The following is a 57,429-nucleotide window of genomic DNA, read 5'->3' as shown; positions in this document are numbered from 1 at the left end:
CACACAATTAAATTTACATGGTTAAGTGGGTGTTACAGTTCACGCCTCGTCAATTCATGCTTAAGATTATCTTAGTGAGATTATACAGAGCAGTTTTGAACATGGTACAAAACTGCACTACAAACTTTGACTGTCTGAGTCATGGTTTGTTGAGGTGGTGCTCACATACTGTATGTAAGTCAAGTCTACAAGTAATAATATCAGTTAATGATGACTTTAATTAAATAAAATTGGACTAATATCAAATTACAATACAGAAAATAGTGTGCAACATATAAAATAAAATAATAAAATCCTTATTTTCTCATCAGCTTGGCATTCTTTTTTTTTAAAGTATTATGCAATAGCCGTAAAATGTGCAGATAACAGAAGTAAAAGTACTTATCCCAAAGCACAGTCCATTATAGTAGAGGTGGTAAAGGTATAAATCATTATGATTTCTGAGGTTTCTACTATTTTTTCCCCCATTAAAGGAGTTTTCCCTTATCTGCTGTGAGGGTCCAAAGTACAGAGGGATGTCGTACGCTGTAAAGCCCTCTGAGGCAAATTGTGATTTGTAATATTGGACTTTATAAATAAAATTGAATTGAAAAATCAAATTATCATACATAAATACATAAGTACAACTGTTAAATATTAGCAGCCAAATGTTTTTAAGTTACAAAAGTGAAGCTGAAGCATTGCAGCTGGTCCAGATGGATCTAATTTTAACTGCACTGTATAAACTACTATGTGGTAGGTTTATGTAAAGTTTTATGAAGTCATCATATCTGCAAAATATGTAGGCCTAGTAACTATAACCACATGGGATAGATTGCACAGAGTGAATCAGAGCAAAGTATGTTCTCCTAAAATGTAGTGGAGTTTCAATATGAAGTTGCTCAAAATGAAAATACTCAGCTAAAATGCAAGTACCTCAAACTGGACCTAAGTAGAGTATTTAAGTAAATGTACTTGATTACTTTTCAACTGTTTCCTAGTCTTCCCTAGTCTATTTTGACTTGATGCATTAACCTGTAATTAGTTTAACAATGTTGTACGTGGTGTTATTGGGATAAAGTGAGGGAAATGGTGTCTTATCTGTGGCACTGTTCACTGTTAGTGTCATTTCCTGGTCAGAGGTGCTTTAAGTTCATGGCTCCCAAAGTTGACCTGCAGCCTACTCTAATATCCCTTAAAACAGTTTAGCATGGATAGGACATAGCATGGAAAGTACGGCTCACACATGTAAAAACAGTACCAGCAGTAACGTTACCTCTTAGCTGTGTGTATTGGTACAGCAGTGCACTTTGTCAGTTACACCGTTTTCTGCCACGCAGGCACACTAGAGTCAGCCAACCGCAGTGGATGGGTGGGATCACCCCTGAACAGTCTGGTAGCCACGTAGCTAGCTAACAACGTTAGCTGTGTTGGTAAGTGCTCCTGTGCTCGATATTTACTTTATAATGGTAATATTATCTTACAGAGAAGCTGTTTGGGTATTTAAAATGCTACTGTTGGATATATGTTATCGCCTGTGCGTATTCACCGAGTGTTACTTGAAAATGTGATGTTATTAACTTAGCTCGCCCGGCTAGGTAACTTAGCTAGCATTAACTGTTAGCATTAGTGGTAACCGTTAAATAAGTTTATACGTAGGTTAGCTAGCAGCTGTTAGCATAAAGGTATAGCAAGCTGGCCTTTGACTTATCTCAGGTATTTTAATGCTATCAGTGTTAGCTGTGGTGTAGCCTCACAGTGCTCTGTTTAGCTAGCAAACCCAGGATGAACTCGTTTAATGTTAACTTAGTGTTGAATAAGCTCAAATATTGCTAACGTGTCATTGTTTTTATTTTAAGCTAACGTCAGCGAACGTCACAATGGACTTGCCACATCAAGGATACCGAGCAAGTAAGTGGAAATTATATGAATCACCGTGTCATCATCAGTTGAAATTTTTGTAATTTTTTGCAAAATATCCGTCCATAGTTTCTGCTTCCTGATTTCTTAGTTGGGGAAGACAGAGTTCAAGTAGAGCTGTCACACGACTGATAATATACAGTAAACGATCCCATTTATTAGGTACAGATAACACAAATGAATGCTGTTTAAGTTACAAGTACTTCATTAAATCTTACCTGCATGAGGATTGACAAAAAAGTAACACCAATGCAGTATAATACAATACAATTCAACAGCACCACTAACTACAGCCACTACAATAGACCTGAAGTTAAATCAACACCTCTCTAAAACATTTTAAACCAAGACTTCAAAAAATAACCATTCATGAAGGTAGGATTTATTACAGAGCTGCCTTTCCCTTGATTACCATGCATTAGTGTTTGTTTACAGTACCATATAAACAGGCAGCTAAGTGTAAACCTTACCTGTAATCATTTTAACAACAGAATATGGTCAATTTTGGAGTAACTGTATTGAAAGTAAATAAGATTAAAAAGCTCCTCTTGTTATCTTGATCATCACAGAGTATTGTTCCTCTCCTCCTTAGATGAAAGATTTGATAGGGTTGTAATGTTTTAAGTAATAGGACTAACATAAACAATTAGATGGATATCACTGTATGTTTATTTGATATTGGGGTTAATACAATACTAACCCAACTCAAGTCCTTTTTTTAAAATATATATTCAGATGTACGCCATTTACTCTCTTGTGTCCCTCTTTCCAAAGCTAAACCGAGAGCTCGTGCAGCTCCCCCCACTGCAGATTCTGTCCTGTTTGACGACACCAGCTCTGCAGCTCCAGCAATGAACAATCAAGGATACTACACTCCTGGGTACAATATGGCAGGACCCTCACATGACATGCACGCAGGTGCTGGGTCGAACAACCTGTTTGCTGACCCAATGGCCAACGCTGCAATGATGTACGGCTCCTCATTAGCTAACCAAGGAAAGGATATGGTTAACAAAGAGGTGAGAAAAAGCAGGATAATGATTGGTTTTCTTTAGACATGATACATGGTACTGTATGTGTTTGAATGGAGGGAATGGGGTGTTAGCCTGGTAACCTATAAATAAGGTCAGGGCCTGGATTGGGCAGTTGGCATCACTTTTCCCATGTGGCAAAAATTCTTGGGTGATTAAATCACAAGTTGACTGTGATAAATGCGGTTTGAATGCCCCCAAGCACACACTGAACAATCTTTACAAGATTTTGAAGTTTCTCCCTAGCTGCATGACCAAGTAGACCAAGACACAGCCCAACTCTTAATGTGATCAGAGAATAGGGGCACAGAGTCATCTCAAATACAGCAATTAGATTTACAGCTGCAGATGCAAGTATTTTCAAACCATTTTATTTTGTTTTTGACTCAAAAAGTGATTCAGCAAGTTCATTATTTGAAGTTTTTCCAATACAGAGAACCACACAGATGTGTTCTTTCATAGATATGGTTACTCCTCCACAGCAGTGTACTACTTTGTGCTTTTCTATGGCTCTTTGCCTGATATTAGTCACACCCAGAGCCTTTTTACAACACAAACCTTAATCTCTAGACAGTGTCATTGTTAGTGGATAGGTTTTCAGCCAAGAAGACCATTTTCTGGTTTGCTTTCTATGAACAGTCGATGATTTTCCTCACCCAGAATTAAAGGTAGAACATATACATAAATGTATGACCTGTGGATGGCACGTAAATAAAACTAATTTTGCTCTACTGGATTTGCAACTTTGGTACACAGGTGATTCAAAGTACATAGTCTGTGTGTCAAAGTGATGCACAATCCTGAGGGCAGCCACAGCCTTCTATACAAATGACTATGACTCAACTGTATTTATTTAGCTTGGCAGACTGTCGCTGCTCATCTTTTAAATTCATGTTTGCACTTCCTTTGCCTTTCAGATCAGTAGATTCATGTCTGTGAACAAGCTGAAATACTTCTTTGCCGTCGACACCAGATATGTATTGAAGAAACTTATGATCCTCATGTTCCCGTACACACATCAGGTAATCAGAGCCATTCACTCTGTCAGACTTTGTCCTACATCAACGTACGGGACAAAACATTTAATAGCATGCATAAGTGCTTGATAATTTTCCCTGGTATCACATTTTCACCCACTTATCACATTGAAACCATACAAACAAGATAATCAGCCTCCTAATCACTACTCCAGCTTTACTTATAAGCATCATAATGCTTTGATTGCCAGTGCGGATATAAATGCACACTGAGCTCCGACATTTCTCACGCACTTTAACTTATTTTGATTGTAAATAAAGTCACCACTAAAACATTCTGTGCCCTGATAATACACCATCCACACAGAGTGCAAACTTTCCTTACAAGACCAGGCGTGCAAAAAGCCACACTAAAGAGTCTTGGTGCATTTTCCCACAGTTCTTACAGGGTTCCTACGTAATATAGGAAAGTATGGAATTTGATTTTAGTCATCTCCAGATGTGGATAAATGTGGAAGAGAAGATAAGAGAGTATGGAAAAATATTTGTATGTTCAAACTATTGCCCCTTGTTTGTTTTCTAATGTTTAAAATTCTGAATTTTTAAAATATAAATTGACCTCACAAGCACACAGTGTTTCCCATGGCGTTTGGAGCAGGCAGCCAAAATGAGAGCCAAAATGTTAACCAATGTGTGGGAGAGTGCAGGCCAGAGTGAACTTGATTTCGTAGAATGCAAGGCAAGAAGTAGGCCGTGCGACTGAACACACACACTCCCACGCAGATCTGCCTCTACACCTATACACAGCCTGCAGAACAGCTCCACACCAAGCGTAATACAGGGCAACTGAACCAAATCTGGACATTTGTGACCAAATTAGTTTGAAAGAAAATGCGGCAATATTTTTGAATTGCATATAAACATAGCATCAGAAATATGAAGTATTAAGCTTGTTTCTATCTATGAGTTATACAGTAATGAAGTTATTAGAAAAGTAAACAGACAGTCTTTTCTGCATAAGGAAACCTTTATGGCTGCGTTCATCGTTGTTTCCATGGACACCGCGAATAAACAAGGCTGCACAGATGCCCTAAAAATTTAAGTATCTAACTTTTTTCAACCAATTTTTGGTTATTTTTGAACGCAATAGCAGACATAGTCAGAATGTAACATGCATGTTAATAGTTGGATTTTCTCAGATGCCAAATATGATCTGAAAAATTCTACAGACACATTACTTAAAATGATCATCTACTACGGCTGTTAGCCCTAATTTGTCATTGAGCTTTAATCTAATCTATTGTAAATTAATTTTCATAAAGTTGTCTAAACTTTTTTGTTGTTCAATTTCAGTTAAGTTGTTCCATATTGTAAACCCTTCAGATGAAAGCATTACTGACTACAGACTGTACTCCTATTTGTGTTGGTAGGACTGGGAAGTTCGTTACCATCGGGACACTCCACTGACTCCAAGACAGGATGTGAATGCACCAGATCTTTACATACCAAGTGAGTTTCCTTTACATACCAAATGATCACTAACAGGCCATTTTGTAAAGCCTGTGAGATGTATTGACTGTAATCTTTGTCTTTTAGCAATGGCTTTCATAACCTACATTTTACTCGCTGGAATGGCCCTCGGCATTCAGAAACGGTGAGTTATTTCATCTTTATCTTATTTACTTAATGACTCAGTAAATATGCACCGTATCAAAAAAGGTAGATAAGGAGTGTGTATTGTCTTTGTGTGAAGGTTCAGTCCAGAGGTTCTTGGACTGTGTGCCAGCACCGCCCTCGTATGGATCATCATCGAGGTCTTGGTGATGCTGTTGAGCTTGTACCTGCTGACAGTACACAGCGACCTCTCAACCTTTGATCTCATCGCCTACAGTGGATACAAATATGTTGGGTAAGTGTCATGTTGTACTTGAGACGCATTTAAAAAGTCAGTTTTACCTGTAGTGTTATTTATCAGTCTAGATTGTTTTGCTGTGAGTTGTTGAGTGTTGGAGGTATCGCCCCAAGAGGTGTCTGCCTTCTCTTGAATATAATCGAGCCAGATAAACTCAGTGCAGCAGTGTCTTGTTCCAGAATTTGGTTACTCAAGATAATCCACAGACATTGTTGTGAGCTGTTTCATGTAGGAACTATTTTTTTTCTACTGGCTGTGTCACCACACAGAAGGAAGGGAGCATCTACTCATGGACAAGAGGCTCGTGCTTGTGACAGCTCGAGATGTCAACATTAACGCATCCTCCTCGGCTGAGCTGAATGTTAGCTAGCTCAGTAATGCTAGGTGAGCTAACGGTAGATGAACGCTTTCTTCTGTATAGTGATATGGTTGGCGGATGAACGTCTGTGGATTATCTTGAGTAACCAGATCATGATTTCTGGAAAGAGACATTGCTGTTGAGTTTTTCAAATGTATTTTTGGCACCACAAGCTGAGTGACATCTAGTACCATAATATTGGAGAGAAGGCAGACATCTCTACAGCCGATATCTCCAACACTCTGCAGCTCACACCAAAACAATCTAGACCGATAAATAGCACCACAGGTAAGAGGAAAATATGGATTTATGATTTAACTGACAAAGATAATCAGTGTGAGGGTCAATTTTAGACCCAAAGCTTTAACTTGTGCTATAAATCGATTACCTGCTCATAGATGTAGGTAAATTGCATAGTGGTTAAAAAAGTACCTTTGTAAATAAAGGCCTTCCATATTTAAATGTAAGTTGGTTTACATTAACTGCATTATAAATTTATATTGTAGATTATTAATTTCATTTTATGCTTCTCCTCAGGATGATCTTCACAGTGTTGTGTGGCTTACTGTTTGGCAGTGATGGTTATTATGTGGCCCTCGCCTGGTCCTCCTGTGCCCTTATGTTTTTCATTGTAAGTATTTTGAGTCCTTATTGACATCATCTACTGTATTATGAACCTGAAATTAACAAACTTTCCTCTTTAACAGAAAATCAAATCATTGTGACTAGTTCCTGCTCATTCTTAATCAGTAAATAACATTACTGCATTACTATAAAGTGGACATTTTATAAGAGAATCCTGTCTATGGATCAGAAACATTTACACATTAAAATATTGCACAACCATCTGGCAACAATATAATGTACTTTTCTATTCATTAGAACCACGTGCATAATTTGAAGCTAAAACTATGACATTCCTACTCACAGCAGCATTGTGTTTCTTCAGTGTAACATATCATTGGTTCAGAAAAGGTGCTGATCACCTGTGTAATTATAATTCATTATATTCTATAAGTGGGTCAGATATTTACACATTTAGATGCTTTTTTTTCTTCATTTCAATTGATCTTTCCCAGGGTCATTAAGAAGAGAATAATAAAGAAACAATTATATAGAATACACAAAGACAGCTAATACACATCAAACTTAAATCAGTATCTGTATGAACCATGTAAATAATCCTCAGGTTTAGGTTTTACAGTGCAACTGTTGAGTGTGATAAATACACCATGATGTCCAGTGCAGCAACAAATTATATCCGCTTTGTGCGTCATTATGGTACATCACTGTGCTGCACACAGCTTAACAATGAATTGAGAGTTTACCCATTTCATATACAGGGTTCCCACGATCATGGAAAACCTGGAAAAGTCATGGAATTTCATAATCTCATTTCCCAGGCCTGTAAAAGTCATAAAAATCATTCAACGTTTTGGAAAACCTATGGAATTTTGTAATTAAATTCCTTGTTATACTAATCCTCTGGGGATAACCCTCCACGTAATGTAACATAACAGCAAATTTACTATGTCGAAGTTAGCCGTTGACATAATGTGGCTCTAATATGCATCAACCTAGGGCTGTGCGATATATCGTTTCAGTATCAACATTGCGATGTGCAATATTCCCATTGCTGGACGTGCAATGTCAAGTAAGACAAATTAAGTCTAGACATGGTTCTCATTTTCCATGACTTATACCAGTTAAGCCTTCTGCTTTTAGACATTACGTGTATATGTGACATAGTATGGCGGCATTTTTTACGGGAAGCAGGGCTCTCCTGCATGTGTGTGTTGAGGGAAGTACGGTAACCAGGCAGGCAAGTGTAGCAGACACAGTGAAATGCATGCTTTTCTGAAGTTTACATGTATTATGGATACTTGAAAAGTCATGGAAAGGTTCTGAAATTTTGTCCCATGAAAATATGTGGGAATCCTGTATATAGTAAAAATGAAGTGTTCAAAACATTTGCTGTTAATTACTAATGTTACTGAAGCTTCAGGGCCCAAAAATAAAAAGAAGAGAGATTGATGCGGCAGAGGATGAAGGTCAAGGGGGTAACATTGATAGTGATAACATTTATCACCCAGTAGCAGCTATAATTAAGGTAATAATAGATTATGTCCGAATTTTACTACCTGTCCCTCAAAATGACGGACGAGAAAGTCTAACACAACTTCCACTGGTCTCTGCCTGTTTATAAAGTCCGAAAAACGTCCTGAACACAGCAATATCAGAAGGAAATCAGAAAATACGGGCAGTGGATAGAGTCTCTGCAGAAAATGCACCATCACACACTTCTTTTGGGTCATAAGTGATGATTGAGAGGGATTTTATTTGTATGATTCAATACATTGTTTTTTTATGAATATCTTGTAAGTATACCTTTAACAATGCTCCAATATTTTACTGAAAAGCACACATCATGTTGGCCTGAATTGGACGTTTAAAGATGTTTTTGTCTTGGCAGGTTCGATCTCTGAAAATGAAGATCCTTCCCTCTCTCTCCTCGGACTCCATGGGAACTGGATCAAGTGCCAAACCTCAATTCCGCCTTTATATCACTGTGGCCACTGCAGTGTTCCAGCCAATCATTATATACTGGTTAACCTCTCACCTGGTCAGGTGACCGGGAGGCATTAAATAACCAGAAGTCCAAGTGTGTTGGACCTAAAACGTGGTTGTTGAGTGTTTGTACACCTGCCTTTTTACGCTCTTTTGTCAGTAAACTCAAAACATATGTAGACGGTGTTGAGCTGCAGTATGTGTCGAGCTTGTCAGACGGACATGTTTGTAATGAAATGGTTTTGTTGATTTCACCACAGAGTGTGACGCATAAAGTGTCTCACTGGAAGTTGTTTTCCAACATGGGTGTACAGTAACTCTGACAAATGTTTATTTTTGGCCACTTAACTTTGAAGAAAAAGGGCTTTTATTGTGAGGTTTGTTTAATTATAACTCAGTTTAAGTTTTCTTTTATACATTGTCCCTTCACATGATTGATGATACAGTATTTGCACCCCACAGTACACACACCACACACATCAAACGCATATTACACACATGATGCAAGTACCAATCTTCTGGTATGGTATTGTTGCTGCATTATCCCCCTTTTTTCTTGTGAGTCCTGGATTTTATTTATCTAAAATTGACAGCATGACAATGTTTGAATTTTTTGTAGAAAAAAAATAAATATATTTAGCTTTGTGTATTCAATTTTAACCGTTTCTGAGACTCTTTCTTAAAAAAAGCTATAGTTTTGCAGGGAACATTAGTTGTATCTGATTTATTTCTAAAGTTGGTGCCAGAAATCAGCAGTCTGACTGAGACAGAGAGGTGGGAAGAAACTGAAATTAAAAACTTAGAATTACTGTGCTTATCTACGGATGTATGTTTACTCCATAACATTTCTGAGGAAAATTGGGTTATTTTTTTACTCCATTATATTTACATCAAGTGTCATCTGTAGTTGTGTAGTCATTAAAGTAGTGGCTCCCAACTGGTGGGTCATGAGTCCATTCTGAACGGACCGTTCTCGACCGACTCATGAACATGTCAAGTTTGTAAAACAAAAAACCACACACATTGTTTTTAAGTACAGTGAATTTCCAGCACAGTGCTTTTATCATGAAGTGCTGTTTCCTGCTGTAGAGAGATAGACTAACAGACAGCTACTTCACAGAGACAGTTAACTAGCTCAGCAGCATGGCCAAACGGAAGTATGACTCTGAATATATTAAACTGTGTGGACCCTGAACTAGGGATAGACCGATATAGATTTTTTAGGGCCGATGCCGATACCGATTTTTTTCCATCACCCTTAGCCGATGACCAATTATGGACTGCCGATTTTCTTGAGCCGATATTTGGGCCCGATACTGCTTTTGCTCCCTCAATTTACATCAAAAAAATGACACAATGATAACAAATATTTCAGGTCTCAAGTTTAAAATAAGAAACATTTATTGAACAGTAAAAAATACTAAAACAAGATGGAAAGTTGAGGTAGAACAGGTAGAATATTATTATTATTATTATTATTATTATACATTCAAATAAAAAAAAGAGTTCAGTGCTCTTAAATCTTCCAGTAATGTCTTTATAAAATAAACAAATATTTAAGCTGAAGCATAAATAAAACAACAACTACTGTACACAGTAGGATTCAGCAGCTTTGTTCAACTTAACCACATATTTTCAAATGAAAAAAGTGCCAGGGAAAAATAAATCCGCGAACCCACGCGCGTATCGGCAGATGCCAGTACAAGTAAAAAACTCAAATATCGGCCCGATATATCGGCCGGCCGATGTATCGGCCTATCCTTACCCTGAACTAATGTCTAAGGAGAAATCTGGACCCCGGGGCTGGACCAGTTGGGAACCACTGCATTAAGTATAATTGCAGCATAATGTGTTACATGCCATTTAAGAAAACGTGCATCACTAGTGATGAAATATTTTGCACAGGTGGACTTAAACAAAAATTACATTAAGTTTTATACTTCAGTATGATTTTGAGTCACTTGTTGTTTCCTTGAATATTTCCATTTTATGTAACTTTCTACTTCAATCACAGTACTTTCAGGGAAAAGTATTTTAGTTTTTGATTTCAATTTAATAGCACAGGTTATTTTATAGTTAACACACAAATGATGAGCTCATACAATATACAGCTTTATGATTAACCCTCACAACAGTATATAAAAAAAGTATTGTCTTATGTAGACATGCTAAAATATCAAAATGCTGTGTAGATGTTAATGCAGCAGTAATAAATATATAATATGTGAAAAACATAGTTATTGTGCTGCATTATGACTTCTTTTAATAGTTCAAGTATATTTTGCTGAAACTCCTTTACATTTTAGATTTGTAAAGACAGGACTTTTACTTTCACACTGTCTGTTCTTTCACACAGTTGTGGAAGAAGTCCTCCATAGTACTAAAAGACAGGAAGTAGCAATACCTCATTTGTTACAAGTTAAAGTTGCATTAAAAACAACATTTAAAGGTCTAGTGTGTAGGATTTAGTGGCATCTAGGGGTGAGGTTGCAGAACTGAAACCTCTACTGTGTGCCAAGTGTGTAGGAGAACTATGGTGGCCAACATGGAAACTCTAGAGCCAGTGTTCGGTTTGTCCATTTCGGGCTACTGTAGAACAACTAGCCAGACTCCGGAACAGAGGATCCATGCTGTATGTAGATCTTAGAATATACAATAAATTGTATATTCTAAAAAAACAAAAGCACATGATTCTTATTTTAAAGTGATTATAAACTAATGGGAACATAGTTATGAATATTATATACAATCTGTGCCAATAGATGTCCCTAGATCCGACACACTGGACCTTTAAGTTCTAAGTATTGGCATCAAAATATTCTTTAAGTGCTAGAAGTAAAGAAGAAGTACTCTATTAATCCTGTGGGGAAATTCAATTTTTTTACTCTGTTGTCATATACACACAGGCCCGAAATACACACACACACATGCACAAACAGGACCTATACATGCACTAAATGGAGAGATGTCAGAGTGAGGGGGCTGCTTTGGACAGGTGCCCTGAGCAGTTGGAGCTTCAGTGCCTTGCTCAAGGGCACCTCGGCAGTGCCCAGGAGGCGAACTGGCACCTCTCCAGCTACCAGTCCAGTCCAGACAGGCACTTGAACCTACAGTTCCTATGGGCTGAGGTACTGCTGCCCCACACAGAGACCCCTAACCCATAGACTTACAAAACATTTAACAAATGTTGTATTTGTTTCTGGACAAAAAATTTCAGGCATTAAAATAACCAGTTTTACAATTTATTGCACACTTGTGATTATTAAAAATAAACCCAGTGCCCCCTGTATGACGACACCTGTTTTCTTTTTTTTTTTTTTTTTTTTGCTTGCTTTTCATACTTATTTTTTTAAACTAACCAGGTCCTCCTCATCATAAATAGCTAGGAGCCGTTAAAAATACATGCTAAATAACAGCTGGGGTCTCAAGAGGTTAAGGAGAGTACAGTAGTTGAGTGATGTACTTGGTTAGGCCTACTGCTTTTAGTTAAGTAAAAAATACATGAAAACTTCTTCCTGTTTACTTTATGAGGTGTTTATCTTGGGGGTATTGCTGTTTATATTTCACTGTCTTGTTGGATGTGAGTCCTCTGTCTCCTCTGTTTATTGGTGTCAGGCTGTATAATCTGTGCGGGAGTGCGCCTGGGCACGCGCACCCTGCAAAGCGTCCTTTTGGTTTCCATGGAGACCTCGGACAGCAACAGAACACGGAGGCAGAGGTGTCCGACTCCGAGTCCAGTTTTCAACACCATAATTTCACCTTTAACTCTGAAACGACGCGTTTTTTGGACATTTAAGCAGCTGTGAACTCTGCCTGATTATCGTTTTGGTGATTTGGTGAGTAAATAGTTAATATTATGTATTTTGGAGCAACAGCTAATCTCACCTGTGAGAGGAAAAGGCGGCTTTCCTGACTAAATGAAACTTTATATTGTTCCGCCATTTGCCTTCTGAACTGCATTGTAGAGCCATGTGGCATCACAGGCAAACTAACAGTGCGTTATAAATCTGATTTTACACACACTAAGTGTATTATTAGTTTGTTAAAGCGCACCTTCGCGCACTGTTGCACTCTACGAGCAACAGTGTGTTTCTGCACCTGTCCACTGGGCACATTTAGTGTTTAGAGGCTGTTAAAACGTGAGATGGTACTGTGAGAGTGTACACACAGTGGACTTTGTACATGAACAGGATGCTCATCAGAGGGGAAAGGATGGCTAACATTTAACTGGAATATTTCTCTTTTTCTCCAGCATTTTCCATCAGCTCTTTTAGTCTAAGACTTTGGAGCTGGGTCAACCCTGGAGTAGCTACCCTGCATGTTTGGATTATTTTAGTTTTTAAAGGTAGTATTTAAAGTTTGTTTTCTATACCTTGAAAATGGAAACAAAAAAGCCTAAATTCAAATATAGTGCAGTTTCACTATCCTTAATTCTGTTTGCTCTGCAAAAAAGACATGTTGTATGCTGAACAAATCGTAAAGCTCTTTGTTATTTGTGTTTTTGGGCTGTATGAATAAATCTTTATTGTTACTGGGTATATCACAGAACAAGTACTGAGACAGCAAAATACAGTTTAGCATCTAAACAGAGGTGCAAAAAGCAGTAAGGTGCAAAGTAATAGAACAAACAATAAGATACAGAATTAAAGCTGCAAGCAGTGATGAACAGGCCCCTGGGCCTTCCTGCACGGATACCAGTTGATGCAGCCATGCTTTCTGCAGATATCAGACAGTGCACTCCAGTTAGATGTTTTTTCTTTGAAAATGACGTAATATAACTTTTTTACCACTTCCTAAGTCCACTATGAGGCACAAAAAAACACACATGAATCATACTTCATGTTGCTGTTGATCATGTGTCGACCACACCATGTAAATCTCATGTAACTCAGATGATGTTTTTAACATACGGCTGACGGCTTGTTGTCAGCTGTGACACTATGACTATGACTCAGTATAGGCATGAAGATTATTTCAGGTATGTGGACTATGTAAAATTAAGTGACAGACTGCTTTCTTTGTCTTGGCGAAACATGGAAATTCAACACCTCCCCACAGCCAAGCTGTTTGACAAAAATTCAAAAGCTTCTCAGCGTAGCATTGCTAAGGTCTTGAGATAACACAGCCAAAATTTGAAGTCAGTTGAGTTTAATCTGTAGGTGGAGTTTGTTAAAGTACAGTGCCTGTAAATGGCAAAAATGCCCCCCCATGTTAAAATGCCCAACTTTACAGCATAAATATAAACATATTTACAGCCTGGTACGAATACATTTTGTTCTGTACAGCTAATTTTAACATTCATTAAAACTATAACTGTATATAACTCACCCGTTTACATTTAATGTAGGCGTACATTTACGCATAATTAAGGGTGAGTCACTTGAGTGACAAGCTTTGTGCTATAGTGTCCTTAGCTTTTCAGTCAGATCCACCATTGCCCCTCCACAGCTCCAGCCTCTCGACCAAATATGATCACCTCTGGCTCCAAAAACCAAGATGGCGACGGCTGAAATGCTGAACTTGAAGGTTCAAAATGGGAGTCCACAAACCAATGTGCGACGTCACAGTAGCTACGTCCGTTATTTGTAGTCTATGGTGTGGCACCAGGAGACTTTTTAAGTCTTGAAATGCTACATGTGCCTTTCAAATTTGGTAGATCTAGGTAAAGTGCACCGTTGGGGCTACTCCGTTGAATTTAGTAGGGAAGCACTATTGAGCCATTTTGTCACACCCAAGATGAAGACCCATGAAATATCAAAATTTTTCACCAGTTCTTATGTTTGTGTGATGTTTTGTGAGTTTTTGAGCATCTTTAGTTCCTCAAAAATGTGATTAATTTCCTCAGTTTATTGCAGTTTCAATAGGGCCTCCACCTGCGGTTGGTGCTCAGGCCCTAATAGATATAGAATAAACAGTGAGGGGTAGATATTAACATGCATGATATATACAGAGTAAATGAACATGTGCAGCAGTTACAGGAGGAGACTTTTATTCCTGATTTACCTGAATCATTCCTTTCAGCATTAACCTTGAATTTTGTCTGTCATGTCTTCCAGCAGTGCTACAGCTGAATGACCCTGGAAGTTTCCTCCTGGGAGTGAGATGGAGAATAGCTCTCATACACTGCCACCCTTGTCACCGTGTCCCACCACTTATGGAGGGTCCCTGCCTTTCTCCTCCTCGCCGCAGCAGACCTGCTCAAATGGCCGTGTTTCACTCCCACTCTCACCTATTTCATTCCCCCCATCCCCTTCCTCACTTTCTCCAGCAACAGCAGAGTCTGTTCACTCATCCTCACCTCTGTCGCACTGCACAGCATCTCAGTGCCTCGAAGGACAAAACATACAGTGCCTCAGCCCAGGAAACGTATCTGACCAGGATGACCTGACCTGCCTCAACTGGCTGCATCAGAGGAGCAACCTGCTACCTCTGCAGCCCCTTCCCAAAATGACAGCACTGCCTCAGCTAGAGTCCTCCACACCAACCCAACCTCCTTCTACTGCCTCGTCCAAGCCACCATACTCCTTCAGTAGTCTGATTTTCATGGCTATAGAAGACTCACCTGACAGGAGGCTTCCAGTGAAGGACATCTACGACTGGATTGTGAACAATTTCCCTTACTACAGGACAGCTGCTGGAGGCTGGAGGAACTCTGTCAGACACAACCTGTCCCTGAGCAAGAGCTTCCGTCGCATTCAGAGGGACAAGAGCCAGGTGGGGACATGAATCAGCAACTGGGTCATGTAGCGGCTAAATGGAGTGTACTTAAATTATAAGACAGAGGTTCAAGCATCCATATTACACAAATGTCCTTGAGCAACACACTGAATCCAGATGTGCTGAGTTTTAGTCAAGTCAGCAACTACACTGCCCTACAGGGGCATATAATGTGCTCCACATGTGTTGAGGTTGTTTTTTGGTGTTTCAGCGTTGCTGAAATCTTTGCACGGCCCATTGCAGTCTGAATGTTTCAAGTGGTTTCGTGTGTTTGTTTCAGTCAGTGGGGAAGGGATCGCTGTGGTGTGTGTGTCCAGAGTATCGGCCTGCGCTCCTTGAAGTGCTGAGGAAGACCCACAGCTATCACAGCAACAACATCCATCTGTTAAACAAGCCCGCACTGTGAGTATAATCACGCAGTTTGAGTTTATGCAACAGGACTGCAACAAATTATTTTTATTATGGGCGTAGGTTAAGTTTCAACATTTCATACTGTGGAATTTATATGCACCAATTTGTGCCTCCTCTGCATCAGCTTATGGTGTAAATGTCACTTATTTGTTCAAAATTAAAGTCCTCTGCAAACACATGTTCTAAATATTTAGCGGGTCATGTCCCCTGCCCCACCTCCCACCCACATCTATGCTTTTCATTATGACTTTTAAATATGTGTTAACCTTTTCCAAGTCACTTAGGCAAGAAAAAAATGCCACACATGGTTCACACACCAGATTCTCAAATGTGAAAAATGTACTGCTTTTCACAGTTTCAAATTGAATATCTCTGTATAATTGGCTATTGATCCAACCAAACATGCCATCTGAAGACATTTCCTTGGACCTCTTGCAAACTGCAAGGGGCATTTTTTTAAATGTTTTTTATAAATAGATTGATTGATTGATTCATTCATTGTAAGAAAAAGTAATCATTTGATCATTTTAATGATTTGTGAGATTGCTGTCTAACCAGAGCAGTAAAGTATAATGTGTGTGTAGTGGTGAGGTGTTTCACATTTTAATGACTCTCTTACTTAGGTGTATTTTAAAGGTATACCATGCAGGATTGTAAACACACTCGCCAGCTAAATTGAAAGTAAAATGCAGCCCCAGATTCACTCTCATTTGATGTTTCGCCTCATTATATTTGCATTTTTTGGCGCTGTGTCTCTCGGATGCCGTCTGCTTATAGTCTGGCACCTGGTTGCTTCCTTTTTGTAAAGCCCTGCCCTCACCTGAGCGCTGTCAGGGTACATGCCTGTAAAAGTCTGTGCACAAAACATAAGAAGAAAACAGAAAACACAGGTAGAGGGCAGAGTCTCTGCAGATAAATACATCACCACACACTTTGAGTGGGTCATAAGTGATGATTTTTTTTTCAAGGAATTACTTCTGTATGAGTTGTCATTGATTTTTTTTGGAGAATCCTGCATACTAAATCTTTAAACAAGCACACAAACTTAATTCATGTAGTTGTCATTGTCTGTCTTGCCATGTTGTGTGCAGGTTGGAAGGAGCTGAGTTTGGGGTGCCTGCAGTGTGCGACTCTATGGAAATCTCAGGTTAGTGACGAGGAGACTCACAGCGGGCTCGTGTCACTTAATTAGCACAAGAACGCACTGACTTGACCCTTTATGAATTTATTTTAGTCGACAATATGTCATCAGTGGTGTAACAGCTCTCTGTGACACTTTTATCGCCCACAGCTTTTCTCCCTCTCTGCAGCTTTCTCAGCATGCAACATTGTTCCCCTGTTTGTGTTCTGTTGGCATGGCAACAACCTTCTATTACCTTGGCAACCCAGCAATAGCCTAGCTTAGTCTCCTTTATATCCCCTCGGTTTATTTCTGAGCCTATGGTGCTATATGGGTCTTCATGCTCACTAAAGAATCTGACAAGTGGTCGTTTAACCAGCCTGAATGAAAACAAGTTATTAATATTGATGTTGTGCTTTTTGATTCATATTCTGCTCGATGTTTTTCTCTCATGCAGATCCTCTTTCTCACACCCTCCTCCTTTCCACGCCCTCACCCCAAATCCTGAACACCGACAACCCAACTTTCTCTGAAAGCCCTCCGTGCCCCTTGACCCCGGATCACGAGGAGCTTGTCACCATGGAGTCGGTTGACTACCAGCAGGAGGAGGTTAGCAAGGAGATGGAGAAGGACCCCCTGTCAGACAGCGGGTACATCGAGTTACACTATTACCAGTCTCACCAGTACCAGTACCTGGTGCTGCCGGGTGACACCGAGCTGGACCTGGAGACTGTGGAGATCCTTCAGCTGGATGCCGAGGCCCAGGAGGCTGCTGGGTCACTGCTGGACCTGGCAGGTGGTGGATATTAGTGTTACATCTCATCTAACAATCACACCTGATGCAATGCTTCAATATATTGAAAGCAAATGAGGAAATGAGAAAAAATAAGGATTATGTTTTGTAGTCTTAAAGGTGCAGTGTGTAGGATTTAGGGGGATATACTGGTAGAAATGGAATATGACAAGTATGTTTTCTTTAGTGTATCATCACCTGAAATGAATCCTTGTCCACATAGATCACCATTTGGCACCACCATGTTTCTACAGTAGCCCAGATGGTACAAACCAAACACTGGCTCTAGATAGGGCCATTCATGTTTTTGCGTCAGCGACCATACTTAGCCCCTCTGCAATGAGGGCATCAGAAAAACACTGATTTTTTTAACGTGAAACTGCTTCATTCGGTGTTCTTACTGGTTTAAATCACCGCGTCCATTTGTTTTGGAGAGGGAGAGACCTCTGTGGATAATTCAGCTTCTGGTAAAAACCTCCTGAGTGTCTGGATCTCAAGTTGTTAAAGAAAAAAGAGTGAGCAACATTAGCAGGCCCATCTCTGACATACCAAACAGCGTCAGAGAAACACTGATTTTTAACATGAAACTGCTTTATTCAGTGTTTTTACAGGTTTAAATCACATGGTCTGTATGTTTTGGAGAGAAAGAGACCTCTGCCGATAATTCAGCTCCCGGTAAAAAAAAAAAAAATCTCCTGTACAATGAACTTTGAAGGAATCCTAACTGGGAGCAGTTCTCACTGATAGATGCCACTAAACCCCTCTATGTCTTACACACTGTTCCTTTAAGTGTTAATAGATGGGAGGGATGATAAGATGATCAGCTGCTCCTTCCTGAAACGCTGACACTGCCCTAAGGCTTGTGAATTATTTTGTAGTTAGGTAAAAGTATAGATCAACTTTCTGATGGACTAATGAGACAATGGATCATATTACTTCATATGTATTCAGGCACTTACAATGCAGAAATGAATTTTACCACCATAACATACCATACAATGATATGCTGGACAAAGATTTGAGAGTGTAATGTAAAAAAAAAAAATCATGGACAAAATTATACTCTGAGATTTTAAAACAGAGGGGTATCAAGTATTAATACGCTATGGGTTTTTCACTGTGATTTTTTTTTAACACATTTAGTTCATTCTCAGGGGTGGAAGGAGTGATTTCAACTCAAGATTCCCAAGTTTCCCATGTTAAAGTAAGATTTATATAGCCTTCAAAGTAAAAACATAGCTCTTGACTCACACATTATTATGTAATGAGAACATGTCTTACTGGCCAATTTGACTCCATGTGGTGACCAACAAAACAATCTTAAAATGAATATCTTGCCCCCTTAACACTGTTTCTGTAGCATTTTGTGATAATGCCGCCTTTCTAGAATTAGCTGAGTATAATAGTTCAAAAAATAAAAATTAATTTATAATTTAGTTGTAAGAAAAGTGGGAAAGCATCACTTGATTACAATAATATAAGTACTTCCACTTTGATTCCTAATTAATTCTACACCCATTGTCACTCTTCAAATCATGTTTGCTGGAGTTGACATTCTGTACATGATGTTATGTTCCTCAATGTCTCTTATTAGTTTTCTGTGAATTTGAAAACATAGATATGATCCTGTAATCTATGCTGAGTTGTTTTCAATTGGGAGTTAAAATGCAAAATTATTTCACTGCCATTTAAACCACTTTACATTTCAGGGTACACTGAATTAATGTTTGTAAATTGTATGTATTGTCCAAAGCTTTAGATTTTATAATCTAACAAATAAAATCTTGTCATGCCGTTCTTGTGAAGTAAAATTGTCTGGCAGTTTGTTACCATATTTTTTTTTAAAAATATTTTTTTGCAATGTTTCTTTCCACATCTTACAAATAATTTGTTCAAATCATTTTTAAGTCCATTGCATATTTTTATCCAGCCCATAAAAAATGTTATAGGTTAGGTTTGGGTATTTAAATCATCTATGAAGTGTTGTTGTTAATACGAATAAAACCATTAGAGGGCGTGACAGTCAGATAAATATTTACATGGTATATTCTCAGACAAAAACATGTTGCTTAGCTACAGTGTATTTTTATCCACGGAAATATGTCAGCTCTGATTTGTATTTATGCAAAACACTTCTTGACAAGTTCTGTTTTACTTTACCTGTCAGGTAGTTCCGTATTCGTGACTTTACATTTAAAAAACTACATTTCCCGTAGCTATGAGGCAGGGTTGACACAATCTAACGCCTACGTGGCACGTTGGGTAGCGTAGTTCGAAGACACAGTAAAGTAAATGCAGGAAACCACATCGAAGCTACATTTCCCATGAGACTTTGCGCTCGTTGAAGGCGGAAGTGGTTTCGTGGTGGAAAAAAGTTCTCATAGTTGTTTTCATGCCAGTGTAGAAAAAAGTCACGCTTCAGTCGTTTCTCGCCTCTTGTGAGACTTTGTTGAAGCCGTTTGAAGACACCAAAGGTAACATGACACCTTCAAACAGAAGCTAAAGCTCTCAGATTTGCTAATTTAGGCTTTACGTCGTAAAATGTTGCTGCAACGGTCGTTTTGAAACACTCGTTTCCTTCATTGGCTAAAAACGGTTTGCTTTTTTGTATTGTTGTTGTTGAGTACAGTCAGACGTTAGCTACAACCGTTAAATAGTAAAATAGCCCGTCAATAGTTGTGTGTTTTTGCTCGTTAGCTAGCTGCTGAGCCTTTCGGTTACATCCAGATTAACGTTACAGATTTGTGTAGTTTAGCCACACTGGTACAAGTCCTCTGCCAGCGTAGCCAACATCGCTGTCAACGCTAAGTGGCAGTTGCTAAGATTAAGCAGGGTAAATTACAGAGAAAGTACTGCACAGCTTAGTTTGAGGTTTATGACAAAGCGCAGACAGGTTGCAAAATACAGTTTGGTCTCCTAGCTGCAGAATTTCTCTACATTGCAACACATCCAGAGCAGAGAAATGCCTGGCATGCTGCTGCTGACTGCCACACCTCGTTTGAGGTGTAGATTTTTTTTTTTTTTAGTCAAAGGAGACAGCGAGCTTTAGGCATTATAATCACAGATAAACTGTTATGAAAGCACCTCCCTGTCTTAGTCATCATGGGAGAGCGACAACAATTGAGTCCTTTGAGGCAGATGAAATGATCAGTGTGTTGGAGAGCATGGTGAATCCACAAGCTGGAGGCAAAGCAGCATGACACCCATAAGAGCGCACCCACAGTCTGCTGCACACAGCTAAATATTGTGTCTGATGAAGGATCAGTTCATGGCTGATTTTTTTTTTCAGTAGGCACAGGCGAAATGGCAGACACGAGTAAACAGCTTTGGGTGGGATTACCATCCAAATCTCACGTCTTAGTGACGCTGGAAAGACAGTCAGTTGCATGCCTCAGCAGAGTGACCTTTAAACAATTTGCCCTGTGGGCCTACAACTAATGTCTGCTGTGATGATTGATTATCTACTGATTATTTCATTTTAACCAATTTACTTTAAATGATTTCTGTTTTGATCATGGGCAGACAATAACTCTATTATGAAATGTCCATTACAAGTTAATTAGAGCTTTAACAATGCTTTAGAATTAGCCAACACACACACACACAACAACAAATTAAAAAAAAAATAAAATAAAAAAGAGGAACTTATTATAATAGTTTTTATAATAACTTAAAATACAGGAAATCAAGTTCCTCTACACATTTATGAAACTGGAACCAGCAAATGTTTGATGATTGTGTTTGTTAAATATTAACAACTAAAACTATTAAATGATGCTCTACAGTTAAATTTAATAACCCTATGTTGCAGACTAAAAGTGATTTTTAAAGAAATAATTTAGTGCTAAACAGTGTTGTCAAATTCTGAATATCTAAAACGGTTTCAGTACTGATTTTCTGCAGTATCCCAACACCTGCACCAGCTGTGCTTTCTCACTCTCTCTTGCTGTTAATGTTTACTACAGTCATTCTGCTGTTTTCTGCCACAAACCAAGAGAAGAAAACTAGCTTTGTTATTTTTATGTTTTAATAAAAGCTTGATTGAAGTTGAAATTTCCAGTATATTGAAAACACTAGTGCGGAATGAATCAGTAAATGGGCAGAAAATTAATTGGCAACTATTTTTTATAATTGATTAATTGTTAGATTTATTTGTCAAGAAAAATATCCAAGATTCACAGTACTCTCACTTTCTCAGATTTGCTTCTTTTCTATGCTTTATGTTACTTTAAAATGTTTGTTTGGGGTGGCAACTGTGAGCTGTCACCCTTGACCAGTAGGGTTATACACCACACAATTTATCAAATAATGGGCCTATAAATGAACAATAATAATTTAGTTGTGGCCCTTAAATTGTTCCAGTACTAATATCAAGCTGCTGTTTTTGTCTGTTCCCAGGGACCAGTGCCTCTTAAGAATGGGGAGCGAACCAGGCCCAGTTCAGATCGTCACAGTGTGTAAGGAGGAACACTCCTTCACTTTGGACACCGAGGCTCTGACTCGGGTTCTGCTGGATCCCAAGGTCCGAGACAAACATGTGGTGGTGCTGTCGGTGGCCGGAGCCTTCAGGAAGGGCAAGAGCTTCCTGCTTGATTTCATGCTCCGCTACATGTACAGAAGGGTGAGTCACACTGTGACATGATCTTTCAGCATGTCACTCCTCCAGACATCATATTTTACTCCTTGAGTTTTCTTACTGTACATAGAGGTCAACCTGATGCTGAAGTGTTGTTAAAAGTAAACTTGTATTTTTGAGGCTGGAGCACTTTTTCCCATGTTGTTGTGTCCGCGTGACTAATGGAAGCAACTATTTTTGAAGCTGGTCCAGACAGCCGCAGTGGTGAAACAGGCTGCAGCGTAATCCATGTGGGCAAATGTGCTTCGTCAGTGTATGTCCACTTAAAGTGTTTGTTTTGGCAATCACAGACTTAAGTTATTGTTATAAGTGTCCGTCAACATTATGTAAAAGACCCTACAGAGAAATTAAATGTTTTTCCGTTACCTTTTGCTGATCCAGTCTGATTGTTAGAGCATGTTAACAAGTCACGTTCAAAGAGAAGTCTTGCTCTGAAATCTCCCAGACTTGTACACATTGTTGAAATCAGCTCAATATTCAGCCATGACATTGAACATTTTTTAGATAACACTACGAGTGTGTTTGGAAATAGTCACTCTGCACTCTGGCACAAACTAGACAACAGCGCCCTTATTTTAGTGTGAAGCATCAGATCAGATTCGATTTATGCACGCTTTCTGTACGCCAACACAAAACACTCATCTAGCACTCTTATCTCCAACTCTCACAAACGTTTCCGGCGTCAAAAGTCACCCAAGATTTTAGAATGAGATTAGTCCTTGAGCGACACTTGGTCACAGTAAGAAACAAATCAGCAAAAAGTGAGGAAAAATGTTTAATTTTTCTGGTGGGTCTTTTCTGTGATGTTGTCAGACATTTAAAATAATAATCTGAGCCTGTAAGTGGCAAAAAAATCACGTGCCGCTCTGATTACATTGCAGCACACACTCTCAATATTTGACCAACTTGAAAAATTGTCTCTGTTTGTCACTTAAACACAAAAACATGAGAACATAGGATTCAGTTTAAGAAATAACAAAGCTTTCCTTCAACGTATGAGTGCTGATGATACAGACTTGTTCCTCCTGTTGCGTTGGAGGTGTGATAACTTGAAAAATTACTTATAGTCTGTCTTTGACTGACACAATAAGGCCCATCCCTGCTGTAACATGTGAACTAACTCGTTCACTTTACATGAATATTTGAGAATTTAGTCATAACCTTAATTAAGGCGTGGAGTCTATGTGAATGCCCTCATTTTATTTTATTTTTTTGTGCACATCTTGGAAACATATCTGATGCTTGACATTGCAGTTGTTGATAAATCCCACTGATTTTGCCAACTTCATTAGCTTTGCTGCAGTGCCACCATCAGGCCAAACGTTGGGTACCATTTAACGTTTGTGTCGTTTAACCAGTGCAGTCAAAAGAAAAGCTAACTGGGGAGATAATTATGACATGAGTGAGGACTACACTCCATTTTCTGTGTTGTAAATTAGGTAGAACAGCTGGAGTGTCTGTTAACACTTGAGGATAGAGTGTCTGCAGCTGCTGCTATATTCCTCAGGATTATTGGAGCTACATGACAAGGCATGTTTAAAATTTTTGATTGAGCCAGAAGGTTTTAATGCACAGAGTTTCACAGAGAAGCCCCAGCCTGCCCCTGGACTGATCTGAAAAGTGTGATTTGTATTTCTGCAGGGCGATGAAAACTGGCTGGGTAATGATGATGAGCCGCTCACTGGATTTTCTTGGAGAGGAGGTTCAGAACCAGAGACAACAGGCATCCAGCTGTGGAGTGAGGTTTTCCCCGTCACAAAGAGCGATGGAACAGAGGTGCGTGCACCATTTATTTGTTTATCTATGTTTCGTATGTATGTTTGTGTGTTACCAGATGATTACATGTTACTGAAAAACTACAGTGAAACTAAGGACCACAGTATTTAGAACTTAGATGATAATGTCAAATAATTTTTAGGAAAGGTTTTTATTTTACTTGAGTCATTATTTGGTGTTGGCTTCTTAAAATTAACTCCATATTTTCCACTCAATTGGCCTTTCTCCTTTTATCTTTGTAACTCCATCCTCTCATTTGTTAGTCAGACCTGCATGTTTGTAGCGCGGAAAAATATTAATTGGATCGTTGATGTACAGAAAATTAGTCAACAACTGTTCTGATTATTGAATTAGTATTTAAAACATTAATCAGGCAAACATTTTTTGATTCTACCTTCCTGAATTAAATTATTTGGATTTTTTCCTCTATTTCATATCAATATTTTTTGTTTCTGTATTGTTTTTTGAATAAAACAAGCAATCTGAAGACGTCACCTTCAGTTCTCGCAATCAGAATCAGAAATACTTAATTGATCCCTGAGGAGAAATTGTGATTCGTTACAGTCCCCTCGATGTAAAGAAGAGAGAATTATAAGAAGTAGGAATAAGAGTATATGAATATAAAGTGATACAAGAAATAAAAATGTGCATTATGCTACAATGTTCAACACTAGTACTTAAGATATTGAGAATAAAAGTATGTTCACTGTGCTTAGTCTGTAATGGTGTAAAACTATACAAATATGCGCACTGCGCCACATTATACTGTATAAACTAGTGTTACATTCAGAAATATAAAATATGTATATTATGTTATAGTGGTCACTACATCAATAGAATAAAAACAAGAAACATGTACAGTTATGTGCATTATATGTTGAATAAATATATACATTCAAGAGATGTTGGTAAGAATAAATTAGTATACTGAACACTAATGCACAGTTAAATAATTGCACAGAGTATTACGGCAGTTGAATTATTGCACCAATTTTTGCACAGTATTGCACAGTAAAGACAGTGGTGCAAAGAAAGGAAATTGAAACGCGCGTTTCATTTACCAAAAAAATGAATGAATGAATAAATGTGAAAAAAATAATTAGAATGTTATACGTATTACTAGAATAACAATGAAATAATTTGTTAGAGGCCTGCAAAGAGCTCATACTACAGATGCACATTAGAGAGAATGAATAATGATTTTTAGAGTAATGATTTGTCCTGTAATTTACTCAACATCTTACATTAATGCAGATAATTTCATGTAAAATAGAATTTTATATTGCTTTTATTTTTATTTGTAAGTTAAGTGAAGGATTTATTCTGTTTAACAGCTTTTCGGAGTGTACATGTTTAGAAGAAATGTAAGTATTCTTGTTCATGTTCATGTCATGTGCTACGTTTTGTCTCCTGTAGGTGGCAGTAGTGTTGATGGACACTCAGGGAGCCTTTGACAACGAGTCCACGGTGAAGGACTGCGCCACCATCTTTGCCCTCAGCACCATGACCAGCTCAGTACAGGTGACTGATCTCCTCTGATTATCACTGATTTTCTTTAAATGATATTCATTCTTGTAATGTACACTGACATAGTTTTTCTTTTCTAGATCTACAATCTGTCACAGAACATACAAGAGGACGATCTGCAGCAGCTACAGGTCTGTATACATCAGTATTAGAATAGTTAGAGTTAACCTGATGGTGATTTAATGCAACAACAGCTCTGAAAATTTCCACCTTTGACAAAACTGAATTAATAACATCTTTAGAATAAGCTCTCCTGCTTCTAACAGAAGGGTGTTTCAGTGACTTTACTTATTAAAAGGTAAATTTGGTATGTGGACCCTGTTTTCTCAAATGTTCCCACATGTTCCAAAGCGACTAATGGGAATAACAGTTTTTGAAATTGGTCCAGTATTGAGCGAGACTGCTGCAGCCGGCTGTGGCAAAACAGGCTGCAATGTAACCACCAGGGGCATGTCGCACCATCAGTGTGCGTCCACGAAAAGTGCTTCTTTGTTTTGCTAATAATAGGCTCGTATTGTTGATGTAGGTGTCTGACAACATTTTGGAAAGAACCCTACAGAGAAAGACCTTTTGGTTAAAGAGGAAGATCCTTTTTGTTTCACCAGAAACAGCCCTGAAATCACAGTTGCCAAACCCACCAGACTCCATCTAAATAAACAGTCATTTAAGTGTGTATAGAGGCAGCATATATTCACATCTAACTGGGTAAATTACGGGTTTATTTCAACCACACCAGAGTTGGTGATTGGAGGAACGGTGGAAAGACGACCTAAGAAGGCTTTTGTGAGTTTAATGTTGTTTCTGTTGACTTTGGATGAAGTGTGTTCTATGATGATAAAATTACTGTTTATTTAAATGGAGTCTGGTGGGTTTGGCAGTAGTGATTTTGGGGCTGTCATCTCACTCTTTAACAGAAAGGTCGACTCTTCCATTAGTCACTCAAACACAAAAATATAGGAAAATAGGGTCCGGGTTGAAAAATACCTAACTTACCTTTGAACATTGCTCTCCAAATTTTTGCATCCCAGTGTTAACTTTGCTTAATGGCCGCCTCCTCCTCACAGCTGTTCACAGAGTATGGTCGTCTTGCCATGGATGAGATCTTTCTGAAGCCCTTTCAGGTGAGTTAAACCACAGGATATGATGCATTTTTTTTACAGATGTTGCTGCTCTGTCTGTTGGGGTTCACCTTTCATTTTCTCGCCATAGTCTCTGATGTTCCTCATCAGGGACTGGAGCTTTCCCTATGAATACAAGTACGGCTTTAAAGGAGGCGAGGAATTCCTGGATAAACGGTTACAGGTACGGTTTCTGTCTTGTTTAATAAATACACTTGGCTGATTTTAAATACAGAGTTTGGGATTTCACCTTATTATTGATGCTTAAAGGTCAGCGAGACCCAACATGAGGAGCTGCAGACAGTGAGGGAACACATCCATTCATGCTTCACCAACATTTCCTGCTTCTTGTTACCTCACCCTGGGTTGAAGGTCGCCACCAGCCCTGTTTTTGAGGGACAGCTTAGTGGTAAGAGCCCTCATTTTTCCATGTTATTCTGCTGTGTCTAAGGTTGATATTTAGCAGAATCTGATTTTTGGTGTATTTATTTTGTCAGCTGTTACCCCGGAGTTCAAAGAGCAGCTGAAGAGCCTGATCCCCAAACTGCTGCATCCCGATCGACTGGCTGAGAAAGAAATCAATGGAAACAAAGTCACTTGCATGGGCCTGCTCGAATTCTTCAAGGTAACGTCTCCTCTATCTGAGTTTTCCTACTCAATCCAAAACAGTTATTCATGTCTAATTAGGGCTCCCGACCAAATGTTAGTCGACCAGAAAGGTCATTAGTTGGCAAGATTTCATTGGGCGCTTAGTCGCAGAAAAAAAATAAAAATAAAGGAGCTGTGCCTTGTCAAAATAAATCAAAACCTATATGACGGGACCATATTGGAATTTAATTTGAAAGGACAGACACAGGAAGAGGCCACGCTCAGCAGTCAGACAGGGGTCACATTACAAACCAATCACAGCCGACAGATATCTTTCCCTTCTTCTGTAAATACGCAGTCTGTGATAAATACGGAAAAATTGATCATGTTAGTGCAGGGCTACCCAGAGCTTTACATCTGTCCCACAGACGATAGACCTACACGCTTATAAACAGCACCTGGAAGAAGGTCAGCTCTGCACTAGTGTTGTCACGATACCAAAATCTTTGTTTCGGTACCCATACCAATATGAATTTCGATACTTTTCGATACTTTTCAGTACTTTTCCTAAGGAAAAGTCCTTTTGGCTACAAACCTTTAGAACCTTTATAAATAGTAGGGGTGTAACGGTACCAAAAAAATCATGGTTCGGTAAGTACCTCGGTACGGACGTCACGGTTTGTCTCCCTTTGCGAGGCAGACTTTCTCTTGTCTTTTTTCACGTGCGCCAGCTGCGAATGTTGATACAGGTGTTGTCATACACACCACTTGAGCAATCTGTGCTCCAATAGGAACAAGAAAGGCGTTTGTGTGCATAAATGAGTAAAATAAATTAACTAAATTAATGAATTGAATCAGTTTCCAAGTACCGGTATTTTCCGAATGCAGTATAGTACCGTTTGGAATACTCTAGTACCGCGGTACTATTTTAGTACCGGTATACCGTGCAACACTACTCTGCACTCAGGATTTCAGATAAATAGGCTATATGATGCTTGTTATGGTTGTTTAGCAACTTCAGACGCAACCTGTCGCCGCACCCTTGAAAGCTGGCACAAAAAGGCACAAGCATTGCACCCAGCTCCCAAACTCACATTTTCCAGGTGGTTAAAGACGGCATGTGTACGGTCTCTAATCTCCAGGACTGGTACCTGCGGTTATTCCACAGGCTAGTTAATAACATGTCGGGCAGGAAATCCAAAGTGTGGGATCAAGTTGAGAAGGTGAAGGACGAACCCAAGGTGATACGTAAACTCATCTTCATTGGTCGACTACAAACATGACGTATCATCTGAAACATGTTAGTAGCTATATGCCCATTAGCCACTTAGCACAATCATTACTGCTTTGCCGACAGTGTCATTAACAGGCGGCTCGCTCAGTGTGTGACGTGCACTTGTAGATAAAATATAGGCCTATATTAATGAAGGTTCATTAGTATGGTTTTGTATTTCTCTGTAATGTAGCACAGTGTTAACAATGTTACTGATACTATTCTTTCTCACACCTTCAACTCAAACTGTTGTGTTGCCCCGCCCAAAATATATCATTTAATTATTAAATTAATATCATAAACAAGTGGGCGACTAGTCGACTAATGGCCCTGATTGACGACTATTGGTCGACTAGGAAAAGTCTTAGTCTGTGGCAGCTCTATATCTAATGTTATAATTTTTGTCTCACCAGGCTTACATCAAGATTTACCAGGGAGAAGACTTACCACAGCCAAAGACTATGCTCATGGTATGGAGATACATTTTTACATACATTTTAACAAGCCGTGAATTATTCCTGTTAACTAAGAGCTTTGTTTGTCTCACCAGGCTACAGCAGAGGCAAACAACCTGGCAGCCGTGGCAGCAGCCAAAGATCTGTATAACAAGAACATGGAGAAGGTTGGTCACAGGATGCATTAAATAATTCCTCTTTGCTCTGTTTGTCTATCATTGTTGGTGTTATGGGACATGGTAACACCATAATGTGATCCTGACTACAAACGTTCTGTCTTTCCTCTCTAAGGTGTGTGGGGGAGACCTGCCCTACGTGGCTCCTGACACTCTGGAGGAAAAGCATCAATTCTTCTTTAAAGAGTCTCTCCACAATTTCTCCTCTACCAAGAAGATGGGTGGACAAGAGTTTTGTGACCGTTACCAAGCACAGCTGGAGAGTGAGCTGGAGGAAATGTGGAAGTCACTCAGCAAGCACAATGAGGTAGACTATTTCACAAACATGACGTAAGCTTTACAACGGTTTAACATCGAAGTAATCATCTGAATCTTACACTGAAGTACCTCATTTATTCTTCTATTGTGTGGCGTTTGTGAAACATTTAAGTTGTTGTCCACCTTGAAATTATTCTCAGTAAAGTATATTATAATTGCATGCATTTCTGTTAATGGCGGTGATGTGATTTGGGAAGTGTCTTAATCATCTGTTTTGTCTCTTTGCTTTAAAAAGTCAAAAAACCTCTTCAGCGCCTTCCGGACACCTGCAGTGCTGTTTGTCCTGGTGTGCCTCCTCTACGTGCTGTCAGGTATACTGCTCTTCGTCGGCCTGTCTACCTTCGCCCTGGTGTGTGACTGTACTCTGGGTGTGGTCATGATGTCCATGCTGACGTGGGCCTTCATCCGCTACTCCGGTCGGTACCGGAATGTAGGGGGAGCCATCGACCAGGCCGCAGGCGTCGTCCTGGAACAGGTAAGAATAACAGGGCTGATGTCTGACCATGTTATAGTCTTTGTTTTTTAAATGTATGTACCCATAAAAGTCACTAGAGGGAGCAATTGATAAAGGACAGACATGGCGTTCAGAAAATTGAGACTTAAAGAAATATAGTAGTGATCTATATTTTGCCTCACCTGCCAACAAACTGGTCACAAAAACAACATAAAAAATAGTATGTAAAGAGAAGTCCCATTTTAGAGCTCGTTGAGAGAGGTCTGTACCTTGGGACAAAAACGACAAAAGGGTTTCAGACACTGTTAGACCATCTAACGAGCACTTTTGTAAGAGTGTACTAGGCACATATCAGCAGGAGTAAGCCTGCTAGATGATTGACAATGTTCATGTTTCTATTAGTTAACTTTGTCTGCTTTTGGTGCTGCGTACAGTGGGTTTGTCGTCACTTGTTTGCTTTTTTAAACAGGGTTAATATGAGCAGTGAGACTGAATCATACACAGTAAATGTGTATTTAAAAAGTGAAGGCAAAAAAACTAAAACATGCTAATAAGGCTGTCTGTGGGTTCATAGGGGCACAGTTTTATAACAAAGTCCTTCTCTTTTCTCTTCCTGGAAAAATGTAAATATAACTTTTGATGACTCATCTTGAGCCTAGTGAAGTTTCACCAGTGAAATGGGATCTGTGGCGACCAACTAACCCCGCCTGTCTTATAAAACCACACTTTGCCAGCAGGGCAGTATCAAATTAGGAGGTGTATGTTTAGATATTATAGCTGGTAAACCTGTTAAACACAGAATGTGGCTGATGTCTGATTATTCATTTAACCGTTGTCCTCTTGATTAAACAAAGTGGGTGAGTGAGTGTCGAGGCCAAAATCCTCTCAAGCTCCACATCGAGTCATGTTTTTGCCCAAACCAAATGTCACAGTTAGGTTCATACCTTGGTTTAAGAGTCATGGTTCAGTTCGAGGTCAATACAGTGGTGAAAAAATAGATTCATACAGACACGTTGGTTTTCATTTAATTTGAATAGAGTAGTGTCAAAGACAGACAAAATCCTCTCGCTGGGGACTGAGAGCATTTTGCCCACTGACAATTTTTGATAAACTATTTACATTAAAAAAATAAGGAACATTTTATACGCTTGTGTATTACACTGAACAAACACTCAAAGAACACTTTCCGACCTTGATCAGACCTTGATCTCACATACAGTGACAGTTTTGTGCGAATACATAAACAGCCCTACATGTTAATATTTGATTAAATCCTTCAAGAGCTGAACTCCACCCAGATGTTCTGTTGCACGCGGAAATATGTTTCACTGTGACTTGAACTATTGCAACCCCTTTCATTTAGCCATTAAAGGTATACTACGCAAGACTGTGGGTGACTGTTCATAACCACACTTGCCATCAAAAGTAAAAGCCAGCCCTAGATTTACTCTCAGTGCTGTGTCTCTTGGATGACTGCTGCTTATGGTCTGGCACCTGGTCTCTACTGTCTTATAAAGCCCCGCCCTCGCCTGAGCACTGAAGGGGTGCATGCCTATGAATATCCTGAACACAGGAAATAAGAACACAGGCACAGGGCAGAGTTTCACTGCCACTCACTTCTAGTGGGTTCTAAGTAATGACTGAGAGGAAGTATCTCTGTATGAGTCTATATATTATTGTTGAGGAAAATATTGCATGGTATATTTAAAAATTCATATGTAGACTTTTAATTAGATAACAGACACCATTTTAAAAGTATAAGCTGGATCCAGCATCCAAACTCAAAATGGTGAGAGTCTAAAACCCCTCAGAGGCAGTTCAAAGTTGAATATCATGCCTCTTACTCACATGAAACCAGAAGTGGTTTGACCTGGTGCACTTCCTGACAGGGCTAAACATATGGCGGTGAAGCTGAGAGGTTTCAGTGAATTAACCACAGCAGCAGAAAAAGAAAACTCAAAAAACAGAAGTTGGCGAGTGTTGCAAGAAACACTTCACACAGCATGCCGTCGAATTAATTATATTCCCTTTTTTTTCTCCTCTGTTTTCAGGCCACGGTGGTGTTGAACAAGTCGAGAGGCACAGGCGCCGGTGACCAGAAGAAATCCAGTTAGAGGACCTCTGAGCCTTTGTAATCTTGATGCAATGCTACCAGCGCACAACACAAGCACACATTCAGAACTAAAGCCTTATCATGCCACCCACAAACAAACATGCAGCTAAACCACATTGGCAGTACAAACATGATGCCAATTCACCAGCATCTTTATTATGCACATTACTTGGCCTGTTAAAGTCCAGGCTTGTTCAGAGGTGACTGAGGCAGGGGGTTAAAGCATCCAGATCCCTCGTATTGACACTTCCTGTCTTAAATTGGCACTGCCATCATTTAAAAGTTTACAATTGGTATTAATAGACGAGTCGATGTTTACCTTTAAACTTATAAAACACTTAGTTGGTTGTATATTGTTTGAACAGGGGGAGTCAGGGTGATTTCCAGACAAAGCTTCTGCAGTATATCTTATTACCTTTAAAAAGTGCTGGCTTTAAAGCTTCTACTTTATACATATTTCTTTGTGGCGATATTTTTTTACTTTGTGGCCTTAAAAACATTCCATTCTGTTTGTAGATTTGCTTTATATTTTATATAAACCAGCATTTTTAGAAGGGTGAAACTGTCACTGCTTTGAAAAGACAAGAGGATAGGCACTTTCTTTATAGCACAGTAGAGTTTTGGAAGCAGCATGTAATGGGAGCTTAGTCGAATCTCATTTGTTTCAAGTGCTTTGCCATTTATTCCTTGATGGAAATGTGTTACACTTTGTAGATTTTGATACTATATATACGAGACTCTTCTAGTGTAATAATATATAGGAACCTATATTCTGCAACATTTTCCAGCTCCAAAGATAAGATGACATTATTGGAATACTCAAAGGTGTTGAACGCGCTACATAATAGAAATAGCGACCAGTCAGCCAAAGAGTTAGCTTTAAATGTTTGAATTATACTTCGGCCTGCGAGTGTTACACTTACATGGGACAAATAACAAGCAGGATGTTTACACATACAGAAAGCACAAGCAATAAGCAGTAAAACCTTATAGAAATGAAACCTATTGGCTGTTTTAAGTCTGCAGTACACAGGGACAGATTATGTTATCATTTGTGGTCGTCAAAAAATCTTACAAGGGACATACACCTGAAATCATGAACACATATTTTCCTCTTACCTGTAGTGCTCTTTATCAGTCTAGATTGTTTTAGTGTGAGTCGCAGTGTTGGAGATATCAGCTGTAGAGATGTCTGCCTTCTCTCCTAATATAATGCAACTAGATGGCACTCGGCTTGTGGTGCTCAAAGCGCCAAAAATTACTTTGAAAAACTCAGCAGTAATTTCACATTTCAGAAATCATGATGCGGATACTCAAGATAATCCACAGACCTTGTTGTGGGCAGTTTCATGTAGGAACTATTTCCTTTCCACCAAACTACACCCACCAACCACATCACAGCGCAGAAGTGTGTGCATCTACTACTAGCTCACCTAGCATCACTGGGCTAGCTAACGTTACAGCCCAGCTGAGGAGGACACCATCAATGTTTAGATCTTGAGCTGTCATGAGCACAAGCCTCTCATAAATGAATAGATGCACTCTTCCTTCTGCACCGTAATATGATTGGTGGGTGTAGTTCGGTAGAAAGAAAACAGTTCCTACATGAAACTGCTCACAACAAGGTCTGTGGATTATCTTGAGTATCCGCATCATGATTTCTGAAAAGAGACATTGCTGTTGAGTTTTTCCAAATTTATTTTTTTGGCGCTTTGAGCACCACAAGCTGAGCGCCATCTAGTTCTATTATATTACAGAGAAGGCAGACATCTCTACAGCTGATATCCCCAACACTGCAGCTCACACTGAAATAAGCTAGAGTGAAAATAGCACTACAGGTAAGAGGAAAAATTTGTGTTTTTGATTTAGGGGTGAACTGTCCCTGTAACATGTAATCATGTTTGCACAGAAATTAATTCCTGATGCTTTTAGCGACCATGTGTAGCCTATGATATCAGCTCCACTGTGAGAAAACACTGTGATACATCACTGTGATGCATTGGTTATCTTGCTGCAGCTAAGAGTGATATTTCAACCTTCAGAGTTACTCTCCATAAATGTTTTAAAAGTGATCATTAGGAAACTTTACAAGAAAACTTTGTCAAACGTCTTTTGCAACATGACAAAGTGTTTCTTTTTGGTAAAATAATCACTGTATAAGTCCAGCTTGAAACCATTGTGTGCTCGGGTCAGAGCTTTCCTTTGAACGAAGTGCACGTAAGGGTTGCATAACATATAATAAAACCATATTACAGAAAAGGAGAAGATATTACATTTGGGCTTGTCTCTTACCTGCAGCCATTTAACCAATCAGCCCTATTTTTCCAAAAATCAGTCATACAGGGAATTAAAAACGTCGACTACACAGGGGATTTATTAGGTTTTATTTTTCCTTTGTGGGGCCAGACAAGGCTTCTCAGGCCAACTCAGAATGAATCAGGCACTGGATTAAAGGACTGATTATTTGCAACTATGCCCTACATCTCTGAATATGAGAGGCAGATTCTTTCAGATTGGAGAAGTGGAATGACAAGCATTTAGTATTGTAAAATAAGCCTTTTATATGCCATAAGAGCAAAAGTCTGAGTCTGTAATGATTTTGTATTGTGTACTTCAACAACTAACCATGTATTTCCTGAGCTTGAATACAGTGGACACAAAAAGCTGATAAACATGCTTTAATCTCACAGTGACTCCATGATACTGCAGGTAGAAGTCATAAGAATACAAGAGATGTGGAAATGTGGAGGATGAGAGACTTTCTCATGATTTTTGACCATCATTTTTGCACATTCCTAGCAGTCCCTTTCCACTAGAGGAGGAAGATTCAAGATTTTTCTACAAGCACTTTCTATTGCACTCCCCCTCCTCCTTGGTGCGTGTTGCACACAGCTCATTCCAAAAGTGAATAAATGCATGCAATATTGTAGTTACAGCTAATGTAATCATCTCTCGCAGGGGTATGGTGGCCTTGACTTGAGAAATGCTGTTTTCTAAAGAATAAACAAAGCTTGAAACTGTTAATGCGGTCCATTCCTGCTGCTTCTTATTTAAAACAGTGGCTCCACCAGCAGGTTCATCACAACAAACAACCACAAGTCCAAACCACAGAAATGTTAGCTCTGATTTCACTCATATTTTACAAAGTTACTGCTCGTCAGGCTTTTATTTCATTCTGACATTTTCATTTTATGCAGTTGTGCAGCCACATGATGTTTGTATGTTCAACTCTGATTAGATTACATCAGATTAGATTAGATTAGATTAGTGTTTTTGCACAGCGTAGGTACGAGTACAACAAAATGCAGTTTAGCATTTAACCAGATAGCAAAGTGCATACAGATATAAATATGAATGACTGTACAACATGAGCAACAACAACCAAATATAGATGTGTATGGTACGATGGGACTTAACTATTAAACATACTAATGAAAAGTCCAGTCTGTAGGATTTAGGGGCATCTATTGGCAGAAATTGAATATAATATTTATGACTCTAATTTGTGTATGATCACCTGAAGAATCACTGTGTTTTCGCTACCTGTGAATGAGCCGTTTATACACACATTTTCTTGTCTCAGTGCTCCATCCACTTTCATCCGCTTACTTGTGGCTGGGTCACGGGGGCAGCAAGCCGAGCAAAGCACCCCAGACGTCCCTCTCCCCAGCAATGGTTTCCAGCTCCTCCTGGGGGAACCCCAAGGAGGTCCCAGGTCAGATGAGATATGTAATCGATCCAGCATGTTCTGGGTCTGCCCCGGGGCCTCCTATCAGTGGGATGTGCCCGGAAGGCATCCTGAGGTATTCCAGGTAGGAGGTTCAACAAACCCTGAGTCTAACCCTGAACTCTGAGTTGATTTACCCTGAGATGGGAAACTCTGAGTTACCGGTTCCAGACCAGCTGATTTGAGTTAGTTCAGTCAACTCTGAGTATGTTCACTCTGAGTTAAGCTGACAATAAAAAGCCATCATCAATGGAGCTCCAACTCCACGATTCACCATGGCAACAGGTAAATAAAAGACAGCGCCTCCATTTTAATCCAGTGGATGTAGAGATATTAATGCATGTGTAGCAGATGGTGCACATTTATCTTTAAAAGAAGAGCCTGAGTCAGAGCAAGGAAAGTGTAAATAAGTTAACCATAAAGTTAATAAAAAGTTTTATTCAGTGTTGTCCGTTTATTCATCATTTATCAGACTTACATTTCCTTTATGAAGATAAAGTGGTGGAATCTGACTGTGTATCAGGCTGTAGATACATTGCATTATATTAATAATATGTAATATATTTGTTCAGATTTAATCTGATGAGGAAAAACACAGGAGGCAGCAACTGAAAAATAGGAAGATTTTAAACACATAGGCTAGGCTATAGATCAAAGACATAAAGACATGACTGTAAACTCACAGTGTGACCCAGTAATAATATGTTTGGTGATTTACACTTGAAAAGACGTTGAAGTTAAAATACAGTAGATTTTAAAATGTTGCACATCTATTTGTATCTTGACTCAATAGCATTCAGTGACTTTATTTCAGCTACAAATGTAGTAAATTTAAAGACACTGAAATGCTGCACCATTGCTCACTCAGAAATATTAAGATATAATCCCCAATATTAGGCTATAGGAATTATGTTCCATCAATGCGACCAATGACATCAGTGATAGAGATCATTAGTCATTGATACTACGTGTCTGAAGCTTCATACCGATTTTTAAAATTTCAATAATTAGACCTACACATTATGTGCAACAAACATTTCGGAGCTGCTCTAACAGAATGACAGTCTGATCCTTGTGCACAGTGTTATAAAAAATAATAAATATAAAAAGGACAGAGGTTTGACTCTGAGCTGAGGGTGAATTCTCGCTGTGTAATATTTGAATGTAAAGACAAAAACCGATCTCCAAAGAAATGATTGATGTGCATAAATTCAGTAACTTAAGACAGTCCTGAGTAACAAACTAATATCCAGCAGGGTTTAGACTGTGACGGACGGTAAATCTCCGCTAATTAATGCGCTTCGATACAAGCTTTGACACGGACTGAATGAATGAGGAAATGAAACCGCGTGTAAGAGGGAGGAGACAGAGAAAAACTGTCAGCGAGCAGGTTATGTTCACAGAGTCTGTTACCATGGTGACTGACTCAGAGTTTCAGTTACCTCTCTTTCTGGAACGGATAACTCAGAGTTTCCCTCATTTCAGGGTTAACTTACTCAGAGTTCTCACTAAACCCGCTTTCTGGAATACCCCTCTGTTCAGATGCCAGAACCACCTCAACTGACCCCTTTGATGCAAAGGAGCAGCGGCTCTACTCCGAGCTCCCTCCAGATGTCCGAGCTCCTCACCCTATCTCTAAAGGCCGAGCCCAGCCACCCCACAGAGGAAACTCATTTTGGCCGCTTGTATTTACAATCTCATTCTTTCAGTCACTACCCAGAGCTCATGACCATAGGTGAGGGTTGGGACAAGTGAGGTTACTTGCACTCTGAACAATGATAATAAATCCAATTTAATATGTATAGTATGAGCTGTGACAATATATAATGTGTACAGTACAATGAAACTATGTTAACGTGAAGCTTAAACAGGAATCGGAATCTGATTAATGGCTAAGTATTCACATACAAGGAGGGAGCTCGGAGTAGAGCCTCTGCTTCTTCATGTCTAAAGGGGTCAGTTGAGGTGATTCGGGCATCTCATCAAGATCGTTGGGGATGTAACGGGCACGTCCCACTGGTAGGAGGCCCCGGGCAGACCCAGAACACGCTGGAGGGATTACATATCTCATCTGGATTGGGAATGCCTTGGGGTCCTACAGGAGGAGCTAGAAAGCTTGCAGGGGAGAGGGACGTCTGGGGTGCATTGCTTGGCCTGCTGCTGATGAAAATGGATGGATGGAAAAAATACAAAAAAAAAAAATGCTACAAATAAATAAAAGATAAACAAAAAACAGTAAGACATAGGCCTACCTACAGTGTAAAATAAGATAACAACTTACATTCTGTCACATGGAAAATATTTTAGAGTATTGGCTGCACATGAGTTCAGTGTTTTTGATCAAATTTGTGTAGTTTTTATTGCATGTTTGGCCACATAATGAATGTGGGTCATATTCTACAGGCTTTGTGTTTACAACCACAGCGCCGCCAAGATATAAACCGCACGGCCCACAACAAAACAGCGGCAGTGCCTTGGCATGAATCGACCTCAGCTGTCATATTACAGTGTTTATATCATGTCATTCTCGGCAGTAATGTGTGTGTGTGTGTGTGTGTGTGTGTGTGTGTGTGTGTGTGTGTCTCCGGCTCCCTGCCTGGTGTGTCATTCTCGCCGCTCATCTTCCGCCTCTCGCTGCCTCCTCATCCTCACACTGACCCTCTCTGTGTGTCTCTTTCTCTCTCCCCTCCGACGCGATGCCGTGTACAAAAATCTGCTACAGCGAATTTCGTGTCCCTTGTTTCCTTATATGGTGATCAGCGTCGCGGGCCGACCCTCCTCGCGCTGTGAGCGAGGCGCGTGCACTGGCCGCCGCCGCCGCTCACCGTTCGCTTCCATATTTGGAAGTGAGTCCAACAAAATCCGCACGGAGAGGAGGGGAGAGGGGAGGGGAGACGGAGGGGATGGATGGCGGAGAATTTCCTCCCATCCTGAAAACCGCTTTGCGCCTGGCTGCCCTCTGAATGTCGGTTGAAACGGCAGCAGCACAATGGCTTCACTTATTAATCTCTGCTCACGCCATCGGTGCAATAATTAACGACACGTCTGTCACGTCTCTGACACTCATACTACAATTACACTGTCAGCCATGATAATGGCTACACAATCACAGGGTGTATATTCATCTTCTTTTTTAATAGGTTACAATCCAAAACAACAATAAAATAACAGCTGCAATAAAAGCTTGAGCGATGTGAGCTGACCATTTTTATCATAATCGTATTTTAATTTTACATGAGGCACTAATTGGAGCGCTATTAGATAATTTTATATTGTTTTACATCATATAGGCCTACTACCAGGGATTTGCAGGTTTATTCAAATATTAGCCTACAAAAAAACACATATTCCCATAATACTCTTCGCCGCCCGTTTGATTTGTGCACGATTGCAGGCCGCCATTGCTCAAGGAAATAAAAATATTAATAGAATAGCATAGGGAGGGTTAGATATTAATATAAAAAATACTAAAGGTACGAGGTAAAGTATTGTTTCACCTCAAACGGTTGCCATTTGGTGCCACGTTCAATAAAAAATAGTCAATAATATGCTAAAATATACCTGTAAAAATACTTGTTTTGTTTTATTACCGGTTTAATTTGTGTGTAAAATATTAAACTGACTACAGTTAATATTAATATTAGGTCTAAGGCCCCTGTGTGTTATCACAGGTGATAAAAATACACAAGTTAATAGTAAACACGAAGCGACAGATAAAACCGCCGGACAATCAAGGTGGAGAGACACGCGCTCCCTCTCGTGCACTTTGCTCGAGTCAGGGGCGCGCTTTATAGGCGCGTTCACGCTGTGTATCCAGTGTGTGAGCGAGACCGACAATTCATCATCACAGTCCATTCAATTTCTACACAGACGCTGACCAACTCAGAGCCACAACCATGGTAGGTTTAACATCGTCTTTATAACGGTTTATATTCCCTGGCTGCTTCCACGGGCAGATATTGTTTAGATACAGTTAGTTATGATGTTTATTTGTTTATTTTATAGATGATGGTGTAGGTTTTAGCATCAAACGTAGCGAGCCGGTTCTGTGCCGCAGGAGCTGGTGCTAGCGCCGGGGCTAGGCAGTGGACAGCCGTGCTGGTGGAGAGGCTGGTCAGCTAACAAAGCTCCCACTCAGCGTGGCTATGGTCCATTTTACTCTCATCACAGTTAGATAATTTAGCCAGGCGATGGTTTCTACTACATCTTGATGATATACTGGAAAAAAACGACTGATGGTGCCAAACAACTGGCGCCATTTCATTCTTCAGTCACTGTTTCGCCGACAAAAAGCCGGGAGGGCCTCGTCTGGTGAACACGTCCACCGTTGTCATGACGCTGTTCACGGTGTTTTTCACTGCATCATGTTTCCGTTATTTGTCCTCTGCCCGTCGAGGCTTCTACATAATGAGAGCGCAGCGCTGGCAGGTGCAGCAGCAGCGCCTCGGGGCTAACCTAGCTAACGGTATTGTTAGCTCAGCTAGCTACGTTAGCAAGAGGCAGAAAATGACACCCATTATGGCTGGCGCTAGCTGTGAATTTCTTGTTCTTTGTCTGTACACGGCTCCAGCGCGAACAGCATGTTCAGACCCTGGTTGTGTACGTGCTCCAAATCAGGTCACTCTTCACCCAGTGATACTACACGGATGATTTTGTAGGTTTATGGCCGAGTCGCGCTGTGACAGTAAATGTGTGAATTGACAAACGAACGGTCCGTTTGAGCAGAGCTTTGCCTTATATAGCAAGCTAGTGCACACACGTGCGTGTGCTGCATTCATGGCCCCACCCTGAATTTGGTGCAAAGACCATTTTGTTTGGTGCTGTATTGTAACGGATCCGCGATTAAATTCAATTTACGGCAATTATCCGTGTGATAATTTCGCCATGTATTTATTATGTTGTAGTAAATATTTTGACGGAATTGTGAGCATTATGTAACGGCAGTTTGGCCGTGTTGGATCCACTAGCTGAAGCTAACGGGCCGCTGTCTGTGCATCTTCATGGTCAGTACTGCGCATCTTCTTTTAGTTGCGCATCTAATTTGTTGAGCCGTTTATACACACTGCACGCCCGTCACGCCATTACACTACTATACAATACCAAGAGGGAATAACTGACGGATGCCTCTATTCATTCATAGTCATCAGTCATTATTCTTTGTGCTACGCAAAATAAAATTACAATAATTATAATATATCTGTAATATAATACATTTTGTATATTTATTTAACATCCACACATCTTGTCTATTGCCTCTCACTGCTGAGTCTGCACCGTTAACAACCTGATTTCAACCAAATCCACACAGTGCAGCGTTTCATTATAAGAGTTTCAGTATAAACCCATCAGGCCTGTGTTTACTAATGGGCTCATACGAGGCCTGTAATCTTACCTAGCACTGTGTGTAAAGGAATTCAAGATTTGGATTGTGACTACATTTATATTGAGTCACTTGAACCTTGACTTCACTAAAGAAAAGTACCCCTGGTTAAGATTAGATAAGGCTGGAGCTTAGCGATCACCATGGTGATATTAGCTTGCTGCCACAACAGAAAAATAAACAGAATATAAACAACATCGGGGGAAATTATGCTAGAGGAAGGCTGTAGGAAGGAAGAAGTGGAGCTTAAAACATGTTATTGCTTTTGCAGATCATGCTTGTTCACAGAAAAATGAGGCATGCAAATCATCATCATCATGATTTCTCAGCATCGCCATGAAGGAAGAACACCGTGTGTCATGTGCTGTCATATATGCAAAGAGTATTTGTAAACCTCAGCAGATTATTTTGGAGACAGATTTGGATATTTTTTTCCATGTTCCTTGGAGTTGTAGCAAAGCACATTCGTTATTTTATTGACTGATGAGATTAAGGAAGTGAATAAGGTGCTCTGGTTAATAATTACCCTAAATTCACTGTTATCGTGTACAGGTCTTTTTTACGCCCTGAGCAAACACACAGTGCCGTCTCTGCTGCTCTGCAGTTGGGTTCCTTTTCCGTCTTTCCTGCCCCATTATTTCCTTTTCATTGTTGTGTCTTTTTTTCCACTGACACATTGCTGGTAGATAGCAGTTTTCTTCTCGAGACTGTGTTTTCCTGTGATCGAGGTCCTTAAACAGAGTCAGAAGACCTGATAGAGGGAGTTATGGAGCAGCTGTGACTCTGCGATGTGACTTGTATTTTATATTTCTACAGAAGCCCCATTGTTTGAGACTGAACCCTGTGCTTAAACGCTTAATTCCTGGCCACACCCTCACCCACATGGTCATCTTTATGGTAGACGTACATGGCTGCTCCCTCTGAAGGGACTTATGTAATGTTTTATACCCACTGGTCACAGTCACAGAAACTTGGACACACCTGTTGGATGAACGTATTTCGTATTCATGGCCTCGGTGCACTTTGGATTTGCAGTGTTGGTCACATATTTTATTTCCTGTTCTTCAGTATTCTTACAGTCTGACCTTATACATAATAGATGAAGTCAAAAGGCTGAATCATCACTGTTGATCTTTTCTGGACCAACTGTGCTGACAGCTCGATAATTGTCTGATTGAATTACACGTCTTAACTCTTCCACCACCGTGGTTAACTGCTTGTCACGGCCACACCTTTGCAGTTCAATCCTCCTTATCAGTCGGCCTTGTAAGGAGCATTCCTGCTGTGTGTGATAGTCACATGCCGCCCTTGCAGGCCTTTCTTCAGCCTTATCCCTGTATTTACTGTACTGAAGTCATCACTTCTGGCCTGATGATAAACACGATGGCAACTGTTGCCTCGTTCTGGCAAAACTATCACTGTGGACTGAAACGAACAGTTGCTCTCACTAACAGTTAGTCTGTCAATAATTTTCTAGATTGTTTGCTCAGTGTTTTTCCAAAAGCCCAACATGAGAGGTTTAAACTGCTTGGTTTGTCTGCAGCAGTTCAAAACCTGAATATATTTAGTTTAATATCACAGGACTGAGAAAACCAGCTATATTCACATTTTCAAAGCTTGGACCAGTACATTTGTAGAGGTCAGGGGATTAAAAAAAAAAAAATAATAAAAATTGTTAATACACGTGCCATGTATTGATTTGTATAGACTTTGAATTTTTTTTTTTTAAATCATTAATATTTCAAATACAAATTTAACTCTTGGTGCCATATTAGAGCTATAAAATCAGTTGCTTTTTTAAGTCCATTAGATATATTTTGCTGCAATAAAAATGTTTTACGTGAAATGAACACACTGAAAACCTTATTAGATAAAACACATGTTGACAAAGTTTTCCTTTGAGGACATAATGTGCAGTTGAAAAAATTTAATAAATCGCAATATATTGTAATAGTAATACTCATGTTGCAAACATTTAAAATCACAATAATATGGTAGTGTGTGGCCTGCGGTGATTCCTAACTCTATCAGTTTGTAATTTTTTCATTTCAGAAGTGACCTGAGATATTAATTGATCATCCATGTGGAACTTGAAAGCGCTAGTGTCCATTTATATTTAAAACATTTTATATTTACATTGTGATATTCCCCCAAATCAATACAAAGTGATTAAAGCACCATTTAACACTAGCAATAGATTTTCTTCTTGAACCTGTGTAAAAAGTGATGTGATTAAATCATATTTACTTTGTATTATGTGAAACCTGCATTGATAAACTGATAGCTTTATGTAGCGTGTAAAATAATCACGTTTTCTGTGGCATCATCAGTTCTGAGAAGTAGTAAAGGCAGCTGCCATGTTAAACTGTGAACACATTAAACTCTGAGTTAACAGATCATTCTCTCTTCAGGCCTCCGGTGTGAAAGTCACAGATGAAGTTATTGCCGTCTTCAACGACATGAAGGTGCGTAAGGCTCAGGCGAACGAGGATGAGAAGAGGAAGAGGAAGAAGGCCATCCTGTTCTGCATGAGCAAGGACCTCAAGAACATTGTTCTGGATGATGGCAAAGAGATCCTGCTGGGCGACTTGGGATCCACCGTCCAGGATCCATACCAGCACTTTGTGAAGATGCTGCCCCCAGACGACTGCCGCTACGCCCTGTACGACGCCACCTATGAGACCAAAGAGACAAAGAAGGAGGATCTGGTCTTTATCTTCTGGTGAGAGCCACTTTTATTAGACACTAAAGGGTTTATGAGCATTATTAAGATAATGTTTGGCTATAATTGTATTTCTTTCCCACTCACAGGGCTCCAGACAGTGCCCCCTTGAAGAGCAAGATGATCTATGCCAGCTCAAAAGATGCTATCAAGAGAAAATTTGAAGGTAAATGGCATGACATAGGTTTTATCATCGCTCACTCTGTTTCATAACATTTTAGTCTTTGTTGTATGTTTAACACATTTTTACAATTTTATTCCAGGTATTAAGCACGAGTGGCAGGTGAACGGTTTGGAAGACCTCAAAGACCGACACACCTTGGCAGAGAAGCTCGGCGGCTCGTCAGTAATCAGCCTGGAAGGATCCCCTATATAAATATCGCCCCCCCCTCCCCTCCTCTCTGGCTTCGATCGAGGCCTTTCAGACACATCTGTTGGGTTTAGCTGTTCATTCCAGTGTGGTTTGGAGAAGGGCAAAAGCAGAAACCAGCACCATTTGCGGGACTCTCGGGGTGGGATATTGTGGGTGGGTTTCGGGGTCAAGTGACAGTTTAAAAAAACAAAAAAATAAATAAATTCCACAAATGCAGACTGTCATTCCAGTTCACGCAACATAAAGATTATGAACAAAACACACACAAAGGAAAAACATAAAGATACAACTTGAGGAAGGATGACGATGATGATAAAACTTAAAAACACATATTGTTCATGTTTAAAGACAGGGTTTTGTTCTTTCATTCCGGGTTCCATTTGAACGTTTGCAGAGAAAGGGACAGACGACAACCTCTTAGTTTTCCAACCATTGAATCCTGACGTTCCAACTACATTTTTTTTGCCAAACTTTTAGTTAAGTTTTGTAAGTGTTTGTAGTTGAGACTAGTTGTAGTATGAACTAATTCACAAGATGTATCAAAACCTTCTCTGGGGGGGAACGCGGTTAAATATATATATTTTTTTCTTTTTTTGTTTTGTTATTCCATATGTTTTTTTTTTCTTTTTGAACATGCAAATTCCAAAACTTGAGTGATTCCTTTTTATTTCCAGTTCTGGGTCAGAAAACCATGGCATTTGATGTAACAGACAACATTCCTTGTACTTGTTAAAACCAGGATCTCCTCGAATTAAAAACTTTGGTGTAATGAAGGTCTGATGGGGAGCGATGTGTATATGAAAGACCAGCGGTCAGAGTTTAGACTGAATATTGAATGGTGGATGTTTTGTATCGTCTCCTTATCTCTAATAAAAAGCACTAAACTACTGACTTGTTTTGCTCTTTTTCCACTTTTTTTTACTTGTGTTTTCTAAAAACAAATACTCGAGCTGTTTTCATACTATTTAGAATTTGTGCTTGTTCAGGTTTTGGTAATCTGTTCCATATCACAAGTCTATAATAGTATAGTAAAATATTTTTAGATACATTAAAATTTTATATTTAATATATGAGATCTAAATTGAATTTTCCAAACAACAACAGCATGTAATCAAAACCATAAAAAAGTCATAGTATAGTATGTAGTCAAAAATCATAAAAAAGTCATAGCATAGTATGTCGTCAAAACTCATGAAAAAAGTTAGAGTAGGATATATCGTCAAAAATCATAAACTAAATCATAGTATAGTATGTTGTCAAAAATCATGAAAAAGGGTCATATGAAAGTATATCATCCAAAATAATGAAATATCATGGTATTGTATGTTGTCCAAAATCATTTAAAAAAAGTCATAGTATAGTAAAAGAAAGAACATAGTATAGTATGTCCTCCAAAATCATAAAAAAAAGAAGTCAGTATAGTATGTCGTCCACAATCATGTAAAAAAGACAGTGTAGTATGTTGTCAAAAATCATAAAAAGGTCATACGATACTATATTGTCCAAAATAATGAAAAAAAGTCATAGTATAGTATGTCATCCTAAATCATGAAAAAAAAGTCATTATATAGTATTTGCTCCAAGATCATGGAAAAAGTCATAGTATAGCAGGTCATCCAGAATAAAAAAAAAAAGCCATAGTATAGTATGTCGTCAAAAATCATGAAAAGAAAGTCACAGTATAATATGTGGGCAAAAATAATAAAAAAAAGTCATGGTATAGTATGATGTTAAAAATCATGAAAAAAAAGTCATAGTATAGTATGTCGTCCAAAATAATGAAAAAAATTATAGTATTGTATGTCGCCAAAAATCACTAAAAAGAAAGTCATAGTATAGTATGTCACCCAGAATCATGAAAAAAAGTCATAGTATGGTATGTCATCCAAAATCATGAAAAAAAAGTCGTAGTATAGTATGTCATCCTAATGATTAAAAAAGTCATACTATAGAATGTCCTCCAAAATCATTTAAAAAAGTCATAGTAAAGTATGTCGTCCAAAATCATGAAAAAAGTCATAGTATAGTATGTCGTCCAAAATCATTTTAAAAAACTCATAGTAAAGTATGTCATCCAAATGATTAAAAAAGTCATAGTATAGAATGTCCTCCAAAATCATTTAAAAAAGTCATAGTATATTATGTCATCCAAAATCATTAAAAAAGTCATAGTATAGTATGTCGTCCAAAATCATGATAAAAAGTCATTGTAAAATATGTCATCCAAATGATTAAAAAAGTCATAGTATAAAATGTCCTCCAAAATCATTTAAAAAAAGTCATAGTATATTATGTCATCCAAAATCATTTAAAAAAGTCATAGTATATTATGTCGTCCAAAATCATTAAAAAAGTCTTAGTATAGTATGTCCTCCAAAATCATTTTAAAAAAGTCATTGTAAAATATGTTATCCAAAATCATAAAAAAAGTCATAGTATAGTATGTCTTCCAAAATCATAAAAAAGTCATAGTATAGTATGTCTTCCAAAATCATGATAAAAAGTCATAGTTTAGTATGTCTTCCAAAATCATGATAAAAAGTCATAGTTTAGTATGTCTTCCAAAAACATGAAAAAAGTCATTGTAAAATATGTCATCCAAAATCATGATAAAAAGTCATAGTATAGTATGTCTTCCAAAATCATTAAAAAAGTCATAGTAAAATATGTCCTCCAAAATCATTAAAAAAGTCATAGTATAGAATGTCGTCCAAAATCATTAAAAAAGTCATAGTATAGTATGTCGTCCAAAAACATGAAAAAAGTCTTAGTATAGTATGTCCTCCAAAATCATTTTAAAAAAGTCATAGTATAGTATGTCGTCCAAAAACATGAAAAAAGTCTTAGTATAGTATGTCCTCCAAAATCATTTTAAAAAAGTCATTGTAAAATATGTCATCCAAAATCATAAAAAAAGTCATAGTATAGTATGTCTTCCAAAATCATAAAAAAGTCATAGTATAGTATGTCGTCCAAAATCATGATAAAAAGTCATAGTTTAGTATGTTGTCCAAAAACATGAAAAAAGTCATAGTATAGAATGTCCTCCAAAATCATTTAAAAAAGTCATAGTATATTATGTCCTCCAAAATCATTTAAAAAAGTCATAGTATATTATGTCGTCCAAAATCATTTAAAAAAGTCATAGTATAGTATGTCGTCCAAAATCATGATAAAAAGTCATAGTTTAGTATGTCTTCCAAAAACATGAAAAAAGTCATTGTAAAATATGTCATCCAAAATCATAAAAAAAAGTCATAGTATAGTATGTCGTCCAAAATCATGATAAAAAGTCATAGTATAGTATGTCATCCAAAATCATTTTAAAAAAGTCAAAGTAAAGTATGTCATCCAAAATCATTAAAAAAGTCATAGTAAAATATGTCTTCCAAAATCATTAAAAAAGTCATAGTATAGTGTGTCGTCCAAAATCATGATAAAAAGTCATAGTTTAGTATGTTGTCCAAAATCATGAAAAAAAGTCATAGTATAATATGTCGTCCAAATCATAAAAAAAAGTCATTGTAAAATATGTCGTCCAAAATCATAAAAAAAGTCATAGTATAGTATGTCGTCCAAAATCATGAAAAAAGTCATAGTAAAGTATGTCTTCTGAAATCATTGAAAAAAGTCATAGTATAGTATGATGTCCGAAATCATTAAAAAAAAAAGTCATAGTACAGTATGTCGTCCAAAACCATGAAAAAAAGTCATAGTATAGTATGTTGTCCAAAATCATATAAAAAGTCATAGAAAATGTCATTTCCGCCTGATAAAACAACGCATTGTTGCGGATTGATTTCCTGTCAACCGGCTAATCTGTGATTCAGTTCTAAATCAGGTTGTCTATAGTATCAGACACTTAATTTAATGCCTTAAGACCCTTTTAACAAAATTTTAAACCATATTTTGCATAAATCATCCTTGTTATTAAAATATGCAGGTACATATGAAGGGTTGAGTCATAGGGGGTCAGGTTAATTACGCTTTGCAGGTACTGCCTTTATATTTTGACAATATTAGGTTCAGTGGTAGGTGTACAGATTTGTAAGATCAGAAATGTAGACTGTCAGGTGGAAGAGCTTGACTAATTTCAACTTTAAAAAAAACAGAAAAAAAGATGGATGAATGAAATGTGGTAATTAAGACATAATACAGACACCCTGTAAAGTCAATTCACATCAAATGACCTGCCTGCTGCGCGGCTCCATTAATGCTGCAGTACCTCTTCTGACCACATGAGGGCACCCACACACCAATCCTGACACATTGAAGTCAAGCCCATGGACACAAACACTGTTATAAATCTCTCTTTATTAAAATATATCAGGCATTTTTCAAAAAATAAAATTAACATTCTGTCTCTTCAGTCCACACTGAGAAGAGCAAACTGTCTGCTGAACATCAAGAAGCATCAGTGGTGTCCAAAAAGTGATTTCTATTGTGTCTATGACGTAAGGTGTGTGTGTAGCAGAGGTGGGACCAAGTCACAAGGAAGTCTCAAATCTTTGCATTCAAGTCCCAAGTCATACTCCAAGTCCTATAGTCAGAGTTCGGAGTCCTAAAGAAGTCATAATACGCTCTTCACCAAATGTAATGCCATTTAACAACAGAATAAAAATATATTACATCTATAAAAATCAGGAATGCTTTTTAAATGTTGTATTTTCATTTTAATGGTCCAGTGTGCAGGATTTAGTGGGATATATTGGCAGAAACTGAATATAATATAATACAATAAGTACGTTTTCTTGAGCCTATAATCACCTGAAAATAAGAATCATTGTGTTTTCGTTACCTTAGAATGGGCAGTTTATATCTAAAGTGGGTCTGCCATGTTGCACCACCTTGTTTCTACAGTAGTCCAGAATGAATAAACCAAACACTGGCTCTAGATAGGGCTACCATAGTTAGCAGTCCCCTCAGCATTGAGCTGAACAGTGTCAAAAAAACGCAGATGTTTAATGTGAAACTGAAGGAAGAGGCCTGAACGTCTGGATCTGAAGCTGTCAGAGAAAAAAGGTGAGCACACATTAGCAGGTGCTGGGCTAGCATACCCTCTCCAACTAACCAAACTGCATCAGATTTGTAATGTCTTCTTCTTTAGATTGTGTTTTTAGTGGTTTTAATCACCTGATCTGTTTGTTTTTTGAGAGGAAAGAGACCTCTGCAGATAATTCAGCACCGGTAAAAACCTCCTGAACAATAAACAATTAAGGAATCCTAACTAGGAGTTCAGGTTTGGCACAGTGGAGATGTTTCAGCTGGTTGCAATCTGCAATGCTCACTGCTAGATGCTGCTAAATCCTACTCACTGCTCCTTTAAAACAAGTCTGTTGGAAGTTGGTGCTTCTCTGTCTGTAATCGACCTGCACGTTTTGCATATTGCAATTCATTTTTTTGGTGACTACCGCGTAGTTTTTGTATGGGAACGAAATTATCTTTGGTATTATTTTTTCCAACTGTTGGGTTATATAACTTTAGTTCTTTTTAAGTTTAAATAACATATTTTTTTATCTTAAGGGGAAGGTATCAAGTATTTATTAGTCAAAAGGCTCAAGTACAAGTGAAGTCACGAGTCATTGTTTAAATTAAGTTGCCAGTCTTTCTTATATTTTGTCAAGTCAGTCTAAAGTCATCAAATTTGTGACTCAAGTCTGACTCAAGTCCTAGACATGTGACTCGAGTCCACACCTCTGGTACGTAGATCAGTGGTCTAAACTAAATTATCCTTAAAGAGCTCTAAAAACACTAAACCATTTCCCCGAAGTCAGAAGAGAGAGATGACAAAATGTCAATAGGTTTCCATCATCCACAGTAGGAAAATAATCTGCTGCTACTGACACACTGCACACACCAGGAGAAGTGTTTTTCCCCCTCTTATAAAAAGTGGCTTATGTTAATACTGTGGAAACACTGACTGTGTTATTAATCTGACTGTGGGCAAAACATATTAAAAGATGCCGCGGTGATGATCTCACAGGCGGATTTGTTTAATAGGCCCGGAGGTTACAGGGAGTAAATTAAACACAGAGGAGAAATAACTCGATGAGGGGTTCCAACAGTAACTGATCTGCTCTACTGGTGCATCATTGAGGGTGTTATTTTTGGATGGATTTAATCCTCTGTACCGGGGAAGATGACATATTTCACACTGTCTTTTTGTGCTTTCTTGTGATTTTCATGCTGTACGTTCAAAACCTCCTCCTTGTCCTGTTGTCTTTCTCAGTTCTGGACACAGTCTAGTCGGTTGCCATGCACCCAGTAACAGATCTGAGCGAACTTCAGAGGAGTGATGCGCACGGCCACATTGTAATCCCGGTTCTCCCCGTCAATCTCAAGCCACTGGTGTCCAGAGAAAATGCCGATGACCTTCCTTTCCCAGCGCTCTAAACTGTTGTCCCACACTCTTCCGTACACTCCGGAGCCACTGGCTCCAGGTCGGGCATCACAGTGCTGGTATATCAGGTCGCTGGACTCTTCTTCCACAGGACAAAACCTGTACACCAGCTCCCCGGAACGGTCGCTGTCAAAGCCAGAGAAGTGGATGCGATTCCCTGCCAGGTCGTCAGAGGAGGGAGCCACAGACAGGCGCATGAAGGGACGTCGGTGAGGCCAACGCAGCTCCAGCAGGGCATAATCAAAGTCCATGCTGACCTCCTGAGGGCCCTGGATCCAGCCCTTTGGCACACGGGTGCGTTTCACCCTCACCCAGCGGACCAGAGGCTTCTTAGAAGAAGTGAGGCTGGATATGGTGCTGTTACTGGGTGGAGGAATCAAGAAGCCCACCCTGAGCTTTCGCGCCCCCTTGACATAATCTTTCCCATCATGCACACAGTGAGCAGCTGTGAGGACGTGCTGCTGAGACACAAGAACGCCGGTGCAGCCGGTGGAGATCCGCACGGCTGTAGAGAAAGGATAATCCAACAGGAAGTGATCACCTTGGATGTTAAAACGTCCGTCAGCCCCGTAGATCTGCCGCCTGACACGTTTGTGCCTGTGCTTCACTCTCGGTTCTCTTCTCGGTGAAGGGTGTGCGAAGTCATCTCCTTCAAACCCCTCATCGTCCTCCACGTCCACAGTGGTGAGAGTGCGGGTGCCATCGGAGTACAGCGTCTCAAAGGCCAGTTTCTCTGCGAGCTGCTCCCTCTGGGCCTCCTGCTCTCTGTGGAAGCAGCTGGAGTTGCAGTGAGTGGTGAGGTCCAGCTGCGTGTGAGCACTGAAGCGGGAGCGGAGGAGAGGCGTCGGCGTGTGAGGGACGAGTGTGGGGACATGGACTGGTGGAGGGTGACGTGGGTGCAGAAGAGACAGAGTGAGAGGGAGTAAGAGCAGGAGCAGGTGAGTCAGCAGGAGGGAGCTCTCATGTGGCGTCATGGTGATGAAAAGCACTGCAACGACAGAAATAATCACATATGTGAGAAAAACAGCTCACAAACTTATCAGACATTGCATGAATTCCTACATGTTTGTCAAGATAACAAAGCACAAGCTCTGATCCCACATAAATCTGGACTCTTTCACAGCTGATTGTAAATCACAGCAGCAATTTCTGAGGTCAACTTGCAAAATCTAATGTTGCAACGCACGCCTGAGTTTCATCTGGTGTGGTGAGGCAACAACGAACCTATTGTTCCTATAACATAGATTACCAGGAAAATAGGATTTTAGCCTGATGGAAACAAACAAGCATTTTTATATCTGTTCGGTCCAAAAGTCACAGACGAATTCCAGAGAAAGTTAAGTTAAATTAAAGTGGAAGTAAAGTGGCCACAGACATAACTGAGAAGCCAGAACAAAGCTGCATGGTCAAGGCTCTAAAAAGAAAAGAAATGCAGTGTGTGTGATTACTTAAATCATCATTTCAAAAAGTTGTTTTGTTTCCTAGACATGAACCACTACACAGACCACTCTTGACTTATGGTCAACTGAACAAGACGTTACAGTAAAAACCCTCCTATCAAATATTTGCCGAAGCTCAGAGGAAAGACGTTGTTTTCCATCAAACATTAACTACTTCACAGTGTATGTGGGGCTCTCAGGGCAGATTAGCAGCAACAAGGAGACACTTGATCCCCTCTGAAAGCTGTGGACCTGGAGGCACTCATGGCACCAAGAGAGCAGGTGTGTAAAAAAGTGAAAAGCAACAAGTTGAGGCACGGCGGCAGAACAGAGCATTATTCCCAACAAAGAGCAGGGTGGGGCCGGTCCACACACACCTATACACTCTTTCATATAACACTACAAAGGAGACAGGGTTGCAAAAAGAAGCTCCTGCAAGCAGGGAAAGTACAGACTTCACTCCATGTTGATGTGCTAGATTTTTGACAGCCATGGCAGACAGTTACAGAGCATCTGAAGTGGTAAATTAGCTGGTGAAGAAGTGGTGATCTGTGACATAAACCTGTAGATTAAAAACAGTAAATGTGATGCATTTATGACCTCTGTGGTAAAAGAGATGTAATCTAAGTGATTTGGGAATGTAAGGCTGTGTTTTCAGAGCCTGTTTCTGTGGTGAAACATTGTTTGACTCTTAAAACAACATTTAAAGCTATGAACCAAAAGCCGCAGCTCCTCCTGAGGTTCATTCTGATGGAAACCACAGGGACACGATCCAGAAGAACATCCCTGTGCAACAGTGACAACATGTAACTAGAGAGCGTTGATTTGTGGATGGCCTTAGAGCTTGGAGATTATAACACATCTTTAAAGTAGTGCATATACATTTTTTAGAAATATTATATTATATTATAAATATAAAAGGAGAAAATACAAGTCTACTCAAATAACACTGTCAGGTATCCAAAACACTCCAGTTACCCGGAAGCCTATAGAAGACTCCCTGTTCAGCACCTAAATGTGATCTAATCTTGTCTGACATAACATATGCACCAGAGTCAAGTAGAGTTCAGCTCCCCCCTAACATCTGTCATACAAGTTCCCTTTCAATATTAACTAGGAGAATAGTTGAGGAGATGTTTGGGACTAAGAAACAGTATGGAAACACCTGAAACCTCATGAAGACATCCCCTATTTACTCCAGCATTTGGCCTGAATAATGACTCTACATCTGGCTGCATAAGGTTTTAAAGTTTCTTAGCTTTATTTATAAAAATATCTGAACATGCAACAGTGGTTTTCTGTCTTAAACTGGACATTTTAAGCATCCTAGTAGAGACAATCACAGAAATAAACCTAATACATTACCTCCTGATTAGTGATCGATGGTCCGTGTTTACATCCCAGTAAACTCTTCCTCCCCATCAGACGAGTCCCTTAGGATCATTCCCCAGGTTTTCCCTCATCCTCTCCGGTGACAGGCAGGTAGTTTCTCCGGGCTCGTCCCGCAGAGGGAAAATCTTGCTTGCTCTTTTTTAACAGCGTGTACATATAAATCGCCAGAGTCTCTCTGGATGTCCGGCGCCGTCAGTCCTTCCTCTGAAACCTGCCCAGCTCAGACACAGAACCACAAATAAAAGTCTCTTGTCTGAAGAGAAGTGTTTATTCTCTCCGGAGCGTCCTGCCTCGGTCCTAGCGCCCCGCCTCCGCCTGTCCGCTCCGCTGAGTGGGGGACACAGTTACTGTGTGGCTACCAGTCTGACAGAAGCCATCAATTACAGCTCATCACCAAACTTTATATATACATATATATATATATATATATATATATATATGTATTACATTCATAACACATACAAAGTCGTTACTACAAGTACTGACAGAGTAATATTTCTGAAAGTCATATTGCATGTAGATAATGAATCTAATAAACTGGGCTAAACTATCAAAAGCCATGCTAGCAACTTTGTCTTAGTTGAGCATGCTAACATTTGCTAATTAGCACTTAACACAAAATGCAGTTGAGTCTGAAGTGAACATCAGTTCACAGTGACAGTGCTAACAAGCTCATTAGCATGCTAATGTTTGTTGATTAGCACTCACCAAACTGCAGTTGACTCTGAAGTGAATGTCATTAGTTTAATCATTTGGCCACAAGGTAGATGTCGACAAGCTAACAGGCTCACCACAACAGTATGAACAAGCTTATTAGCATGCTAACATTTGTTAATTAGCGCTAAACACAAAGTAGGCCTACAGTGGAGTCTGAAGTGAATGTCAGTAGTTTAATAATTTGGTCAAAAGGTCAATGTTGACAAGCTAACAGGCTCACATTGACAAAGCTAAATGTTTGTTAGCATGCTAACATTTGTTAAATAGCACTAAACACAAAGTAGACGTACAATTGAGTCTGAAGTCAATGTCATGAGTTCATTCATTCCGTCATACGGTCAATGTCGACAAGTTAACAGGCTCACAATGACAGTGCTAACAAGCTCATTAGCATGCTACTGTTTGTTGATTAGCACTTACCAAACTGCAGTTGACTCTGAAGTGAATGTCATTAGTTTAATCATTTGGCCGCAAGGTAGATGTCGACAAGCTAACAGGCTCACCACAACAGTATGAACAAGCTCATTAGCATGCTAACATTTGTTAATTAGCGCTAAACACAAAGTAGGCCTACAGTGGAGTCTGAAGTGAATGTCAGTAGTTTAATAATTTGGTCAAAAGGTCAATGTCGACAAGCTAACAGGCTCACAATGATAGTGCCAACAAGCTCATTAGCACGGTAACATTTGCTAGTAAGCACTAAACACAAAGTAGGCCTACAGTTTAGTCTGAGGTGAATATCAGGAGATTAATAATTTGGTCAAAAAGTCAATTTCAACAAGGTAACATGCTCACAGTGAAAAGGCTAACAAGGTCATTAGCATGCTAACATTGGCTATTGACACTAACAAAGTACAGATAGGGTTGATTGGAATGTCATTAGTTTTGCAGGTTTTTATTCATGATAAAAAAATATTGGAGAAATAAAAATGGAGATGGAAAGTTATGGGATCGCCAGAGTTATTACGATTCTTCCTGTGTGTTCATGTCACTTATAATCACTTCAACCCCATGGTGGGCGCTAGACAAAATGTCAAGGAATCACTAAGTTTGATTCATCCTTTGGGAATTATAAATGTCAGTTAAAAAGTTATGCCAATTCCTCGTGTACATATTAAAATATTTTATAGGATATGTTAAATATTTGATTTGCAAGTTGAGTTAGAAGAAACATGAGGGGGTCACCAAAATCAGCAGGATTCATCCTCTGAGGAACATGAACGTCTGAAGAAGATTTCACAGTGATCCATCTGAAAGTATTTCAGTTTGGACCAAAGTGGTGGACCAACCGATTAGCACTAAAATGGAGGATGAATGTAGGTATATTCAGGCAGACAGTATGAGAATAATAAGTTGTTGTTTTTTTAATGAGGGAATTATAGTTCTAGTAGAAACGAGTATGAATCTAAAAATTATGGGACCTTTAACAACTTATTAACATTTAAAACGGCAGACTTAATGGCTCATCTAAGAAACCTATGAAACCCCCATTTATTAACGGATTACCATTTATATTGTATTAGTGCTATATAGAGAGGATGAACACCAGCCTGATGGGACTGTTTCAAAGCTTGCCAGCTCAAAATTTGATCTCATTTATGTCTTATAAGTGATCTAGAAATCATTAGTAAATGATTAATAATACCAAGTCAAGCCAAACTGTAAATTCAAGGCTGCAGGAAAATTGGTGTTTTATAGAAAAGTATGATACTGATGCAGTTTTTAAGGCATTATACTGTTATATTGCTCAACTTTGTCATTGTAGGTCTTAATGGCATTTAGATTTAATTTCTAATGCAATGAATCAGCATGATTGATGTTTATTTTTCCCTTTATGACTCAGATCATGAGTGAATTATCAGGCATTTGGCACCTTTATAGGTAGCCCACAGCTACACCCAAGCAAGAAAAGTCTTGTTTCTGGCATCACTGTACTATAATTATCATCTGTGCCAGAAGCAACGATAGATAGAAGTGAAGACCAACTCCTCTACGCTCAGAGATCGCAGCTGGCAGACAGAGGACTGTTGGGGCATGTTGGCAGCAGTGCTCACCTCAGCCTCTGCTGCCTGACCTTGATCTCCAAAAGGTCTTTCATGTCTCATTCAGGGTCTCTGTGAACATGTGGAATTTGGGAAGCTGTGCACCGACGCTCCCATGGGGTTTGTTGTAAGCTTCGGGGGTGCCGAAACAGAGCTCCCAGTCACAGCGACAGTGCTTTCAGGAATGCTGAGGAATCTCCCAACAAGGACACAAGTCAGGCTCTCCGCACAATGCTGCTGCTGTTGTCCTCGGAGGACATGTCACCCCAGAGGAGACACCTACCAAACCTGCTCCTTGTCCTGTGTAATAAAATCTTTAGCTGGTGCCATTCCTGCGGCGTGAACAGTGTAGTGCTGACAGATTAAGTGTAACGTATATTCCCTCAGAAATATGGAGCGATATCATAGTGGATGGGAAGAAAGGTAGCAGGCAGAAGGCCAGAGAGGTGTAAATGTGTAACTCTGTAAGCATGCTGTGTGTGATGATGGTATCACTGCCTGTCTGTCTGCTACACAGCGCGGCACAAGAGGTTTCCTTTGTGTGTGTGTGTGTGTGTGTGTGTGTGTGTATGCGTGTTTGGCAATGAGCATCTTGGCTTCCGTTTCTCTGTGGATTCCTCTCTTTCCGTTCGCTCTTCCTCACAAAATAGCTCTGCTCATATTCTTTTTCCAGCTCTGTTAAATTATACAGGGCAGATGCTCCTTATTAAAGGAACAGTTCGCCATTTTGAGAAATATGCCTATTTGCTTTCTTGACCAGTGAGATGAGACTTTGATGCCACTCTCCTGTTTATACAGTAGATAAGTAGCTAGAGCCAAGCTAGCAGCTGATTAGCTTAGCTTAGCATAAAGATGGAAAACAAGAGGAAACAGTTAGCCTGGTTCTGTGCAAAGGTAATAATAGCCTACAAGCACTTCTAAAGCTCACTAATTAGGGCATTATATTTTGTTTAATCTGTACAAAAACCAGTTGTAAAAACATCAATTTGTAATTTTTCAGGGGGTTATGCTAACCCA

At 39.2% G+C, this 57,429-nt stretch overlaps 5 protein-coding genes across 6 annotated transcripts; 4 read left to right on the top strand and 1 right to left on the bottom strand.

Annotated features, from left to right (window-relative positions):
• Positions 1 to 1,274: 1,274 nt before the first annotated feature.
• Positions 1,275 to 9,399, top strand: yif1a (Yip1 interacting factor homolog A (S. cerevisiae)). Its single transcript, XM_033619068.2, has 9 exons — positions 1,275 to 1,412; positions 1,839 to 1,890; positions 2,674 to 2,918; positions 3,848 to 3,952; positions 5,338 to 5,416; positions 5,504 to 5,561; positions 5,661 to 5,816; positions 6,715 to 6,808; positions 8,651 to 9,399. The coding sequence occupies exons 2-9, from the start codon at positions 1,860 to 1,862 to the stop codon at positions 8,807 to 8,809; spliced, it is 927 nt and encodes a 308-aa protein (XP_033474959.1). The 5' UTR covers positions 1,275 to 1,412; positions 1,839 to 1,859; the 3' UTR covers positions 8,810 to 9,399.
• Positions 9,400 to 12,445: 3,046 nt separating this feature from the next.
• On the top strand, positions 12,446 to 18,477 carry LOC117259190 (uncharacterized). 2 transcript variants are annotated; one of them, XM_033630446.2, is made up of 5 exons: positions 12,446 to 12,581; positions 14,802 to 15,459; positions 15,743 to 15,864; positions 16,965 to 17,020; positions 17,451 to 18,477. In XM_033630446.2, the coding sequence occupies exons 2-5, from the start codon at positions 14,848 to 14,850 to the stop codon at positions 17,801 to 17,803; spliced, it is 1,143 nt and encodes a 380-aa protein (XP_033486337.2). In that variant the 5' UTR covers positions 12,446 to 12,581; positions 14,802 to 14,847; the 3' UTR covers positions 17,804 to 18,477. The 2 variants fall into 2 exon arrangements, with proteins under 2 accessions (XP_033486337.2, XP_033486342.2); XM_033630451.2 differs by having other exon boundaries at positions 12,452 to 12,581; positions 14,805 to 15,459.
• A 1,652-nt stretch (positions 18,478 to 20,129) lies between these two features.
• On the top strand, positions 20,130 to 32,363 carry LOC117257223 (atlastin-3). Its single transcript, XM_033627228.2, has 14 exons — positions 20,130 to 20,260; positions 22,185 to 22,407; positions 24,064 to 24,198; positions 25,615 to 25,719; positions 25,806 to 25,856; positions 26,790 to 26,846; positions 26,935 to 27,027; positions 27,114 to 27,252; positions 27,341 to 27,468; positions 29,118 to 29,174; positions 29,255 to 29,326; positions 29,451 to 29,642; positions 29,889 to 30,128; positions 32,159 to 32,363. Exons 2-14 carry the CDS (start codon positions 22,204 to 22,206, stop codon positions 32,219 to 32,221), a joined length of 1,536 nt encoding a protein of 511 aa, XP_033483119.2. The 5' UTR covers positions 20,130 to 20,260; positions 22,185 to 22,203; the 3' UTR covers positions 32,222 to 32,363.
• Positions 32,364 to 39,706: 7,343 nt separating this feature from the next.
• cfl1 (cofilin 1) lies at positions 39,707 to 45,310 on the top strand. The gene is made up of 4 exons (XM_033631325.2): positions 39,707 to 39,846; positions 43,739 to 44,049; positions 44,139 to 44,215; positions 44,313 to 45,310. The coding sequence occupies exons 1-4, from the start codon at positions 39,844 to 39,846 to the stop codon at positions 44,423 to 44,425; spliced, it is 504 nt and encodes a 167-aa protein (XP_033487216.1). The 5' UTR covers positions 39,707 to 39,843; the 3' UTR covers positions 44,426 to 45,310.
• A 3,409-nt stretch (positions 45,311 to 48,719) lies between these two features.
• On the bottom strand, positions 48,720 to 53,926 carry prss23 (serine protease 23). Its single transcript, XM_033637769.2, has 2 exons — positions 53,627 to 53,926; positions 48,720 to 51,810 (listed from the first exon to the last, which is right to left on the bottom strand). Exon 2 carries the CDS (start codon positions 51,794 to 51,796, stop codon positions 50,648 to 50,650), a length of 1,149 nt encoding a protein of 382 aa, XP_033493660.1. The 5' UTR covers positions 51,797 to 51,810; positions 53,627 to 53,926; the 3' UTR covers positions 48,720 to 50,647.
• Positions 53,927 to 57,429: the final 3,503 nt, after the last annotated feature.

This window comes from Epinephelus lanceolatus, chromosome 7, assembly GCF_041903045.1.
Source record: "Epinephelus lanceolatus isolate andai-2023 chromosome 7, ASM4190304v1, whole genome shotgun sequence".
In the NCBI taxonomy this organism is placed as follows: domain Eukaryota; kingdom Metazoa; phylum Chordata; class Actinopteri; order Perciformes; family Serranidae; genus Epinephelus; species Epinephelus lanceolatus.
This window is presented reverse-complemented; position numbering and strand designations above follow the sequence as displayed.

Excerpts from the sequence above, each read along its gene's own strand:
- yif1a (XM_033619068.2), top strand. The coding sequence starts at position 1,860 with ATGGACTTGCCACATCAAGGATACCGAGCAA. Across the intron at positions 5,817-6,714 it reads AGTGGATACAAATATGTTGG|GATGATCTTCACAGTGTTGT; the intron begins GTAAGTGTCATG and ends GCTTCTCCTCAG. Across the intron at positions 6,809-8,650 it reads GTGCCCTTATGTTTTTCATT|GTTCGATCTCTGAAAATGAA; the intron begins GTAAGTATTTTG and ends TTGTCTTGGCAG.
- LOC117259190 (XM_033630446.2), top strand. The coding sequence starts at position 14,848 with ATGGAGAATAGCTCTCATACACTGCCACCCTTGTCACCGTGTCCCACC. Across the intron at positions 15,460-15,742 it reads TTCAGAGGGACAAGAGCCAG|TCAGTGGGGAAGGGATCGCT; the intron begins GTGGGGACATGA and ends TGTTTGTTTCAG. Across the intron at positions 17,021-17,450 it reads CGACTCTATGGAAATCTCAG|ATCCTCTTTCTCACACCCTC; the intron begins GTTAGTGACGAG and ends TCTCTCATGCAG.
- LOC117257223 (XM_033627228.2), top strand. The coding sequence starts at position 22,204 with ATGGGGAGCGAACCAGGCCCAGTTCAGATCGTCACAGTGTGTAAGGAG. Across the intron at positions 26,847-26,934 it reads TCTTTCTGAAGCCCTTTCAG|TCTCTGATGTTCCTCATCAG; the intron begins GTGAGTTAAACC and ends TTCTCGCCATAG. Across the intron at positions 29,643-29,888 it reads CACTCAGCAAGCACAATGAG|TCAAAAAACCTCTTCAGCGC; the intron begins GTAGACTATTTC and ends TGCTTTAAAAAG.
- cfl1 (XM_033631325.2), top strand. Across the intron at positions 44,050-44,138 it reads GATCTGGTCTTTATCTTCTG|GGCTCCAGACAGTGCCCCCT; the intron begins GTGAGAGCCACT and ends TCCCACTCACAG. Across the intron at positions 44,216-44,312 it reads TATCAAGAGAAAATTTGAAG|GTATTAAGCACGAGTGGCAG; the intron begins GTAAATGGCATG and ends ATTTTATTCCAG.
- prss23 (XM_033637769.2), bottom strand. The coding sequence starts at position 51,796 with ATGACGCCACATGAGAGCTCCCTCCTGCTGACTCACCTGCTCCTGCTC.